Source organism: Triticum aestivum, chromosome 2B (assembly GCF_018294505.1).
Source record: "Triticum aestivum cultivar Chinese Spring chromosome 2B, IWGSC CS RefSeq v2.1, whole genome shotgun sequence".
Taxonomy (NCBI): Eukaryota; Viridiplantae; Streptophyta; class Magnoliopsida; order Poales; family Poaceae; genus Triticum; species Triticum aestivum.
In genome coordinates this window covers 807,103,512-807,164,592 of record NC_057798.1, presented here as the reverse complement: position 1 = coordinate 807,164,592, position 61,081 = coordinate 807,103,512, and the positions used below count along the sequence as shown (strand labels likewise).

At 44.3% G+C, this 61,081-nt stretch overlaps 4 protein-coding genes and 2 long non-coding RNA genes across 6 annotated transcripts; 3 read left to right on the top strand and 3 right to left on the bottom strand.

Annotated features, from left to right (window-relative positions):
• Positions 1–4,969: 4,969 nt before the first annotated feature.
• LOC123042959 (uncharacterized) lies at positions 4,970–5,596 on the bottom strand. Its single transcript, XR_006418965.1, has 3 exons — positions 5,572–5,596; positions 5,287–5,492; positions 4,970–5,199 (listed from the first exon to the last, which is right to left on the bottom strand). It is a non-coding gene; the product is annotated as an uncharacterized lncRNA (long non-coding RNA).
• Positions 5,597–7,817: 2,221 nt separating this feature from the next.
• Positions 7,818–8,307, top strand: LOC123039745 (protein NRT1/ PTR FAMILY 5.10-like). Its single transcript, XM_044462775.1, has 2 exons — positions 7,818–8,054; positions 8,123–8,307. The coding sequence occupies exons 1-2, from the start codon at positions 7,910–7,912 to the stop codon at positions 8,305–8,307; spliced, it is 330 nt and encodes a 109-aa protein (XP_044318710.1). The 5' UTR covers positions 7,818–7,909.
• A 1,082-nt stretch (positions 8,308–9,389) lies between these two features.
• On the top strand, positions 9,390–11,298 carry LOC123039744 (protein NRT1/ PTR FAMILY 5.10-like). The gene is made up of 2 exons (XM_044462774.1): positions 9,390–9,776; positions 10,648–11,298. The coding sequence occupies exons 1-2, from the start codon at positions 9,429–9,431 to the stop codon at positions 11,296–11,298; spliced, it is 999 nt and encodes a 332-aa protein (XP_044318709.1). The 5' UTR covers positions 9,390–9,428.
• A 691-nt stretch (positions 11,299–11,989) lies between these two features.
• LOC123042958 (mixed-linked glucan synthase 2-like) lies at positions 11,990–15,159 on the bottom strand. The gene is made up of 3 exons (XM_044465296.1): positions 14,930–15,159; positions 13,768–14,491; positions 11,990–13,633 (listed from the first exon to the last, which is right to left on the bottom strand). The coding sequence occupies exons 1-3, from the start codon at positions 15,157–15,159 to the stop codon at positions 11,990–11,992; spliced, it is 2,598 nt and encodes an 865-aa protein (XP_044321231.1).
• A 13,160-nt stretch (positions 15,160–28,319) lies between these two features.
• Positions 28,320–30,986, bottom strand: LOC123039743 (probable 1-deoxy-D-xylulose-5-phosphate synthase 2, chloroplastic). The gene is made up of 4 exons (XM_044462773.1): positions 30,912–30,986; positions 30,598–30,780; positions 28,646–30,382; positions 28,320–28,522 (listed from the first exon to the last, which is right to left on the bottom strand). The coding sequence occupies exons 1-4, from the start codon at positions 30,984–30,986 to the stop codon at positions 28,376–28,378; spliced, it is 2,142 nt and encodes a 713-aa protein (XP_044318708.1). The 3' UTR covers positions 28,320–28,375.
• A 25,918-nt stretch (positions 30,987–56,904) lies between these two features.
• On the top strand, positions 56,905–59,394 carry LOC123042957 (uncharacterized). The gene is made up of 4 exons (XR_006418964.1): positions 56,905–57,457; positions 57,568–57,614; positions 58,229–58,293; positions 59,011–59,394. It is a non-coding gene; the product is annotated as an uncharacterized lncRNA (long non-coding RNA).
• The last annotated feature ends 1,687 nt before the right edge of the window (positions 59,395–61,081 follow it).

Sequence of the window (61,081 nt, the reverse complement as noted above, 5' to 3'; positions counted from 1 at the left end):
GTGTGGCCTTCACCACCCAAGGTTTCGATTCTCGGTACAACAAACTCTTTGCAGCGGTGAACGAAGGGGGAAAAGAATTCTTAACTAGGAATTTAAGCGAGAAGCACAAGTGGGCACGCGCTCATGACGATGGTGGTTGGTGATATGGCGACATGACGAGCAATCTTGTAGAATGTTTCAACAATGTGTTGAAGGGTGCTCTTGCTTTGCCGGTGACTGCAATAGTGGAGTACATCTTCTTCAAGCTTAATGAGTACTTTCAGAGGCATTCTGAAGAGACTGCAAAATGGATAGGTGAAAAAAAGGATTATCCGGAAAAGGTTGATGAATGGTTGCAGTTACAAGCAAGCAAGTCTTCACGGAGACAAGTTATCATATTTGATAGACTTGAAATGATCAATCAAATTGATGAGCCAGGTGGCACAACACGAGATGGTAGACAATATGGTGGTGCTGCATTTGAGGTGAAACTGAAGACTCGGTGGTGCCAGTGCGAGAGGCCTAGTAAGTATCATTGGCCATGCTCGCATTTGATAACGGCGGCGAAGGCGAGAAACATACATGTTAATGATGGAAAAACCGTGAGGATGCAAGAGTTCCATGTGGAAGCTACTAGGTTGACATGGGAGCCAAGATTTCACCCTTTCTTGGACCAATCACAGTGGCCTGAGTACCATGGCCCTCATATTAGGCCAGACCCTCTTCTGAAGGTGGAGGCGAAGGGTAGAAGGAGAACTAAGAGGTTCAGGGGTGATATGGATGACCTGGCTGGATACACTGGCATGAAACAATTTGGTAGCGGTCATTTCATGGAGGCTCCTGACATTATCAACTGTGGGGTGTGCGGTGAAGGGGGACACAATGAGCGGACATGCAAAAAAAGAAAACCAAAAAAAGAAAAACAAGTCGTGGAGGCGGCACCGATGGTGAAAGAGGTGGAAGAGGTGACGGTGGTGGTGGTCGAGGAAGCACGAGTGTCAGAGGTGGTAGTGGTGGTCGTAGAGGGAGCACAAGTGCTAGAGGTGCTAGTGTTCGTAGAGGGAGCACAAGTGCTAGAGGTGGTGGTCGAGCTAGCACAAGTGCTAGAGGTGGTGGTCGAGCAGGCACAAGTGCTAGAGGTGGTGGTCGTCGAAGAGGAAGCACAAGTGCTAGAGGTGGTCGTAGAGGAATGGTTGATAATGGATCGGCCTTCGGTTATTTGCTTAATCCAGATGGTTGATCTAATAATAATGGTATATTATTTGTTCATACAATTCCTAGCATTTATTCATTTACTGTATTTATGCATTTGCTCTCTTTATGTCTTGTGCTAACAATTGTTCTTTTTGTAGGCATGGCTTCATCCGGTTCCAGGACGAGGCCGCCGTGCGCGGACCAAGAGGACATGCCGAAGACGTGGTTGGAGGCCTGTTTGGACAAGGAGAAGGAGAAGGATGTGCCCACACCACCATGTTGGTGTGGTGATGTTTGCAAGCTGAAGGTGTCCACTGACCGCAACAAGTCATGGACAGAAGGTAGAAGGTTTTTCGTGTGTCCCAACTATGCACATGATCGTCGAAGGCCAACTAACGCATATGACATACCACCGGTATGTTAGGTGTACATATAAAAAACATCAACAAGTTGTCACTCATATGTCTAACAAAATCATGGTTTATATGTAGTCCCCTCCTCCACTTTGCAAGTACTTCACTTGGATAGATCACGAGGTACCAAAAGATGTCCAAGAGGACCAACGTGCAGATTGGTTACGGAGGCAGCGCCGATTCGAGGAGTCCTATGCACGGGGATTGGAGCGGGAGCGTCGTGAGAAGGAGGCTCGTGAGCGCAAGAAGCGTGAGCAAGAGAGGGCACGCAAAGAGAAGGCGGCTCGTCAAGAAGAGAGGGCAAGAAAACTTGCAAGGGCTCGCGATGCACGAGAGGAGGACGAGGCACGTGACAAGAAGGGAAAGTGGCCCCGTACTACTCAGTAGACAAATGGAAAGGCACCGGCGTCGATGATGAACTGTCGAGACTTTGTTTAATGTATGAACTTATTATTAGAGACCTTGTGTGGCCATGAACTATTTCTGTCATTCGAGACTATTTGAGATTATGTGCAAACTATGTTCGTCATTCGAGACTAGTTAGTATGCTTTGTTCATATTTTTGGTTGAGAGTAGCATGCTTTGTTCATATTTAACAGTGTTTGCTAATTGTTGCTAAGCAAAAACTTTAACAAGTTGTGTGCAAAAACACCAGGTCCACACCCAGACGCCAGGGTCCCTGGCGTCTGGCTTGCTTTGCTCGCGCAGGTGACCAGACAGGCCGTCTGGTGTGTCTGATGGACACCCAGACGCCAAGGTGCGTGGCGTCTGCCTCCCACACCCAGACGCCAGGAACCCTGGCGTCTGGCTTGCTTTGCTCGCGCAGGTGACCAGACACGCCGTCTGGTGTGTCTGATGGACACCCAGACGCCAAGGTGCATGGCGTCTGCCTCCCACACCCAGACGCCAGGAACCCTGGCGTCTGGCTTGCTTTGCTCGCGCAGGTGACCAGACACGCCGTCTGGTGTGTCGCGCAGGTGAGCAGACGTGAGCCAAACGCCAAGGTCCATGGCGTCTGGTTGTCCATATCCAGACGCCAAGGACCCTGGCGTCTGGCTTGTTATGCTCACGCAGGTGACCAGACAAGCTGTCTGGTGTGTCTGATGGTCATCCAGACGCCAAGGTCCCTGGAGTCTGGTGTCCAGAAAGCATTCTTGTCTGATGGATAAGATTCGAGTGGATAAGATTTTGGGCCCACCTCTACCCCTCTCATCCATTCATCTCCACCTCTACCCCTCTCATTTCACTCATATCCACCCACTCTCACCTCTAGCCCTGCCAACGTGACTCCCTCGTCCAGCACCCTAACCCCCCCCCCTCAGATCTCTCACAAATCGGTCCGGTTTCACCGTTGGATCTTCAGGATTTCGAGACTACAAGGTAAATCAACTCCACCCCCATTTTTTGGTTGGTTTAATTTATCATACTTTTGTGAAAACCCTAGTTTGTTTTCCTCGTGGTTTAATGTATCATAGGTTAGATACTAAGAGATTTGTGTGTTGTAGATGGCTAACGAAACTCAGTGGGTGCTTAGCCCTGTTGTTCATGTGCATGGCTTGTCTCCATGTATTGTGCAAGTTAGTCAAGTGGACCTCACTTTCGATTGGTTGAAGACTAAATTCATGTTGAAGCACGGGTTGAAGGAAGAGGATTTTGTGTACTACGTCAGCACGAGGAAGTCAGATGGCCCCGGGGAAAGAAAATTGGTTGACATAACTGATGATGACAAGATTCAAGAAATGCTGGAAGAATGGAAATGGAAAAGGGTTGTTGACTTGCATTGCTACAGGAAACCGAGTTATATGTGATGTTCATGTCGTTTCAACCATCGTGGTCATGAACTAGTTATGTCATTCTAGACATTGTATGTGATGAACTTCTCATTCGAGACTATTTGTGTAATTTGAACAATGTTTGTAATTTGCTATGTCATTCGAGACATTGTATCGTAGACCATCGTGGTCATGAACTAAGTTTGTCATTTGTCAACTATAGTGGTATGAAAAGACTATGCAATGCTTATGTATGTATGTTATTCGAAACTACATGTGAAAAAGCAAGTATTGTCTGCACCAGGACCAGACGCCAAGGACCCTGGCGTCTGGCTCCCCTACTTTACCCTGTTTCTGGTGTCAGTAGACTGCCAGACGCCAAGGACACTGGCGTTTGGTCCCCTGACATACATCCAGACGCCAAGGACCCTGGCGTCTGGTCCCCTGACATACAGCCAGACGCCAAGGACCCTGGCGTCTGGCTCCCTGTGCATATAAATGACTAAATACAGATTTCATCATTCATGTCAAACATTCATATAAACATTCATTTAAATGACTAAATCACAGGAAACAAAAATTACCATAAATCACATCATTCATGTCAAACATTCATAGCAACTTCACGAATCCGGTGCAACTTAATTCGAATGGCAACAAGTTCATGGAAAGAAACGACAACAAGTTCATGGAAACAAACTAGAACAAGCTCATTGAAACAAACTACAACAAGCTCATTTCTTCCTTCCTCTCTTTGCAAGTTCTGCAAGTGTATGCTCCTCCTCTTCGCTAGCCTCATGCTCCTCCTCTTCGCTAGCCTCCTCCGCCTCTGCATCAATGTTGGACTTATATCTTTGCATTCCCGCAGGCATAAATTGATGAGGATACTCCGGACTATGGAATTGAGTGTTACATATCTTCTTTCTACCTTTCTGGCCCGGTGTCTTAGCTATTGCTTTGCCTTTTTTAGAGCGGGCATTGCCTTGTGTCGGTTGTGTAACCTGTGATGGTTGTGGAGCATCAACATCATACTCATGATCCTCTTGATGTGTTGCATCATACTCATGCTCATCATGATGTGTTGGCTCCTCTTGATGTGCTGGCTCCTCTTCATTGACCTCCTCCTCTATGTCCTCTTCGTTCTGGACATAACGCCGTTTATTAGCTCTGGCGGCGCGGCTACCTGGTGCATACACGTCACTGGACTGAGCACCATGGCAAGAAAGCATAGCTGCCATCTTATGGAACCGCTTCTTGAACTTCTGCGACAACACAAAATATGCTATGATATGAGATGCAAATAACTAATCCGCGAAAAAAACTTTTATAATATATTGCGACTAACCTCCATCGTGCTCCTAAGAGTCCTCTCAGATAATGCACCACCAGGTGGATGACTCAGTGCAACATTGGCATCGTTGACGCACAGAAGCAACTCTCTGCCCTGCAATTCATGAACAAACCAAACTTATGTATTTGAAAGAAGACAACATGATGCAAGTATGTTAGAATAGGTCAAACAGACTACCATTTCGTCATGCATTGGTGCGTAGTCAACATGAGCCCCTCTGGTGTCTCTCACAGCCATGTTGAAGGTATGATAACCTTCTGCAGTCTCCGGGTCTTCAGACACCAACTCCGACCACTCCTCGTGAGTCCAACCTGGCTTCAGCTTTAACCGGTAACGATCCGCATACCACACTTGATACTTCTGATATGCTGACTGATTGTGAGGTCTATTCTCTGATTGCACTAACGTGTCTCTTTGATTCCAAATTTCTATCCACGCACGGTGTTTGTTTGCCCAATCCGATATATCCTGATTGTTCCTTCGATCGAACCTACAAATGATGCACGGGACGGACAAAGCATTAGCAAACATTGACTTATTCAATGCTCTACTACATACTCAAGGCATGCTTGCTTACCGATGCAGAGATAGCATTTCCTCCTTGCTCTCCTCAATTGGAATACCTTGTCTTTTTCCAAATTGTCTTGCCACACGGTCTACAAAGTGCCACTCGACTGCGAAGAAGCATATCATTGGGCACCTCGCCCGCCAAAGATGGCTATCACGCGTGCACATCTCATTAAGATCAAAGTCACGATCTTCCACATAAGGCAACCAATGTACCTGCAAAACAAAGAGATACATTGTTAGCTACATAAGTTTCATTCTTGACTAAATTTTATCTCATCGAACTTCTCAAAACCTGCTCAGCAGTCAAGGTGTCCAGCTCATTCATATAGCACTTGTATCGCACATGCGAGCTTCCTGTGTAGACTGTCACTTGTTCCCAATAGTAAGCAAGCGTAGGGCGCCGATATGGATCATCATCATGCAACCCGTCATGATTACCCCATGGGTTTGCCATGAGGGGGTTCTTCAAATCGGGCCGTCCAACCGGGATCCGCTCCCACATCCACACGGATAGGCTCCAAACAAACCCAGACAATGAGGATGTACCTCCCTTCCTCCGACACGCCAAGTCAAGCTGCAATCAAACAAACATGTTAGATATGGAGGCGCATGACAAATGCAAAATAATTGGTTGCAAATATCTCTTACCTGACGATACAAGTATGCTAGTGCGGCCGAACCCAGCTATACTGGGTATCCCAGTTATTAAGTGGCTCCAAGAACATCCAGAGGGCTGAGTTCCCGGTTGCATCTAAGAAGACTACCTTGGTTAGTACATACCAAAGATAGGCCCGCGCGTACTGCTGCACAACCATGTCATTGGCATCCTGAGGGCATGGGTTGGTGTTTCCTCTGACCAGTTTTAGCCAAGAATGCCTCACTTTCGCGGTATCGGCCTTGCCTTCCTGAGGGCCCTCGGGCTGAACGCCAATTAAATCGGCAGTCCGTTCTCGCCTACCCACGCTGACACGACCGGTAACAGCTTGTCCATTGATAGGAACGCCGCTTATCATAGCCATGTCCTGTAGGGTCATCGTCATCTCCCCACATGGAAGGTGGAAGGAGTGAGACTCCGGCCTCCAACGATCCACCAGTGCGGTCAGTGCCGCATGGTTCACCGGCGGAGCGCGTTGCTTAAACTGCAACACGAATGGGAGAAGACCCAATCTCCGAATGTAAGGCTCATACCGCGGGTCGTAATCAAAGTCATCAGCGGAATGACCCCTCATGCGCATAGCAACTACAACCTGCAAATAAAGTGATGTTTTAATAATCAATACAAGAACACAAATGAGAAACAACGAAAATTGACCCAGTCTTGCTTCTTACCTGTCCATTCTCAATGGCACGAGCACGATGCTCCTTATTCCACTCATCGATTAATCCGTCATACCAAGGTCCATCACCATCCGCCATCCTACAAAAAAATCACAAACATCTATGAATACATGAACAATATCAAACAATTTCCTTCTCCAAGTTTATTCCATATGAAAACACCATTCTTCTCAAACATAACCACATCATTTCTTTCTTCTACATATGCACACATATCATCTAGAGTACCAAATTTCACCATCAAATATATTTCATAATCATTATCCGCCATTCTATTGAACAAATCATGTCACACACAATAATCAAATTTCATCATCTCTTTTGCATAAATGTTTTTGCCAACAATAGTATGCCAACAATAGGATTATCTACACATACACACATCATCTATCAAACCAAATATAGTATGCCAAAGTCAATTTTACATACACAAATCATATATTCATCACCCCTCTTAATTCAAAAAAAAAATTCCTATGGACAACATATACACAAAACCGAATTGATTTTACCTACATGTTCAACTACACATCATCTACTGCATACCTAATCATCTATCAACTACACAAAATTTCCTAAACATAAGAAACCATCTACTCATCTAACATCACCTAGTGTTGAATAATGCATCCAACCAAAGAGGGGAAAACAAAAACAAATTGGAGGGAATGGGGGAGAATACCTCAAAGAAGCTTGGGGGGGTCCGATCTGTGAGTTTGAGGGGTTGATGGAGTAGATCAAGGGGGGTGGTGGTGGGAGGGAGAGAAGGGGCGAAGAACAGAGCCCTCTGTTCGTCGTGAGGCGCCGCCAGGAGAAAGATGGGGATGGGTGGGCTGGCCCGCGCGGTTATCCACTTACCGGGGCCAGACGCCAGGGTCCCTGGCGTCTGGCCCCTTTGCCACGTCAGCAGGTCAACGGGCAGGCGGGCAGTGCGGGCCAGGGGCCAGACGCCAGGGACCCTGGCGTCTGCATCGTAACCCAGACGCCAGGGACCTTGGCGTCACCAAAAAAGGTCAGAAACGAATTTTTTTTTGAACCGAGGTCAAATCGGGATTTACTTTGGCTTAAGTGTCAGAACAGTAATTTTGTCCATCCCGCAACTAGTGACTGACAAGTGATACTGGGCGACGTGTGGAGGAAAATGGAGGCAGCAAATTTAAAGCTAAGCTGTCGCCGGCCCACACGAGTGCCCATATGCCGACCGCCCGCGCGCGTTGACAGACTGCCACTGCCACTGCCAGCCAGCCAAGAGGAAAAAATCAGCTGCGAGCAGAGGAGAGGGAGGGAGAGAGATGGCGGACGCCGAGGCGCCCTTGCTGCGGCCCGCCGAGGACGACGGCGACGAGGCGGCGCCGCTGGCCGGCGTCTCCGACTTCTGCGGCCGCCCAGTCAGCCGCGCCGGCTCCGGCGGCTGGCGCTCCGCCCTCTTCGTCGTCGGTACGCACGCGCTCTCCCGCAGTTGGTTCGTTAAGCTGCCATCTTGATGGATCCGGCGGTGGGTGCAGTGTTGGAGATCGCCGGCAACTTCGCCTTCTTCGGCGTCTCGTCGAACCTCATCACGTACCTGACGGGGCCGCTGGGCCACTCCAACGCCGCGGCTGCTGCCGCCGTCAATGCCTGGTCCGGCACGGCCTGCCTGATGCCACTGCTGGGCGCCTTCGTCGCCGACTCGTGGCTGGGCCGCTACTAGGGCTGGACGTAACGAGCGGGCTTTTCGGCCCGCTCGTGGCCCGCTCGGTCTTGGCCCGCTCGGTCCAGGCCCGCTAGAGAAAAGGGTCGGTCCGGTCTGCCAAATACGGCCCGAAAAATTGTCGGTCCGGTCCGGTCTTTAACCGGTCCGACCGAGAGGACCGAGGAAAAAAATGGCAGCGCCGCCGTTGTTCGTCGTTATCGCGGCCACCGGCAGACCCCGGGCGAACCACCATGTCCCCAAGCTTCCCCACTCCTTCCTCCCTCTCAACGCCATGCGCCATAGCCTCTCGCCGCCGGTAGCCGTCATTGTCGTGCGTGCACCACGGATGATCTCGCGTTCTCGACCCTTGCCATGGCAGCCGTTTCAGCACAGCACACACGTAGGCCACAACTGGGGGAAAAGCTCGATAGGCCGTGATTTTCGCGTCCAACAAATCAGGCAGGTTTTTTTTGGAAGGCGCAAATCGTGGGAGAAACGCTCTACCTATAATCACGCGCCTTGATCCTACGCTGCCGTTTCCTTTTGGTGAAGCGTATGTTCAGGTCTACCCGTTGCTCTCTCTGTAAACCTCCTCCACGTCTGGCCGCCGTTGACCATGCTAGTTTACAGCTGCTGTCGAATTTCACAAAATACAGTTTCGTCAGATGTAGCCGTAAGCTGTTAGAGTTCAGTTTTGTCAGATAATACAGTTTTCTTCAGTTTCGTCAGATAATACAGTTTTCTTGGAAGAGCTGCCATGGCAGCCGTTTTAGCACAGCACGCACGTAATGCAAACCACCATCTAGGAGAAACAATCCACTGGCCGTGATTTTCTGATCGTGATTTTCGCATCCAACAGGCAAGTATTCTTTGAAAGGCAAGGAGTAGATATAATAGCGCCCACTTCCTATAATCATGGGTCATCACCCCACGTTGCAGTTTCCTTTTATTCAGTCGAGCAGGAAACCAAAAATACGAGGGAAACACGGTTTGATCCGAAAATCATGGCCCCATTTGAGGAATAACTCGACGTCAGGTTTGATCCTCTAATCACGGCAAGGCCGGCAAGCAGAAAATCGTGGCCTCATACACGTGCTACATTACTTGCATGCAATAGGAAAAACTGCTAATGAACAAATATGTGTTGGTTCATGGATAACAGTCGCGCCGCCCAGCGCACACGTCGCCCACCTTGCCGCCGTCGCTCTCGCATGTCACGCACCTTGCTAGAGCACCCGCGCACGTCGCAGACCTCGCCGCTGCACCCCGAGCAAGTTGCCGCCGGTGGTCATTGGCCGGTCCGCTCGGTCCGGCCCGGGCTTGGCCGCCGCCGGTCCGGTCCCTCAAATCAGGACCGCCATGATGCTCGGTCCGGTCCGGTCCGGACCGCCGGCGGCCGGTCCAAACGACGGCTCGGACCGGCCCGGACCGTGTCCACCCTGAGCCGCTACCGCTCCATCATCCTCGCCTGCACCCTCTACGTCCTGGTAAGTAGTAAATCCATCTCCCCTTCCCATTCTGTTTTTACATCCTCACCATGTTCGTACGGTAGTACTCCCTCCTCTCGGAAATGGATCTTTCACGTGAGGCACATGGTTGTGAGATACGAAAGATCTAGTCGTCGGCATGCTAATGCATGGCAGTGACCTGTGAGCTATCTGTGGTGCGTATCACATCGACCAACCGAGTAATGGTCGCTTAGGTCCACCTCAAAGAATCGTCGGTGATGTCGACTTTGAACATCATAGTAGAGTTAATCGATTAGCACTTATCTCCTTTTCTTGGCTTGACCATGTCTTTGCTAAAATTGTCATTTTTCTTTTACCTAATTGTTTTTTTAATCCTAAAACGCAACATGTTAATTGTTGTTGATTTAATTCGTACTAAATCTGCGACAATTAATATGAATTGAAGGGATAGTAATTCTCTCGTAAAAACACCGCGATCCATACCATTGTAACTAATGTTTTTCTTTTAAGGACTCACCTATAATATTTTTTATTGTATGGAAGTTCTTGTCAAGACTGTTTGTATATAATATGTATATGACCTTTGGTCTTTTCTGCAAAAATAAAACTCACAATTTTGATTTGCTTTCATATTAGAGTAAATCGCGATGGAAACCCTCTATTTGTTATAAATCCCATGTTGAACCTAACTTCAGGTTATTCAACATGTTATTGATCGTGATGTGAATCAAGTTCAATTACGTAGGGTTTCTTTTAGCTTGTCTCTCGGCATTAAGAGAGCCCAAAAAATGGTTGTGAACAATTTCTAGGGCCTAGAAAATTTCTCTTTTTCGTGATTATTAAAAATTAAGCCAACACTAAGCAAGTTAAAATTGTGTGCATCATGCAGGGATACGGCATGGTCACTCTAGCGTCCACTCTACTGGAGCAAAGCTCCTTGCCGGCTGGCGACATCCATACCTCTTCCGGCCCTTCGTCGCTACAGGTGGCCTTCCTCTATGCCTCGCTCTACCTAATCGCCCTGGCGCAGGGCGCCGACAAGCCGTGCGCCTTGGCTTTCGCAGCCGACCAATTTGATCCCGAGCACCTCAAAGAGCGTGCATCCCGTAGCTCCCTCTTTAACTGGTGGTTCTTCTCGATGGCTGCCGGCATCTCCATCTCCGTCGCCGTCGTCAGCTACATCCAGGAGAACATCGGTTGGGGAATCGGCTTTGGCATGCTTTGCACCATCATGGTTTGTACCTTCATCGTATTCCTCTCTGGCACCCCCACCTATCGCTTCTGCGTTCCCACCACCGATGTTGAGAGTCCTTTCGCCCGCCTCGGTCGTAGCCTTGGCACACTCATCAAGAGCTCAAGCTTCCCCTTTAGTACAAATGGACACCAAGACGAGGATGTTGTGGCCAAATCCGAGGAGGCGCGCAACATGCTCCGTGTGTTGCCGATCTGGGCGGCATGCCTGGCGTATGGGGTTGCGTACGCACAAATCATGACGCTATTCAACAAGCAGGGTCGCACGTCGAATGTTATAAAAAAGTGAGCCGAATGTTATAAAAAAAGTGAGCCGAATGGAAATTAATGGCTTGCTGCTACCTACCACGAGCTCGCTTGAGTGTCCAATGCATCATAGAGTGGTGGGGATCCACCTGACCTGGCTGACAGGTGCAGTCACGGTACTACGACTGTTTAGTCTTAAGGGCTGCTCTGGATCCTGAGTTGTTGTCTACTGTACTGAGGACAAACCAATCTTGTGTTCTTGTGCCCAACCACGTCGTGATTGAGTAGTGTGTACTCTATTTCAACGAAGCCGTTGGACAGGGACGTCCCAAGGCAAGCAAACCAAGGTTACTGTTTCCGTCTGAAACAACATCGGATATTCAGAATGGCGCTCCGTATGGCGCACTAACCGGAGAGCTGGCTGCCAATCAACTGATGAAATGGACGCGCCCACCCCAAAAGGTAGCCATGGCCCGACACGGTCCGCCTCATGCCGCCGCTTGCCGAGGCTCACATGAAGACGTGATGTTTCAAAAATAATTAGAAAAAACGGGTGCACAAAGGGTAATTAGAAATTTCCAGAAACAATTCGAACTCGATGGATACACGGGGTACTTGAATAGAGTATACAGTAGGAATGATTACATATGTACCCAAAAATTTAAATTATTGTGTTGTGAAAAATATAAATCATTGCACTATAATAATATAAATAAAAGATGAGTTGTCCGTCCCTACCCAGATCCAGATGGCCCGGTCAGCGATGCTTTCCCGAGAGAAACGGCAACTTGTGACCATTCTCCTGTGTACGGGGCGTGCAGCGTGACATACAAGAGCCCGACGACGCTGATGGCCATGACCAACACAATGAACAAGATGATGGGTCTCTTCCCCCACTTCCCCATGATGCCAAGTGCAAACGGGTAGAGGAGCACGAGGATCCCCATGTTGAACACCATCCCGAGAAGCGCATGTCGCGCCTCGTCTGTGAAGAAGCCCCATGTCGCCGCCTTGCCTATTGCTGCCCCGATGGCCGCGACATTGACGATGATGACTGCGGCGGTCGGGATCAACAGCGGCACCCACCGCACTGTGTAGAGATCGGCGAACTTGTCGTTGGAGCAGCCCTCCGTTTGCTTGGATGTGAGCCTAAAGTATATCCCTTTCCCCGTGACGAGCTTCAGCAACATGTAGAGCACCGCTGTTGGGTACACACCCGTCGCCCCAATCATGTAGAACTGCTCGTTGCGGAACCAGTCTAGCAACGTGATCCCCGACCATCTCACCTCAAACATGCCGATCAAGTGCACCATCGCTATGATGCCGACAAGGTACGCCATGTACGTGCCGAATGGCCTCTGGATGTAGAGCTGCTCGGAGAAGAGCCACATGACCGGGAAGAAATTGTAGGACAAGATGAACACCGTGACGATCGGGTACGTCGACATGTTGAGGTAGGTGATGCGCTGCAGAGGGTGGAGCCGGCGGCTGGCGATGAGGGCATTGTTGTGGGAGAAGAACACCTCGAGGGACCCGCCAGACCACCGAAGCACTTGGTAGAGGCGCTCGGTGAGGTTGATCGGAGCCGTTCCACGAAATGCCGCGGGTTCCATGGAGCAGTACATGGAATGCCACCCTTGCCGATGAATGCGGAATCCTGTCACCACGTCCTCCGTCGCGATGTTGTACACCCACCCGGCATCTCTCCCCCATGAGCTCCCGTCCTCGTAAGCACACGTCATCAAGGTAGCTAGGTCCTTGCTGAGGCGCTCGTCGACCAACACCGGGGTGATAGATCGATCTTGGATCGCGGCATCCGGCACCGAGTTGATGAATGACGTCGAGTAACCAAACTCACCTGTCTTACAAACAAGTTTAGTATTCTCTGCTCTATAGTGTGGCGGCTCGATGCCATAGAGCGCGACACGACGGAACATGGTGCCGGTGCCGAGGTAGGTAGGCCCTTGGAGGCCGTTGAGCGCAAGCATGGTGCCGTCAAAGAAGACACGGTTGTGGTTGGCGTAGCGATCAGTTGGGTCGACGTCGTCAAACCGTTGCGGGAACTGGACGAACGCCGTGTTCTGACCGTCATGAGGGTCGAGCATGAAGCACATAGGGGCACGGAGAGCTTGTGAGTTGTTGATGTAGTGGTCGCAGTCAAAGTTGATGACGAAGGGCGCGTTGGAGAGCAGTGCGGAGACACGGAGCATCACGTTCATGGCACCTGCCTTCTTTTGGTTGTCATAACCAGGGCGCTTCTCTCGAGAAATGTAGACGAGCATGGGGAGTCTCGTGTCAACGTTGCTGAAGTCAAATGGATTGTCGGTGCTTGCGGGTGATCCAAGCTGTGGCTTAAAGCTTGGATGGTCTAGTAGGACCTGTCAAAAGAGCAAATGAACTTGAGAAATTTGCCAACTCACAGTAAACTGAATATCTACTTTATACACCGACAACGCATTACTCAAAATATTTTTCGAAGATATTCACTTTCATGAAGAGGAGGAATTTTTACCTGAACAATTCCAGCATGTTGTCCTCTTCGGTGGTTCTCGGCTTGCTCAACCCATGTACCCGGCCATTGTGTCCCATCAGCCATCCAGGTGGCACTTACACCTCCTTTGTTATTCGAGTTGTAGGCATCAGATCGTTGGCGGATGGTCGTAGAAAGGGAGTCTATTCTCACCTTGAACTCCTCATATTCTCTGCGGACACGCCTATGATCCCTCATGAATTCTCCTGCCATACCCCCGGCGTAGGACCGTGTCTTCATCCCAAAATAGCTCTCGGGGGACCTTGGCTCGACGCAATGCTTCCGGCAAAACAGGACCCACAACGCAGCAAAACTGGCAACCTGGACCATCGCTTCATAGTGCACCAACGTGCCACCGTCATCTGAGATGTAACAGGCGTAATTGTCGACCGGGTAGTCGGCAGCGAGGATGGAGAGGATGGTGTTTACAGTGTATAGGACGGGCTCATCCACGGGATCGACTGTGGTGACGAAGACATCAATCCCTGGAAGGGTGGCATCGTCGTGTCGGTCTGCAAGGGCGGCGAGGTCCGGGACGCGCTTGATGGGGTTGAGCTTGGGGAGCTGGTTGAGGAGCCATGAGAAGCCGAACCAGGCATCGGCAGTCATAGACGCGGTCCAGAGCCACACACCGTCGTGATTCTTGTGCTCCACGCGCCACTTGAAGAAGACGACGACGGCGACCAAGCGCACGAGCATCAAGAACCTTTTGTTACAAAAAGATAATATTATTCACAAGTGTAGGATTGTGAAATCCTTCATATAGAATCATAGTCCTCCATTCGTCCTGTACATTGCTAGTGAGCGTTGGTTTCGCAAAGCTTTTTAAATGTTGACAAATTCATGTGCTTCCTCTCATCCAAACTAAGTGTCGTGATGAACTAAAACCACGACACTTATTTTGAAACAGATGGTATAAAAGATTATCTACCTTAAATATATAATGTATGGTATATACCATACAAAAATATATTTCATGATGAATTTTGATATTGACTTTGTATTCTTCTCTCTAGACATTGCTAAGTATTTCTATAAACTTTTTCAAAGTATGACCTTTAGAAAAACAATCAAACGCGCACTATGTTTATTACGGGACAGAGGTATAGTAGTGTGAAAACCAGAATGGGGAATGATCATCGACCTGTAAGGGTGCAGGATGCTTCCCTTGACCTTCATGGTCCGGAACAGCAGAGGCCGGTTGCCGTCGCCCGACATGATGCCTCCCTCATCGGCGGCAACCCACACCTCGTCCTTGGCGCCAAGGCCCCGTTTGGCCACGGGGGAGTCCGCCGCGACAGAGACGGCAACGGCGTCGCCATCCGGGACGTCGACGCGGAGGGCGTTGGATCTGCGAGTGACTGCCGCAGCCATCGTGCAAGCCAAGGTGGCCGATGTTGGTGTACGCACGCACACGCCCCTATGCCAGTATGTTCGTGTCTTGGGGATGCGTGTCCGTTGGGGGTTTATATACAGCGTGGGCAGCCGCTTCCGCAAGGTCAAATGCTAGTGCTACTGCTAGCTCCTCGTCGTCGTTGTCGTCCTCGTTGCTATGATAAACCATCGGCGGCCACTTCGGCAGTTCGGCGTGGTCAACTGCGGCAAGGAAAGGATCGTATTCTGAGGTCTGGCCGATCAAATACAACCGGCCGGCGGAAGCTCACCTGCTACTACATAAGGAAAAAAGTATATTTCATGTCGACATCGATCGTTAGAAAGGCGTGTATGCTTGCACTAGCATATCAAGTTAAGATGTGGCGAAAAGGACGTAGGGAAAGGTACGGGAGAACATAGTGTTCCCAACGTGTGTGCGCATGAATCACCATTTCACTTTGTCATGGGCCTTCTCATAATCAAGTTCCAAAACCAGGCAACTAGAGCCAGTTCTATGGGTCTTATGAATCACCATTGCATCAGTCTGAGCTTAAGATAAGAACAATGGAGCAACAATTAGCATCAACTGATCTAGTTGGTAGCTTGCTCTCACCTTTCCTCAACTCTACCAACATTCTGTAAATTCCACGTCCTCAAAATACGTACATCTACTTTATTTTCATGTTCACCTTTGAGATTGTTGTATCTACCCATCTGATGTAAAGATTGTATAGGTAGCTCGCATCTTTTGCACCTTCTTCCATGACGCATGCTAGCTACATTCATAAAGGGCTACTCAGTTCTTCATTTTTTCGTGATTGTATTGTGTATGCTACTCAGGTATTTAAGGATGTGATCATGCAAGTTTAATAAATTCTTGTGATGTCACCAGAGATTGCCTATTTTCTAATTCAATGTTGAATGGTAAATTTTTGTAGTGTATTCAAGGTTTGATTCTTATTATCAATAGAAATTCATCAAAAAAAGAAGCCGATGGAGCTAGCATATTCCCATTACTTGATATACCTTGACAAGATTGCTCTGTGAGGTTGGCTGTGAAAATAATCGTTCTTTGCTTTGATGAGCAACGATAATGGCTCTCACCACTGAAGTACTTGCAGAAAGTATGAAAGTATGATTTGGTACAATGCAATCCTGGGTTTACCATGGCGATATTAAGTTGTCACATTTTAAGGCGCTGCAGGCGCGGGAACCACCATTACCCAACTATTCCTCCATGTGTCTTCTTTATAGAAAGATCTCAACAAGGGTGAACACAAAAAAGAAGACATATTCATACTGAAATTCGAGCAAATTCTATAGTAGGAGGATAGGGAGGAGTGATTTAACGGTAAAAATAGTCAACAATGCCATATGATGTGGACGAGAATCCTAAGACGTACTATATGTTAGAAGTGACTAGGATTAACACTAAACATGTACACCCCCGTCCCCTGGTTTTGAAACTTGATTACAACACATGGGCAATTACCTAGTAAGGATAAATTAAACAAAGATCTATAGAGAATTATTGTTGTTTACCGTTAAAAAATAGTGTATTGTAATCTAGAGGTTGTCTTAGTTGTGCTGACCGTTTTCTATATGCATGGTTAGTTGCAAACCCAACACCTCTTGTCTGCCTGTTCAGAAGGGGTTCCCCTGCCATGTGGGTCTTAAGTGAATTCAGGACCGGTCTATTCCACTGGCATGTCAAATTAAGTTTCTCCCGTGTCAACTAAACTTTTTGTCTGCATAAATAAAAAATGAGATCCATGGGCAGCACCTATGACATATTTTTATAGAAGAAGTCCATCTAAGGTGAGGCACCAGAAATTCGCTGCCGACTGGATTCAAACTCTAGACGCAGGCTACACCACTGTGCACCCTTGCCACTGGGCTACTGCCTAGTTCTCAAAGCATGATGTTCAGAGCGTGAATAATCCCTAATTAACTAGTGCTCTTTCCGCAAAAATAATAATTAAGTAGTGCTCTGGAGATCCTGTTAGTAGACACCGGTTGCTGCGCCACGTCGTTGGTGCTAACGATCTTGGAATGATGATTACAGTAGTTAGGTACAACACCACCATGACCAGGTCTGCTTGTGAGCGTACTAGAAAACTGCAATGAGAGAATATATATCGCGAGGAAACTAAGTCTCAATTCAAAGAAACCACGTTGAAATTAAAAAAATCGAAAAAATTACAATATGTTAAGAGGGTGATGTCATATTGCCATGTGAAATTCCAAGTTTAAACACAAAATCATTTAGGAGCTATTAAAACAAATTCAGCAATGAATAGTGATGTTTCATGTTCGGCTCTATTCAATTCTGATTTTGTTTCTTTGCACCTCATAAACGAATTTGTGTTAGAATTAGGAATTTCATGTGCTAATAAAATATCACTTTCAGTTGAAAGTGATATTTTATTAGCATCCCATGCCACCTAGCTAGCATATCAGCGCTCACATGCCTGCTCGCATGGGCCATCCCAACAAACGCGACTAGGCCGCTCACTTCTCCGCCCTCCTCCCCCCTTGTTCGACTATATGACCACTGAAGGTTGACCATTGATTGTTTGGCCATTGACTTTTGAAAAAAGTGTGGGTTTGAAAAAAATAGGAATTTGAAAAACAATTCGCCCATTTGAAAACTTCACAAATTTTACAAATGTGCATGAAGTTGAAAATGTTCATATATTTGAAAAAAATCATGAATCATTAACAGGTGCAAAAAATATTAATTTTTCGGAGATTTGTTTTAGGAATTCTAAAAAATATTGTGAATCTAAAAAATGTTCATGAATTTTCTGAAAAAATTACGGATTTAAAGATGTTTACATAAATTGAACAAATCATGAAGTTATAATAAAAAAGAAAATCAAAATAGAAAAACCAACAAACCAAAAAAGTTCCGATGGAAACTGAAACCAGAGAAAACCTAGCGCAGAAAACTAGAGGGGATTGAGATCTCAAGGGCAGATAGCCCACTTGGACAGGGGTGTGCGCCCTGTATCAAATGATTTCACGTTCATTCTTCAATGGAATGATTCCAAGGGATTTGGTAGGGAGCCGACCCGGTAGCTTGGTTTGTTCATTGATAGTGAGTGTCTGAGGCAGCAGCGCGTGCACCTAAAACAGGAGCACATGCACATGTACGTAGGACCCATGTGCATTTTCAATTTTGCTACTTATTTAATATTGTTAACACATATATATCAGAAATGAATTTTATTCAATTTTCAATAAAATGGATATCGCACACTCGAAAAATGTTTTCAATGTTAAAAAATGTTCATCAAAATTTTGTAATATTTTTTACCTTTCAAAAAAAATTAGTGACATTTCAAGAATGATCACATTTTTAAAAATGTATGTTCTAATATTTTAAAACATTTTATACAATATTAAATATACTTCATAAGTTAAAAATATGTTTCATACGACTAGGGATGAAAACGGAGCAGAAACTTTCCGGTTTTCTGGTAAAAAAGTGGAAACGGAGAGGAAATATGGAAACGAAAGTAGAAATGTGCAGGATGAAACGGAAACAGATTTTTTTTTTCCGGAAATGGAAACAGAAATGGAATGGCGTTTTCCCGTGGAACAGACACATAACTTTTCGTTTCTACTATGTGCTTATGACTGCTTTGTGGTCAAACCATCAAACATCACATAATCAAGCAATGAGCAGAATGGTTCGTGTATGGCCCAACTTCTATTACCATGCAAGTAAGCTAGGCCTGATTGTAACCACAATGGAGGCCAGGCCTGAAACTCCCCTTTGCAGATTATTTTGTGATGCTACAATGTCCTTTAGTTGTAAGAGAGTGACCTCATACACCGTGTTTTGCTTATATATGGAGCTTTTCCTCCTGATTAGCACAAATATGTTTGTATTGCTATAGTTCAGAAAATATAATTGCGTATCTTATAATATTTACCGTCATAGTAATTTCTTGCCATGCTAACAATTGATTAAATATGTTGGTTTGCATGTATTTTTCCCTTTGGTTCAAGGGTTTTTTTTAGTTCCGGTGAACACCTGCTTCCGTTGCCGTTTCTGCGGCGTATTCACTCCGTGTTCGTTTCCAGCTGTATCTGTTTCCATTTTCATTTTTGTATTTGTTTCTGCTTTGGCAAAAAATATGAAAACAAATGTGGTAGCAACCAGTTTCATTCATTTTTGCTCCGTTTTCATCCTTACATACCACTAAAAAATATACATGAAATTTAAAAAGTGTTCACATGTTCAAATATTTTTATGAAATTAATAAATTACTTTCATATAATATAAACCAATGTACGTTACAAAAAGCATGTGATCCAAAAAAATGTTCAACTTGTATTTCAAAATATTTAATATCTGTTCATTATTTTCTAAAATTTATTTCAGAAAAATGTTCATCGTGTACCTGAAAAACGTACAACATGTATTCAAAATGTAGACATATATTTGAAACAAAAATAAAAAAATAAAAAGGAAAAAGGAAAACTAAGACATTGATAAAGAACAAAATATAAGAAATATGTGAAAACTATCCGAAACGGGTAAAAAACCGGTAGAACGTTCCATGAACTATTTTTTTAGTAGTGAATTTTTTAGGCAATTTTGAGTAGTTTTGTCTTTTTAGACAAGGTAATTTTGAGTACTAGTTGCGTAAACTGATGACAGCGGCGCGCCTTCGGCTCGCTTCAGTGCTTGTAGTCGTCGCTAGGTGGTTTACGGATCTGAATGTAATTTTTATTTTTTCTAGTGTTCGTTGTACTATCATGATTGAAGATGAATAGATTGAAAGTTTTTCCTGCAAAAAAAAAAACTGATGTGCAAGACCTTAGCAAAACCGCTCATGTACGTTATAATTGGGCCGGCTCATTCTAGTGGTCGTCTACTACAACTCTACAAGATGGAAGTCGGTCTCGCATTAAGCGAGATAGAGAGCTCCTATGCGCTGCTCGCTGCGGCGAATTGTCGAGCGGACGCACAGGCGCGTCTCCAGCTGGGCCGGCCCATTCACGCAATGCAGTAAAAAAATCACAAAAAACTCCGCTCGAGGGAGGGATAAAACCAGGGACCTCCATCTTTGTACGCACGCGCATAACCAACGTGATAAACAATCTTTCTTGGGTTGCCATGGCGTGCAGAGCTAAATGTAATGGAGATCCGAACATTTTCTCAAATTCCTAAAGCAAAAATTATTTTGAAAAGGTGTTTCTTAAAAAGCGAACACTTTCCAAAATTTAGTAGAAAAACTAAAAAGCTTGAACAAAGTTTTGATAAAATGAACGCTTTTTAAAGTCCTGAATTTTTTTTTAATTTAGAGAACACATTTTGAAATTGAGAACAAAATTTGAACATGAACATGTTTTAAAGCACGAACATTTTCTTAATCTTGAGAAGATATTTTGAAATGGAGAACAAATTTGGAAGCGCGGATTTTTTTTTAAAGCACGAACGTTTTTTTTTTGAATCTTGAGAACAAATTTTGAAACGTAGAACAAATTTGGAAGCGCGAACAATTACTTAAAGCACGAACATTTTTTGAATATAACAAATTTTGAAATGGAGAACAGATTTGAAAAATCCCGAATAAATTTGGAAGCGCGAACATTTTTCGAAAACGTGAGCAAAAAAGTTGAAGTCTGGTACATTACATTAATTTCGAAATTTTTGAAATTTTTTGTGTGATGAGAACAATTTTTGAATTTTAAGAACATTTTTTAGAAAACTGAACATTTTATGGAAAGGCAAACAAAATTTGAATATTTTTAAAAAAATAGAAAACAAAAAGGAAATGAAATAAGAAACCAAAGAAAGAAAACAAACAGAAATAACGACAAGGGAGAAAAGAAAAAAGAAAAAGAAAGGAATTTGAAAATTTGACGAAGAAAAAAGAAATAAAAAGAGAAGAAAAGGAATTGAAAAAATGAAATAAGGAAACAGAAAAACAAAGAAAGAAGAAAAAAAGAGAAAGAAAAAAAGAAACAGAAAAAGAAAAAAAAAACAGGGAAAACTGGTTCAAGAACCTTCTGGAAGGTTCCCAAAACCATCAGGAACCATCCAGAAAGTACCCAAAAGCGGATACTGTAGCGCGTAGTTGGGCTGGCCCATCTGGGTCGCTAGGTCGCTCGCCTCTGTGCGTTCGCTCGACAATCTGCCGTAATATAGATGAGGTAGAGGTACAGCGCTCCTATTTGACAATCGTTGGCGTAACACAGATTTGGCTTTTATAGAAACGTTAGCGTAATATAGATGAGGCTTCAGCAGGTTTACATGTAATGGGCCGCCGGCCGACTGGCAATATATGGAAGCTCTGTTGAGCAGTTATCTTTTAATTGGTTTCTTTTTCTACATGTTTTTGTTCGGATTGCTTTAAGCCCCCCCCCCCCCCACCCCCCCACCCCCATTTGAAGATTTTTAGGAATTTTAAAATGAGAAACTTCTAAAAATAAAAAAGTTTTTTAAATCATTTAAAAAAATGTCCAGTATGTGTTTAAAAATAACTAGTGTTCCTTTAGAAAGAAATCACCATTGATTACATGAAAGTTCAACGTGTATTACATAAATATTAAGCATATACGGAGAAAATATTCAAAAGATACTAAAAAATGTTCAGTGTGTATTTTAAAAATGTTTAGTGTATTTCATAAGAAGGTTCACTGTATTAAAAAAACATTCATCATATATTTAAAATGTAAACAGTGTGTCAACGGGATCCCTCATCAAGGAAGCCCTGCCCCGCCCACCAGGTGCAGCAGCCAGCCTGCCTGCAGCTCCACTGAGGCAGGCGCCTGTCCCCAATTTTTCATTCGTTAGGACAGGTCAACATTGTGGTTTCTGTGTCACGGTTGTCCAGTTGATCAATCACGATTGATATATTAATTAGGGCAAGGTTTGGTCCATTGCAATACATTGTGACATTGTCCAATTGATTTACGTGCTATTGCGCTGTTGATAATGTTAGTTTATTATCATTTTTGTAAGGTGGGCCATCCTGTTTTAAAATCCTAGATCCGCCACTCACTGTGGTGACTTGGTCAATCTCAATCTTAAACCTGTCGGCTCAGTCTCTCGGAATTCTTCTAGTGCTAGGGTGTACGTGCGAATTCATAAGGGTAACTGTATCCATGTATTTGTGTGCGTCTATCTTTATACTGTGTTATAAAGGAAAAAAAATCCGAATTTACATAATATTATGGCCCAAATATGAAAGTATAGCCGGAGCAAAGCTACGGTACTGCTCTTGACCGCCGTAGAAATTAATTTCTTCTCAATTTGGGCAATCCTTAATGTTTTTTTAGGGGAGGCAATCCTTAATGTTGGGTCAAATTTAATTACCGCGAGGGTGCTTTCAGGTAATCACAAAAGCAAAAGTGTCGAGTAGATTTGTCTCAGTCGAACTCAGTTGCACAGTGTGACCCCGTGCTTGCTGCGTCGTCCTGGCATGCTCGCAGCACAAGAAAAACTGGCCTTGTTTTTCTTGGAGCGCTGCTCGTCAAAAATGCTAGACCTACGAACAGATGTTATGTAACCTACGTAATTTGCTAAAGCGCTAATCAAACTGACCCCCTGATTTCCGTGGTGGGCCCGCGCCCCCAACTAATGCCGAATCAGTAACTGTCAACTCAGCAATTACGTAGGATACGTAAATCTCCGTATGTAGGTGTAGCATTGCTCCGCTCAGTGCTCCAAGAAAAACAAGGTGGTGTCTAGGAAGAGAGCCAACACGAAGATCGTTTTTCTAAGTTCCACAAAAACGAAGGCCATCCAGCAGCGAGGGCCGTTAATTGGACTCGTCCAGAGAGAATCAGACGCGGTTGGCACAAGGCATCTTGCTTGCGCACAAGCTTCTTTTTTAGCTTCGCCTCGGTCTTACCATTTCCTGGCTTTGTCAGCACACGTGATGTGTGACTGTGAGTTGGTCACCACACGTGAGGTACCCTTTTTCTTGTTTCATTATCGTGAAAAAACAACTACAAGGTAGACTTATACACCCTCTGTAAAAGAAATATAAGATCGTCTAGATCACCACTTTAGCGATCTAAATGATCTTATATTTTCTTTACAGAGGGACTACTTTTTCTGGATTGAGAATAGACTTATACTAGTATTCACGACATGGACATGCGCAAAATTATGAAAAATTATGTTATAAAAGTATTATTATTTCTGGCATTTGTAACCGTATTATTTCACCCTACCAGTCCAAATGTTTCCGTGTATGTATCACTGGCCAATGTTAAAAAAGTATAATTGCACTGTTTTCTAGGAAGTTACTAGCTAATTGTCTAAGTTTTCTAGCAAAAAAAAGGGAAGCTACTAGCTAATTTTTAGTTTGTTGCAGTGAAGACATACATATTTGAGTGATTCAACAACAATCTTATCCGACATATACGTTACACCAATCTTATTTTGGATATTGGTTTGTGTATGGGCAGGGAAAGACAAGGACCATTTTGATTTAGTTGAGGTTTGATAAGATTTGACTTGATTTTGGTATGAGCAGGGGAAAACAACAATTTGTTTGATTTAGTTGAGGTTTTGGTATTATTTGATTTTGATTTTATTTGGTTGAGTTAATGCATGACGTGGGTTTTGGGAGGAGGGGCGGCAAACAAACACCAAACCTACCATCATGACCGAAGACTCGCTTTTAATAGTAAAGATATATTCGTAACATGGTCTGAATTATAAGAATAGAAAATTATAGTCAAGTCCTTCAAGAAATCAACATTGTCTTCCTTCTACATCTGAAGTGGCGTGTGGTATGTAGAGCTCCTTGGTGCCTCTGAGCCTCCGCCTTATCAGAGCATCCTTTTCGAAATCCAGGAACTCGTAGTAGTACCGATAGGGAAGTCATCGATATAAACCAGAAGACACGGCGACCGGTCTGCATATATTGCGTTCTTAGAGAACCGGCATCGATGAGGACCAAATGATAATCCTCGCTCCGTCCAGATATAGGAGGGGACACTAATCTATGAACTTCCCCGATGGAGCCGTATTTAGATGAGCTTCATCGGACAGATATGGAACTGGAAAACGAAAACATGCCGCAACGCAGGAAGCAGGCACCATGAACAAACAAATCACGCAGATGAAGCGTGATGATCGACTCCATTCTCTGAATCATTTGCGCCACTCCAAGGAAAAGTATCAACTTGGGAAAATATAAGAGCCATTTTTCTCATCGCCGCCGCTGCCCCAACTTCATGAGTGACAAAAAAAACTCAAAAGACCCTATGCGCCAAGGATCAGACACACAGACCCAGTGTTCCCGCTTCCTTCCGCCGCCATAGTAGCCGATGGAGGGCACAAGAACTCACGGCAGTGCTGACATGACTAAGTGTTGGTGGCTTCCTTATCGCCAAAACCTACTAAAGTCACATTTTCAATTTTTACTGCTATTTGCTACTTCAGATTATAAAGTAAATTCATCACAATCCAGTTAATGCAACATTTCCGAGTTCTCACAGCTACCTTTTTCTCCAATTCGAATTTGATTCTCCACATTGGTCATCTTTAGAGTATTTAACCAAAAACTACCACATTTCACGGAACCGTGTCGAAAACTACCACTTTACGATTTTGTGCGAAAAACTATCACTTTTTTCCTAATCCGTGGCAAAAAAAGTACCAAGTCGCGAAATCGCTCGCTTCGCCCGCGCTAAGCACAAAACTGACCGCTTGGGCCCACAAACCAGGTGCCAGTGTGGCCATCCGGCCCGGCCGGCGAGCTGGAGCTCCACCGCACCCCCAGCTCTTCCTTCCTTGGCTCCCCCCTCACCCGAGCACACCTGTGGCGCGCCCGCTTCAACGGTCATCTTCGCCGCCAAGCCGCGCCTCTGCCTCTATCCCTTTCGCATGCCGGCGGCAGTGGTGCTCTTCGATGCGTGTTGGGAAGGTTTCGACTAGGGCGCTGGCAGGGGGAGGGCCAAGACCGTCCTCGGCGTCGGCCCAGACGACGTCGTCGGCCTTGGCGGGGCGCGCCCAGGCGGCGAAATCGGTCAGATGCGCGCGCGGGCGAAAACGGGGCGGGGCGCCAGCGGCCGCGGCGAGGAGCTGGCCAGGGAGCAGCGGAGCGGGAGCAGGGCGCAGCCAGGGCGAGAGGGAGGGCGCGCGCGGCGCAGGTGCGGGAGGACGTGTGCGCGCACGCTGGCGGGAGCGCGCGGCGGCGGGCGTGGCGCGTGCGCGCGCAGAGCACGCCGCAGGGCGTGGAAGAGGAGGCCGGGCGCGGCCGAACATGGCGGGGCGCGAGCGGCCGAGGTTGGCCGAGGTCAGGATCTCGCCAGGATCCCCCTCCTCCTCCCGCTCGGGGCCGCCGCGGGCGCCGGCGCGTCGGGCGCGTCCTCCAGGAGATGGCCGAGCACTTCGGCTGGGATCTCTCCGACAAGGATGGCTGGGGCCTCCTCGGCACCTCCTACGGCGGCCGCATCCCGAGGAAGGCCGACCGGCGCCAGAGCACCGGCAGCGGCAGCGGCAGCAACAGAGCCCCCGCGGCGGCGGCGCCCTGTTCGACACCGGGGCGGCCGACCCGGACGGGCCGAGGAGGCACGCTGGCACCTGGTTTGTGGGCCCAAGCGATCAGTTTTGTGCTTAGCGCGGGCGAAGCCAGCGATTTCGCGACTTGGTAGTTTTTTTTACCACGGATTAGGAAAAAAGTGATAGTTTTTCGCACAAAATCATAAAGTGATAGTTTTTCGACACGTTTCCGTGAAATGTGGTAGTTTTTGGTTAAATACTCTCATCTTTATGACATCAGCCATTGTCCCGTGTGCCTATATAACAAGCAGCTCCTACTTTGTATCGCATCCACCCCACTATTGCTGCTCATCTTCTCCTCTCTCCCATCTCATGTACCAGCTGGGCTTTTACTTGTACTTGAAATAGTTGATTACAAGCTGCAACAAGTAGTTGGACCGTGTGCATGTCCACAGTGTCTCTCCAGTGGTGCTCCAAACATCGCTACCTCTAGCATTCCACGCGGCCCCGACCATACTCACGATTCTTGTCTGCGGTAGGTCTCCGGGAAAATTGATTCGATCTTGCGTGTTATCTTTCGCATGTAGACATCTGCATTTGGGTTAGGTGAGGTCTCCTGTCCCGGTTCACCAGAGTATCTGTTTGATGGTAGAGTTGCTGACTGGGTAATTATGATATCATACATTTATAGGTGGAAGAATGAACGCAAGGTGGTGCAGGTGGGGCCCATACGGCCATGGGGCGCGGCCAAGGCTCTGGTTGCCCCACCAGTCCGAGTGGAGCCCCTTTAGCTCCTCTCGTGCCCCTATGGTGCTTTCTAGAACCTTTGTATCCAAAAAAAATCCTATTATATCCGCAGATTTTTTGACCTCCGTAGATATTGATTTTAAAGTATAAAAACATGCAGGCAACTGTAACTAGGCACCGAATTAAAATGGTAGTCCAGAGAAATAATTTAATTTGACATAAAAAGTATACAAAAGTCATAATATAGTAGAATGAAACAATCAAGAATTATAGATACGTTTGAGATTTGTCACTGCACGGGAAAAGTGGATCTAGTGGCCACCCAAGTCGTAGGAGACGCGCCATGCGGGGGCATTTCTGAGCTGGATTGGATTAATATGACCAGCTTTGAAAGCTATGACGTATTGACGTAAATCATTACCAGTTGTGACATTTAGAGTTTGTCCAAAAATCTCGCTTTGAAGTAGCAGCAAACCTTTTGTACTTGCATCCAAGAAAAACATTTGCAATACTGAAACTTCATGTGTGAACTATTTGATTGATATTATATTGTCTGCTATATAATCATGAAAGACACCGGAAATGCCTTATGGAGCTTGCTTTTTTGATAAATTCAAAAATCATGATGGAATACACTTTCGTGCGTGCTAGAAAAAAAAGATGGACCTTTATAGTCATAGTATAATAGAGTACAATTTTTGAAGTTTTCGAAAAAGGGCTCCAAGAAGCTCGAGCTCAAACATTCCACTTTCGACACTGGAAATGCCCAATGCCATCTATTAAGTTTCTCCGGACTGAGGTCATGTCATGATTTTAATATGGGATCTTGCTAATAGTCCAAAGAATGAAGCCAAGAGCTCACTAATATCACGGCACCTGGGAATATTCTTCCACTTAACAACGTAAACTCCAGATGCTAATCCATCCATTCCCATGATTCCATCAAAACAAGCCATACACTAGGACAAAAAACAGGAGGAGATCACAAGCTGCAATGTTGATGGCTCTTTTCCTAGGAGACAGGATCTTGTTCATAATTAATTTGTTGCATCCATAGACTAAAGACAGGGTATTATATTACATGGTCTGATAATATTATAGTGTCAGCTACATGACCGTGAAAAACAAGAGCTTAATCCAAGAAAAGCATCTACAATATCGAAACTTCTGGTGTGAACTGTTTGATTGATATTATACTGTCTGCTATGTAACCATGGAAGGTAGCAGCTATTAAGTTTCTCTTACTGAGGTCATGTCATGATTTTTAATGTGGGGTTTTGCTAGTACTCCAAAGAATGAAGCCAAGAGCTCATGAAAATCATGGCACCTGGGAATATTCTGCCACCTAACAATGTGGACTACAGATGCTAACCCGTCCATTCCCATGATTCCATCAAAGCAAGCACTACACTAGGACAAAAAACAGGAGGAAAGCACAAGCCGCAATGCTGGCTCTTTTCCTAGGAGACAAAAAACAGGAGGAAACCACTTCATTTGCCACACCTGTAAACTAAAGGCAAGATATTTCATTACATGGTCTGATTAATTAATTAATTAATAGACGTGCAATAACCATCTGTACAATGCCCAAGAGGAAAGCATATGGATGCATGCATACGTATGTATGTAAATGTATCTATCCACCGGCTCGAAGCAAGGCTCCAATGTATCTGCTCTGGACTTGGAAGCATTGGAACATGCGCACTGACGAACATTAGCATGGCATCTCCAGCTACCATTGTCGAGCACTTGCTAGGATTGTTTTGCGTAAAGCAAAACTTGCACCAACGAATTGGCAGAAACCACCATGGTGGCATGCGCGGTAGCCCACACGTAGACTTTTGCCGCCATTGCGAAAGGCAGCATGTACTGTTCATGCACCGGGACAGTTAGGGAATAGGGAGCAGCAGCAGTTCCGTTATTTTATGTGCTGAGTCATATTGTGGATGTGGGTGTGTAACACTGACACATGCTGGTTGGATGATTGATTCACTTGAGGTGTAGCGCCTCCAGTGGCCGACCCACCAGGGACAGCACGGTGGCGGCGATGTGCCTCGGCGTCAGCCCGGCCGCCTCCATCTGGTCCTCCGCGGCGCCGTGGTCAATGTACCGGTCCGGCAGGAACATCGATCTCAGCTGCAACAACATCACATGACAAATATAACCGTCAGCGCCCAATGCTAAAAATATCCAGTGAGGAATGTTTCCGTCTTCTTCACAAAGGAACACTATTCTATTCGTATCTGAATGGGTCTTTACCTTGAGGGGGCCGTCCAGGAGGCCGTTGAGGCTGAGGTAGTGCGCCACGTGGGAGCCGAAGCCTCCGATGGAGCCCTCCTCGGCGGTGATGAGGATCTCGTGCTCGGCGGCGAGCTCACGGATGAGCTCCGTGTCCAGCGGCTTGCAGAACCGGGCGTCGACGACGGTGATGAACAAGTCATGCTCCTTCAGTGCCTCCGCCGCCTTCAGGCAGGCCTGCACCATGGTGCCATATCCTAGCAGGGCTACCCTGTTGCCGCTGACGAGTACCCTCCCCTTGCCTACCTGAATGGGGGTGCCTCTGTTGTTGAGTGGAAGCACGGCGCCAATGCCGTTCCCGCGGGGGAAGCGGAAACAGCTTGGGCGGTCGTCGATGGCGTTGGCGGTGGCGACCATGTGCATGAGCTCGGCCTCGTCGGCAGGCGCCATGACCACCATGTTGGGCAGGCATGCCATGTATGTCACGTCAAATGCGCCGCAGTGTGTAGGGCCGTCTGCACCGACGAGTCCCGCCCTGTCCATGGCAAAGCGCACCGGCAGGCGCTGTAGGTCCACGTCGTGCACCACCTGGTCGTACCCGCGCTGCAGGAACGACGAGTATATGGCACAGAACGGTTTCATGCCCTCGGCGGCGAGCCCTGCAGCGAAAGTCACGGCGTGCTGCTCCGCAATGCCCACGTCGAAGCACCGTTCCGGGAACCGCTTCTGGAAGTAGTTAAGCCCCGTGCCGCCTCCCATGGCTGCGTGGATCGCCACCACCTTGTCGTCCCCCTCCGCCTCCCGGATTAGCGACTCAGCGAAATACTGCGTGTATGACAGGGTCGGGCTCTTGGTCTTGAACTGCTTCCCCGTGGTCGGGTCAAACTTGACCACACCGTGCATCTTGTCCGCGGCGGCTTCCGCCGGTGGGTACCCCTTCCCTTTCTCCGTCACGATGTGGATGAGCACGGGCCCAGGCGCCGGCATGGACTTGACCTTCTCGAAGATGGTGACGAGGTCCTCGAGGCTGTGACCGTCGACGGGCCCGATGTAGTAGAGCCCGAGCTCCTCGAAGAGCGTTGAGCCCGAGGCGCTGATCATGCCACGCGCGTACTCATCCACCTTGGCAGCCACCTCGTGCGTGGAGCCACCGATCTGCTTGGTGATGGTCTTGGCAGCCTCCCGGAGCCGGCGGAACTTGGTGCTAGACTGGAGCTTGGTGAGCGCCTTGCTGAGCGCGCCCACGGGCTTGGAGGGACCGTCGAGGGTGGCGGTCGGTAGGGAGACCTGCTTGTTGTCGTTGAGGACGACGATCATGTTCGAGTCGAGGAAGCCGGAGTTGTTCATGGCCTCGTAGGCCTGTCCGGCAGTCATGGCGCCGTCTCCAATGACGGAGATGACGTGGTTCTTCTTGCCCTGGAGGTCACGCGCGACGGCCATCCCGAGCGCCGCAGAGATGCTGGTGGAGCTATGTCCGACGCCGAACGCATCGTGCACGCTCTCGTCGCGCTTGGGGAAGCCGGCGAGGCCGGAGGTCTTGCGCATGGTGTGCATCCGCGAGCGCCGCCCCGTGAGGATCTTGTGCGGGTAGGCCTGGTGGCCGACGTCCCAGATGATCTTGTCCTCGGGCGTGTCGAACACGTGGTGGAGCGCCACCGACAGCTCCACCACCCCGAGGCTCGCGCTCAGGTGGCCGCCGGTCTTGGACACCGTGTGCACGATCTCCGCCCGCAGTTCCGCAGACAGCTGCTTCAAGTCCTGCCGTGCCAACCCAAATTCATTTAGCAAACTATACTATACTGAAGATTTAAAAACAGTTTTCCTAAAACACCATCTAAAAAAGATTTAAAAAGGTCATAGTTACTGGGGGGCGAAATGGATTTTAGAATTTATTGACATTCTCTAGAAATGGTACTGTGATGTAATCATGTAAATCATATAGGCTGCCCGAGCTGGAGGCCATTATATTGTACCGTGGTGGAGAGGTTTTTCATGTGGACGGGGTAGTTGATGGTGTCGAGCAGCGGCGTCTCCGGCTTCTCGCTGGAGTACTCGATCTTCCACGCGCCCGTCGTTGGCTCCTTCCTCGTCACCACCTTCCCGTTGCCGGCGCTGGCGCTGCTAGCCGCGGCCGAAGCGCTCGCACGCAATTTGAACTGCAAACGTACGACAACATATATAATCACCCGTTAGCAACACATCCATCAAACAGGTACTCCGGCGAACCGGCACCGGAGACCTAACTCGGAGGCAAACATCTGCATGAGAAAGTAACACGCGTATGTACCTGCCGCGAACAAGAAGCATGAGTAATGGCCGGGGGCGCGAGGAACGCAGAAGGTAGCGATGCTTGGAGCGCCATTGGAGAGACACCGTGGACGTCCACACGGCACAGCTACTTGCTGGAGCTTGTAAAAGCTCAGCCGGTAGAGGTGATGAGAGGGAGAAGATGAGGAGCCGAGGTGGGGGCGGGGTGGAGGCGATGTGGAGTAGGAGGTGCTTATTATATAGTGGCACACTCCAGATGCTAACCCATCCATTCCCATGATTCCATCCGAACAAGCAATAGACTAGGACAAAAAACAGGAGGAGATCACAAGCCGCGACGCCGATGGCTCTTTGCCTAGGAGACAAGCACTTGTTCATAATTAATTTGTCACATCCATAAACTAAAGACTTGGTATTACATACGTGGTCTGATTAGTATTGTACTGTCTGCTAGATAACCATGAAAGACAAGATCTTAGTCCAAGAAAAGCATCTACAATACCGAACTTGAGGTGTGAACTGTTTGATTGATACTGCCTCCTATTCATATTACTTGTGTATAGTTTAATTCTAATATCAAGTTATACTATCTCTGTCCGGAACTAGTTGTTACTGAAATGCACATATCTAGACATATTTCAGTGCTAAATATATCGTTTGAGCGACAAGTAATTTCACTCAAAAAGAGTATTAAACCTACGACAAATAATATATCCAAGGGACTATTACATTATCTCAGCACATGTAGCATGCCTGGCTCGGTTCACCTTGCACGTTTGACCCACTCAAGAAATCATCTCGCACAGTCAGAGTCGCACATCACGTGAGGTGACCAACTCACAGTCGCATCACGTGTGCTGACCCACTCTGGAAAAAATAACTTGTGCGCAAGAAGATGCCTTGTCCCAACCACGTCTGATTCTCTCTCTGGACACGTCCAATTAACGGCCCTCGCTGCTCGGTGGCCTTCGTTTTGGAACTTTCCCTGCTTCGTAAATCTCAAGATGATATGCCGGCTCAGTCTTTCGGAGGTGCTCATAGAGGTAGGGTGTGCGTGTGTGCGTTCATAAAGATGAGTGTATGCGCGTGTATATGAGCGCTTGTGTCTGTATTGATACTCAAAAAAAATATTCCTCGGGGTGAGGATGATAATTGTGTTGGCTCTCTTCCTAGAAACCACCTTGTTTTTTCTTGGAGCGCTGTCCGCCATGTTTTTCTTCTGCTGGGAAACCGCGACATCGTTATCCTAATATATGATTGAGAAGACATTAATTTTGTTAGGGGAAAGAAGACATTAATTTCTACAGCGGTCGAGTGTAGTACTACCTATCTTTGGTATTGCTATACTTTGGTATTTGGATCACAACAGTATAGACGCACACAAATGCATTATACTCCTATAAAAGATGCAAGAGTACCCGTCTCCTGGGCGCATCCGGCGCCTGCTCTGTGCCGTCCGATCTGCGCCGTGCCGGTGCTTGCCTAGCGGGCATTCCTCAGCGTTCTCAGGGGTCCCATGATGCATGGGTCGCAGACACACTCAGGGTCATCTTTTTCTAGTGTTTTTCGTTACGCCTGTGTGTGTCGTCTCGTGCGTTGGTCCGCATGCGTCGGGTGAGGCCAGATCGGCATGTCAGTGCCGTTCATTCCTGTTGGGTTGCTTGGTTCACGCGAGCCGGGTACGCCAAAGCGCCCTAAGTCAACATGTTAGCACTGCATAGGAGGCTTTGCCCTGCGGGTCGGTGTGCGTGTGGGGCTTGTCTGGACGGCCTTGTTCGCAGTTGCTTGGATAGTGGATGTTGTCGAGGCTGTCACGATGGCTAGTATCATTTCGTCTACTTGCATGTATCGGGCGTTGTTGGTCGGGTTTTTTCATGCGTGCTCGGATGCTGGATGTTGTCGGGGCTGCCATGTCGATTCCTTGCATGTCTGAGTGGGTGGGTGAGGAGCCCCTGGTCCCATGTGTTGTGAGGATCTTGCTTGGGCTTTCTGACCACATGGATGTTGGTTCCCCTGGCTGGTTACTTGTTCGGCACTGACGGGTTACCGCATCTCTTGTTCCACAGTGCTGCCACGCTCGCTCCTTGGTCTATCCTGCCCACTCGCATGCTCGTTTTTTCCGAGGTTAATCGATCATTTGAGGTTGTTTTCTCTACATTTACCCAATGCTAAGAGTGTTCATTTGGCGGAGCTGTTCTTGTCGATCTGCTTGGCTATTGCACACTACCGGGGCTAGCCAGTTGGCAGAGACTGTTTTTTTTGTCGGGCACTTTCTGCTCGCCAGATGGATGCCTTCGGGTGAACTTGATATTAGAAATGAAGTAACCCCCCCCCCCCCCCCTAGCAAAATGTGTTGCCAAAGAAGAGGCTGAGAAGAAACTTGTTGAACTCTTAAGAGAAGAAGAGATTAAATGGGCGGGCCAACGTGAGGGAAGTCGATGAGGGGTGGCAACACCCTATTCTTCTATTTGATTGCGAACAGAAAGCATAGGAAAAAGAAAACAATTCAGCTTGAGCAGGACAAATGTACTATTGTAGGAAAAGGGAACCTTGTGTCTAACATCACAATTGCTTATAAGAAACTGTTAGGGCCCCCAGTATCTAACGTTGTGTCCATAGAGGAAGACACAAGAGGGAGTATTACGCAACTTTGTCCGAAAGAGAATGTTGTGTTGACATGTTTTGAAAAAAAATGTTTCAACTGTATACAAAAAATGTACAATGTGTATCAAATAAGGTAGCCATCAAAAATATATTTGAAAAATTATTCATCATGTATTTGAAAAATGATAGAAAATGGATAATAAAATGCCCCTGTCTTATACAGAAAATGTACAACATGTACAAAAATGTAGAAATCAAAACATTTATTTGAAAAAAGAAGTTAACAATGTATTTGAAAAAGAATGATTACAAAAAAATGTGTATACTGTATCAAAAATGTACAATGTATATTAAAAGAAAGTAGTTCAAAGCATATATTTAAAAAAAATCATATATTTAAAAAATAATGTAAAACATGCATAAAAATGTTCTGCGTTATATGAAAAATGTGCATATGTGTAAAAAAGGGGGAAAAGTAAACGTAAAAAACCAAGAAAATGAAAAAAATAATAAATATAAAAAGAATAAGAAAAAACCTAAAAACCACGGAAATAGATACGAAATAGTGAAATATAGTTTAAACCAAAGAAAAAGGGAAAAAGTAATAGAAAAACAAAAAGGAAAAAATAAAAAACCATAAAAAATCTGTCGTGAAACAGTGAAAAATACAGTGAAGACCAAAGAAAACTGATGAAACCCGTAAATAAAAACAAAGAAAATGAAAAAAGAAAAATAAAAAAATAAAAAGGTGAACAACTCCAACCTTTGTACATAAAAAGAAAACGAAGAAAGACCCAAAATTAGACGTATAGCGTTCGGATGCAACGACTGAGGCAAATGAGCTAAGGCCGGAAAACGTTCATGGGCGGGCCCATATGCAGGGTGCTGCAAGCATGGGGAGCTACCATCTCGCTACAGTCGATTCTCAAGCATATGTATATAGGAGGCATTTCACTCAAAAAAAAATGTATATAGGAGGCATCGCCTGTAAAACCATTAGTTGTGCCAGGTCCAGCGCAGTGCGTGACATAAGACGTACGTCTACCGCAAGCGGGGCGCACATTGGCCTCATTTTTTCTTTCTTTTCATTTATTTCCCACATTTCTTTTATTTCCCTATTTCTAGAAATTTTCTTTCCTTTGATTTATTTTCCTCCAATCAAGTTGGAAATACACTCTTTCAAGGAACACAGGAGTACATGTTTGGACCATAATATTATGTATATTCGGATTTTTCTTCATAACACAGTATAAATATAGACACACACAAATACTGTTGGGGAACGTAGTAATTCAGAAAAATTCCAGATCGGCATGTGAGTGTCGTTCATTCCTGCTAGGTTGTTTGGTTCATGCGAGCCGGCTACGCTAATGCGCCCTAGGTCAACATGTTAGCATTGCATAGCCGGCTTTGCCGTGCGGGTGGGTGTGCGTGTGGGGCTTGTCTGGACGACCTTGTTTGCATATGCATGGATAGTGGATGTTGTCAAGGCTGTCACGATGGCTAGTATCATTTCGTCTACTTGCATGTATGGGGCATTGTTGGTCGGGTTATTTCATGTGCCCCCCCCCCCCTTCCTTCTCCTACTCCCTCTCCTTCCCACTTTTCCCCTTGGTAAAAGGAAGGGGGGCGGGGAATCCTACTAGGAGCCCAAGTGGGACTCCTCCCATCTGGGGCGCGCCTAGGGCCGGCCTCCTCTCCCTCCCTCCTTTATATTAGGGGGGGGGGGGGCTTGAACACACATCAATTGCTCCAAGCCGTGTGCGGTACCCCCTCCACAGTTTACGCCTTCGATCATATTTTCGCGGTGCTTAGGTGAAGTCCTGTGCGGATCACATCACCATCACCGTCACCACGCCGTCGTGCTGACGAAACTCATCTACTCTTTCGACCCTCTGCTGGATCAAGAGCTCGAGGGACGTCATCGCGCTGAACATGTGCAGAACTCGGAGGTGTCGTACGTTCAGTACTTGATCGATCGGAACGAGAAGACGTTCAACTACATCAACCGCGTTAAGCAAACGCTTCCGCTTTCGGTCTACGAGGGTACGTGGACACACTCTCCCCCTCTTGTTGCTATGCATCTCCTAAATAGATCTGGCTGAGGAATTTTTTTGAAATTGCATGCTACGTTTCCCAACATATCCAAACATTTCCCTTGCCTGTAACGCCCTTAGTTGGGCCAGGTCTAGCACAACATGCAACTTGAGACGTACGTCTACTATGAGATCACACTCGCCTCATTTTTCTTTCCTTATTTTTTCACTTTTTGATTATTTCTCTAGAAAGTTTCTATAAAATAATATTTATATTTCATATTTATATTTTGAAAGGTTATGAAAAGTATATAATTTTCTATATTAAGTAATGGTTTCAAAAAATTTTGTTCAGATTGTATTGGAATGTTAGTTAATCTACATAAAAATATTCATCATGTATTTTCATTTTTTTATTATGCATAAGAATATTCATAATGTATTTAAAAATCATATTCATAGATTAAAAAATGGTTATCATTTATTAAAAAAAGTTATGTTCACTTTGTAAAATCTTCTACATGTATCTTAAAGAAGTTCATTTATATAAAATATATTCACGTGTATTCGAAAAAAATGTTCAACGTTTGTTTAGAAAATGCTCCCCATGTATTTGAAAAATGTTTACATTTACTAAAATATGTATTAAAATGTTTCTGTAACTGAAAAAATATCAATGTGTATTCGCCAACTGTTCAACATTATTCTGATATATGTTCAATGTGTATTTAAAATATATACAACCTGTATATGCAGAATCTTCAATGTGTATATAAAAATACACAAACTATGTACGCAAAATGTTCAACGTGTATTAGAAAACAGAAAATGAATAAAAGGATAGAAGAAAAAGAGGAAAGTAAAACCAAATGGAATGCTACAAAAAGCGCATGGAAGGTTCTTAAAACCAGTCGCTAATGTGCCTAGAAGCCACTCAAAACCACACACACAACCGATTTGGGGCTGGCCCAGGCGATTGCTTGTTTCACCTTGCACTACCGAGAAGGGCGAAATCACTAATTAAGAAGCACTCCTTACAAAGATCATTGCCATTTTCTTGGGTTGTGACAAGTGGCGTGCTGCATGTGCGTCACTTGTCGCAACCCGGGAGTTTGCCCTTTTTTCGTAGATCCGTCTATTCAAAATATTTTATCTCTTCAACCGTGCATCCAAATCTCGAACCATTTTCATCGCTAGATTTCTTGCGTCGAGATCTTCAAAACTAGATCCCATGTTGATTGGTTTCGACGAACTTTTTTTAAGAAAAAATCCGGATGAAAAAAAAAGACAAAAAAATTGAACCGAGAGCACGATTTTTTCCCTTTCCGAAAGAGGCACGGCCGTGCCTCCCGCAAAAGCATAACCATGCCTCTGACAGAAGCAAAATTGTACCTCTTGCGAAGGAAAAAACACGTTTTTTTTTGTTTTCCGAGAGCCACGGTCGTGCCTCTCGCGGAAGCACAACTATGTCTCTTGCGGAAGAAAAGAAAAATAGAAAACATGTTTTTTTTTCGTTTCTGAGAGGCACCGCCGTGCCTCTCACGAAAGCAAAACCGTGCCTCTCGCGAAAGAAAACATAATGCATTTTTTCGCGCAACTTTTTTTTTTCAAAATTTTCTGTTGGCACAAAAGCTAAGGAAGACCAACGGAAAACCGAAAAGTCCAAAACCCCGAAAAAAACCCGTTTAAAAAGCCAAAAATGCATGCGGTAAAATAAAAAAATCCGGAGGAAGTGCCCAAAGAGCGACACATGACGACGACTGAGGGCGTGCCAAGTGGTATGCTGTCAATCCACCCGCAAGTGATCGTTGCGAGGCTCCTGAAGGAGCGCTCGTTTAGTTGCTCCCATCGGGCGCTTATATCTCGTGTTCCATGCGATGCGAGCGGAAGGCTCGCTGAAGATTCACGCGAGTTAGGCCGGGCCCAAGCACGCTGAAATGTCCCACTTTTGATTCACTTCTTTTCATGTTTTTTGTTTTGTTTTTGCATTCTTTTTTTTACGTTTGTTTACGCTTCCAAATATTCAAATTAAATATATTACAAAATCAATCTAAGTAAAACATTTTTAAAATATTTACCAAGCGTTTGAATAATGTTAAATATGGATAGAGAAACTGTTTATCACGTATACGGAAAATGTATAATTTTTTGTGTGAAACAATTTAATCATGTATTCAAAAATGTTAATCAAGCATTTGAAAAAATGTTCAACAAGTGTCTGAATTTTTTTAATCAAGCACTTGAAAAATGTTATATGTCTATAGAATGCTGACCATGTATTAAAAATAATGAATTGTTTTCATCATGTATATAAAAAATATTGATCAAGGATTTTGAAATAGGATTTGAGAAATATTCATCAAGCATTTGGGAAATTTTAAATGTGTATAGAAAAATGTTGACCATGTATTATAAAAATGATGAAATATTGTTTTCATCATACAAAAATGTTAATCAAGCATTAAAAGAGCATTGAACAAGTATTTCAAAATTATTAATCAAGCATTTGAAAAATGTTAAATATGTTAAGAAAAATTGTTGACAATGTATCAAAAAAGTGATGAATTTTTTTGATCATATATACTCCCTCCGTTCCTAAATGTAAGTCTTTTTAGAGATTCCACTACAAACTATATACGGATGTATATAGACATATTTTTGAGTGTAGGTTCACTTATTTTGCTCCGTATGTAGTCCACAGTGGAATCTCTAAAAAGACTTATATTTAGGAACGGAGGGACTATATAAATATTCATCAAGAATTTTAAAAACTATTGACCATGTGTGTGAAAAATGTTAATCAAGCGTTTGGAAAATGTTAATGTGTATACAAAATATGTTGAATGTTAATTAAAAAATGTTAATATTTTTACGTGAAAAAAGTTAATCAAGCATTTAGAAAAATGATTAAAATGTATAGAAAAAATGTTTACCATGTATTCAAAAATAATAATTTTAATTTGAGAAATGTTAAAACTGTGTATAGAAAAAATGTTGACCATGCATTACAAAAATGTATAATTTATACTGGAAAACTGTTAGACGTGTATTAAAAAATATTGTTGACATTACAGAAAATGTAGAATACTAATCAAAACAACAAAAATGGAAAATAGAAGCATAGTAAACAAAACAAAAAAGGAAGAAACAAAATTTAAAAAAGAATGAAAGAAAAACAGAGAAAAAAAAGAACAGAAACATAATAAACCTAGAAAAGGAAAAAAGAACCCGAAGAAAGTGACCTCAAGTCGATGCGAATGCAACGGCAAGCACATAGTTGACCATATCAGGAGGTGCAAATAATGGTGGGGTGCTGGCCTTGCCACCACTGCATACACCACTCAATACACCACAAAAACATGATCCCAAGAGGACAAAGACTGGTCTGACAGAGGAGAAGAGTAAATAGGACAAGGGCAGTAGCAAGAAGGGTGGAAAACCATCAGATGCCACGTCGACAGACTCCCAGGTGGAGTACCGCCGGGCACAATGATCCTCCTCAATTGGAACTTCCATGTGCGCAGGCAAAGCCGGACAGTTCGAGAACTCCGCGAGTTAGCGCGGAAATTTTCCTCTACCCTGTTTTGTATTGTTGAAATTCAGATTGATAGAGGGTAGAAAATCTAGAAAATACTCTAGGTTATGATATTGTTTTTGCTGTTAGTAGTCAGGGCCGCAGTGGAGGTCTTAGAATTTTCTGGAACAACCTAATAAAGATTAAGATTTTAGGCTACTCTGTGTTTCATATAGATTTCAAGGTTGATGAGCCGGGCAAGGATCCTTGGAGAGCCACGGTTTTTACGGAGAGACACAAACACATTTACGTCATCAGACATGGGACACAATGAAGGGGATTGCAAGTTTGAGCGAGCTCCCATGGATGGATTTCAGTGAGGTGCTACGTCCGAAAGAACAAGAAGGTGTTAGAGAACGGAGCAATGCCCAAATCCAGGGCTTCCGCAACACAGTTAACATTTGCGTGCTGGAGGATTCAGGCTATCAATTTCTTGACGTTTGAAAAAAAAGTCGTTGGGGGGGGGGGAGGGGAGCTATACCCAGGTTCAGTTAGACCGGTCGCTCGCATCGGTGGACCGGGCTGCGAGCTTCCCTACTGCATACGTTGAAGCACCTAACTATAGCTACCTCTAACCATAATCCAATTTTGCTCACTATGATTGATGAACATGATATGCTTCTTCCTAAACCTCCTTCCAGTTATGAGGTGATGTGGGAGACTCACGACACTTCGAAGAAAACAATGATGCAATGCTGGGGAAGGAATCAGTCGGCTCTAAGTTCAGAGGAAATACGGGTAGAACTCATGACGTGGCCACCAATCTGGGTAAGTGGAATAGAGAAACTGTTGCTAGTGTCAGGAAAGAGATAAAGAAGCTGACAATCGAGACTGAGCGTTTGCGGAGTGACCCAGCAAGAACGGGACCATCACCCATGGAGATCAAGATTAATGAGAGATTGGTGGAACTTTACCACCGCGAGAAGCTGATGTGGCGGCGACGATCAAGGATAGAATGGCTTGCATCAGGGGACACAAATAGCATATTCTCTCATTTACGTGCAAGCATAAGAAGGAAGAAAAACATGATTAAAGCTTTAGTGAATCCACTTGGAGCTATTGTTGATGATCCGGGCGAGTTGACGGAGATGGTCGCCGAATTTTACAAGAGTCTATACATATTCGAGGTGTTAACAAACATGGATCAGGTTCTCCAACACATTCCCAGGAAGGTGACACAACAAATGAATGAGATGTTGGTTCCTCCATATACAAAAGAGGAGGTAAAGACGATGCTTTTCAGATGTGCTCTACGTAGCACCGGGACTAGATGGTTTTCCGGCCCACTTTTACCAGAGGCATTGGGATATTTGTGATGATGAGGTGACTACAATAGTCTTGTGATGATGATGAGGTGACTACAATAGTCTTACCAGAGTCCGAAGTGTGTTAATGATACGGTACTGGTGCTCATTCCCAAGGTGATGAACCCCACTCTCCTTACACAATTTTGTCCCATTAGCTTATGTATTGTCATATACAAAATTGCCTCCAAAGTGGTTGCAAACAAGTTGAAAGTCATTCTGTCAGACAAAATATCAGAGGAGCGGTCTGCTTTTTTAGCTGGCCAGCTTATAACTCACAACATTATTTGTGCTTACGAGTGTTTGCATTTCATTAAAAGGAGCAAGACCAAGTCAAACAGCCACTGCGGTCTGAATTTGGACATGATGAAGGCATATGACAGAGTGGAGTGGTCTTAGCTCGAGGCTATTATGATCAAGCTGGGCTTTGCACAGCAGTGGATGGCCGTCATTATGACTATGATCAGTTCTATCCTTTCTCTGTTCTATTTAACGTAGAAACTTGAGTCATTCAAACCATCATGAGGTATCCGACAGGGAGATCTGATCTCCCCTATCTCTTCTTGATTGTAGTAGAGGGCCTTTCGTGCCTACTATAAACCAGTTCTTAGTCATCTGTGCTTGGTGGAATTAAGGTGGCAACAACAACTCCGGTTGTAAATCACCTCCTATTTGCGAATGATAGGATGTTGTTATTCAAGTCAAGTAATGAGGAGGCAGTAACGGTTTCAAACCTATTAAAAGTATATTGCAACACATCCTGATAGATGATCAATCATGACAAATCATTAATATTTTTTAGCAAAGGATGTCCACAATAGTTGAGAGACAAAATTAAGGCAACTCTGAACATCCGAAATGAGTCACTCAGTGAGCGTTATTTGGGTATGCCTACTGATGTGTGCCAGTCCAAGATGGGCACGTCCAGATATCTCAGAGACCGAGTATGGGAAAAGGTGAAGGATGGATGGAGAAGCTCCTATCGGCAGGGGGAAAGGAGGTACTAATCAAAGCAGTGGCACAAGCACTTCCAGTCTATTCCATGGCATGTTTCAGGTTACCAAGGGGACTTTGTGAGCATATTACCTCCATCATACGCAAATTCTGGTGGGGAAGTAAAGCAGGAAAGCGAAAACCAGCGTGGGATACCATGACACGGCTGAAACACCTAGGAGGACCGGGCATCAGGGACATGGAGATTTTTAACCTTGATCTACTATCAAGACAGGCTTGGAGAGTTCTCAATGATCTGTCTTCTCTTAGTGCACACATTTTGAAGGCATCATATTTCCCCGAAACTACACTGTTGGAGGCGGAGCTTGGTAACAGACCCTCACAAATCTGGAGAGCGGTGTTAGATGGCAGGGACATACTTAGACAAGGGATGATATGGAGGATTGGCAATGGGAAATCTAGTGAAATATGGACACACAATTGGATTCTGAGACCAGGAATGATTAGACCCGTCTCGCCTTTAATTCCTAACCTACCGCATTTGGTGTCAGAACTTATAAATTTCGCTCAAGCTAACTAGGATGAGTAGCTGGTGAGGTCGGTTTTTTTGCCCATAGATGCCAAAGCAATATTGGCTATTCCACTTTGCACGTGAAATATTGATGATTGTTGGGCCTGAAGCGAAGAGAAGATGGGGAATTTCTCTATAAAATCCGCGTATAGGCTGATCATGCAAACAAAAATAACTTAGGAGAATTCTATTGATGACAATGAAGGGACACCAACAGTAGAACAAGAGGGTAATGAGTGGACTAATCTATGGAAGACTAATGTGTCGTCGAAAGTGACGTTGTGTTTGTGGCGACTCGCGCAGAGCTCCGTCCCAACAAAAGACCTGCTTGGACACAGTAACATGTCGACTTCAGCCACGTGTGTGTTATGCGATGCCAGGGACTCATGGAGACATGCTTGACTCAATTGCTCGATGGCACATAGTGTATGGGCTCTCTCAAAGGATGCTCTCGTTGAACAAATGAGCCAGTACGATAGTGAAAATGCAAGGGACTGGCTTTTCTCCATGAAAGATGTTCTCACGCATGATCACTTTGTTCATTTGACGGTTACACTATGGGCAATATGGGCAACGAGGAGAAAGGCTATCTACAAGGATATATTCCAGAGTCCCTTCTCTACACACTCTTTTATTAACTTTTTCTTGAATGATCTCCAAGTACTGAAGAAACCGGAGGACATAGTGGTGCATGCTACAGCGGCATGGCCCACACACTGGATCCAGCCACCGTTGGGCATGACAAAAGTGAATGTTCATGCTACCATTACAAGGAGATCGGGCGTTGGTACATGATACGTCTTCAACGTATCTATAATTTTTGCTTGTTCCATGCTGTTATATTATCATTCTTGTATGTTTACAGTAATTTTATAGCAACATTATATCATTTTTTGGTCTAACCTATTGACATAGTGCCCAGTGCTAGTTACTGTTTTTGCTTGTTTTTTACTTCACATAATATCAATACCAAACGACGTCTAAATGCAGCAAAACTTTTTGGAGATTTTTTCTATACGAGAAGATACTAGTGGGCCAAGAAAGTACCAGAGGGGAGGCCCGAGGTGGGCACAACCAACAGGGCGCGCCCATGGGGTTGTGCCCCACTCGGTGACCTCCTGCACCGCCTCTTCACTCTATAAATACCCAAATTTCCAGAAACCCTAAAGGAGTCGACGAAACACAATTCCAGCCGCCGCAAGTTCCAGAACCACGAAATCCAATCTAACACCATCACGTGGGGGGGGGGGGGTCACCATCCTCATTGCTGCCTCTTCGATGATGCGTGAGTAGTCCACCATAGATCTAAGGATCCGTAGGCAGTAGCTAGATGGGTTCCTCTATCTCTTTTGATTCTCATTACAATGGTCTCTTGGAGATCTATTTGATGTAACTCTTTTTGCGTGTGTTTGTTGGGATCCAATGAACTTTGAGTTTATGATCAGATCTATATCCATGAATATCATTTGAGTCTTCTTTTGATATATTGTTTGCATGATTATTTATAACCTCGTATTTCTTCTTTGAATCTTTTGTTTAGTTAGGCCAACTAGATCAATTTTTCTTTCCATGGGAAGAGATGCATTGTGATGGGTTTGATCTTGCAGTGTTCTTTCCTAGTGACAGAAGAGGCAGCAAGACACACATGTATAGTTGCTATTAAGGATAACAAGATGGGGGTTATTCCTACATGAATAGATCTCGTCTACATTACTTCATCATTCTTATTGCATTACTCCGTTTCTCCATGAACTTAATACACTAGATGCATGCTAGATAGCGGTCGATGTGTGGAGTAATAGTAGTAGATGTAGGCAGGAGTCGGTCTACTAATCTTGGACGTGATGCCTATGTATTGATCATTGCCTTGGATATCATCATAATTATTCGATCTTCTATCAATTGCCCCAGTAATTTGTTTACCCACTATGTGTTATTTCTCAAGAGAAGCCACTAGTGAAATCTACGACCCTTGGGTCTACTCTTTATCATATTTGCTTTGAGATCTATTTTTTATTCACTTTTATTTTCAAATCTATTATTCTAAAAATCCCAAAAATACCTTGCTAATTTTTTTTACCAATTTCTTTATTTCGCGTTTTATCGAGAGCTATTTATCCAATCTACCACAAATCAACCTATCTTTTTACCATGGAGGGATTGACAACCCCTCTTACGCGTCGGGTTGCAAGTATTTGTTCCTTGTGTGCAGGTACCATTTAATTAGTGCTGCTTGGTTCTCCTACTGGATTGACACCTTGGTATCTTTGGAAAATACCTACCGTAGTTGTACTGCATCATCTATTTCTCTTTGAGGAAATACCGACGCAGTTTCCAGCGACATCGGTACAGTCGCGGCGGCGTGCAGGAATATGGAGGTGCTCTACCTCGGCGCATCGTCCGCTATTGTGTTTAAGGGCATCTCAGACCCTACTACCTTAGAAGCTTTGGCAGTCCGAGAATTAATGGCGCTAGCAGAGGATCTTAACTTGCAAGCCATTCACGTGGTAACAGATTGCAAGGTGCTTGTGGATGATATCAAGCGAAAGAATAGCCCAAGCTATGGTGCTATCATACATGAGATCATAGAGTACTCCAGTAGTATTCATTTATGCACTTTTGCCCATGAGTTTAGGAGATCGAATTTTGAAGCTCAAAATCTAGCGAAGCATGTTTTGAAACTAGGGATTGGTCTCCATGTTTGGTTAGGCCACCCCGGTGAACTTCGGTTCGTCCGTGTAAACATTGTGACAGCTCAATAAAGCTTCGTATGATTGCCTAAAAAAGCAATTTATTTTGGTTGTGATTGAGAGAATCGAAGAACTAACTATGTGTGTTGTCTGATATTATCCTATTTTGCTTTATCATGCAATGATGCAAGAACAATAGTTATTTTTGTTTTGTGGACCTTGTCATGTAATATGTATTGTGTCCTGTTTTGTTTAATTGTTTAACATGTGTGTCTGCTTAGATTTAGCGGTTTATTTATTATTTGAAGGCTTAGAGCACACACCAATGGTCGTTTTCACTGTGTAGGTTTGTTACCTTGAAGTTATCGATTATTTAAGGATTCAAAGGTAAGGAACCAAGGTAACACTGATATCTAATATTATTTTCATATTGAATATATGATATTTTAGTGCTGGGAATCTGGTATTTGAAAAAAAATGGCCGATTAATAGTTGATAGATAAAATCGATTAATCATACGATTTTTTATTAATTCTTAATCCCAAGCCAACCGAATAGTAAACTTTAAGTGATATCACGGATCAACTCACCGGAGGAAACATCCGTCGCTGGTGTACATGTAGGTGCGCAGGTGGACACTCTAGATTGTTCTTGTCTTCCTCCATATTTATCTCCCTAGCTTATGTACTCCGTTCATTTTTCTTTACTTCGCATATTACATTTGTCTTAAGTCAAACTTTCTATAGTTTGATCAAATTCATATTAAAAATATTGACATCTACAATATCAAATAAATACAATAAGAAAATATATTTCATCATGAATTAAATAATGTTGTTTTGATACTATGAATTTTGATACTTTTCTCTATGAGTTTGTTCAAACTTTAAAATTATAACTTATTAAGTCTAAAATGTGAAGTAAAAAAATAGAGACGACCTTGCAACATTTTTCCACATGTGGAAAGGTCGAACGGATAAACATAAGGGCAGCCTGTGGGTGACGAGCCAAAATTGGTCGGCCCAAGGTAAAGAAATGCACGAACTAGGAATAAGTCCTAGGTAAATAATGAAGGAGTAAACGCAAATGCAAAAACTGCAAGACCGAAAAATGCCTCGTTATGGGACAAAACGTGGTAATTACATAGAGTTTTTTCTTTGTAGTTTTTTTAATTTTTAGTTGATTCTTTAACAACATTCAGCGTGCATTAAATAAATGTACATCAAATGTAGAAATTTGTTTACATAATTTTAGAAGTTGTTCATACCATTAGAAAACTATTAGTTTCATTTCAAAATGTTAACATTTAAAAATCATGTTCATTATTTTTTCTAAAAAATTATATTCATGGAAAAGGTACAAGAAATTATCATAAATTTTCAAAAATATTTTACCTTCAAAAACTTGTTAATGACACTTTTGCAAAATTTGAAAAATGTTTGTACATGTGTTTAAAAAATTTCACTGCATATTAAAAATATTGAATGTACATGTGTTTGCACATTTACATGTATTAGGATAAATGTTCATTGTGTATCTGAGAAATGTCCAACCAATATAAGAAAATGTTTCAATGCATATTTGATAAAAGTTCACACGTATTTGAAGATGAAGAAATTTATAAAAAGTAATGAAAACCTTCATAGAGAACAAAATAGAATACCTAGATAGAAACTTCATACAACCAGATGAAAAGTTACTATAACCGCTAGAGAGAAGTTTCCAAACCGGTTCGAATACTATTTGTGCAACATAGTTGGGCCGGCCCACTAAGCAATACACTGTAGGCAAGTGTTGCTACTGCATTTGAAAAGCCAGACAGGGAAGCCTTTTTTAGCAGGGAAAGGGTTTTCGTGAATTAATCTGCAATTTCTAAAAAGGAAATTAATTAATCTACATCACACCAATCTAGTCTACAAATGTTTAAACCCTCTCTGGACCTAACGGAAGCCACAAAGCTGATGAAGCTTAGCTAGCTATGGAGTAGTTATATATGAAATTATAGATCATTAGGTAGGCCAGTCATGTGATCATCTTTCCGTCTCTGTAAACATTATGACGAATTAATAGAAAACTTTGCTAGTTTTTAATATTTTTGTTGGAAATTTAGTTCGTTCGTGTAGACAAGCAAAACCCCGGTACGCACACAAGTCGCTAGGCATGGCCTAGTGCGCGTAGACTACAGGAGTCGGCCAGGTCGTGGGGCTGTGCTGCTGCTGTTTGCCAGCAACAATGAATTGCGCATGGCACTGCTGCTATCTCACTGACCATCCACGTGATTGACAGACATCAATGGCTCTATGGACAACCATTGTTGAGGAAATCGTTAACTGGTAGCTGCTCGGTTGGCTGGCGAGTAGGGGATTAATAGGTTAATCGCCAAGTTAATCGGCCATTTAATCAATTAATCGGATGATTTATCGCATTATCGGCTACTCGGTGACTCAATGAGTAGGGATTAATCGGCAAGTTAACTGGTTAATCGGATAAATTCTTGAACAGGGTGGACAACAGCTATGGACGGCCAGACGTCGGAGCTGTGTCCTCTGCGTGGACGGGGATGAAACAACCGTCCATTAATTAGCTCGTTCTGAGGCGTCAGAAACAGCTACAATCACCATAGAGGAACTCCACGGACCAACAGTGCCCCACCAGAATTTCCGCCATGGCGCTGCGATTCTGCCCACGGCGCTAGACCACCCTATGCTGTTTCGCAGAATGAACCTACGTACTCCTCCTTTGCATACGCATAGGATTAGGGATTCCAAAACAAGTCACACTATATCAAAGGGGGCTAAATTTACCACTAGTACTTCATCAAAACAAGCCATAGTGAGAGTAATTTTGGTAGTAACATAACGCATCCCAAGATATATATATATATATATATGTGCTTATGTGGCATGAAGTTAATGAGGAGAGAGGTGCTTGTGGTAACATAATATGTTACCATAACATAACGCATCCCAATGCAAAATGAGTCTACAACATAATAAATGAAGACTTGACACTTCACTTATGTCACTATCCACTATGATAGTAATAACATAGACTAGTAATATATGCATGTTACTAGTCTAAATTACTATCCACTATGACTAGCCTAATAATAAAGTTGTCCGAAAAGAAAAGAAAAATGTCAGGTTCGTTCGTGTCGACAAGCAGGGAACCCAGATTAAAAAGAGAAGAAAACGCGGCATGTCGGTCCACAAAGTCTGAATCAGCTACACAGAGCCCTCTGCAGCCTAGGCTACATGAGTCGTGGTACTGTACTGCTACTGTTCGCCCAGTAATAATGCAGCGTGTATGGTACCGCGAGCTCATGCTCAACTTCATGGCCAGGGCTGGCCCATAGGTCGGGCAAAAGGGGCGACCGCCCCGGGCCCCAAGAGGGGAGGGCCCCAACTATAAATTATACTAATAAACACTATATAATTACTAGTATTTATACACGTACAATGCACGTCTTAAGATCATGAGTGATTTTCTTTTTTTTGAGAACCTTGCCGAGTGGAAGTATTGCTTTTCTTAGCAAAGAGTGGAAGTAAGTATTGCTGAGGTACCAAGTATGGAAGCCCAGCCTCATGACACGGAGAAGAATTCGCAAATTCTGCCTTGGGCTTACCATGTCCTCCACTCAATCTGGAGTTAATTGCACAGAAATACCACAATTGGGGCATTACATGCAGATTGGTACCATTTTTTCATAATTTTTACATGTCAGTACCAAGTTTGGGGCTAGCCATTACAAAAAGGTCTAAATCTAACTCCTCAATCTGCAACATAACCCAAGATGTATCATGTATTGGGCCTCTTTTCTGGGAAGGGGTAGACGATGCTTCCAGAACACCGTTGACGGTGTTACGTACTATGTTCACCACGAATCCCATTGCTCTCAGCCGTTAGATTTAGAGCACCAACGGTTACGATCGATGCTTCAGATCCAATTCAAAACTGATACACTACATAGTAGTATAGATAAATTACATTTGAAAGATTATTAAATGCATCAATAGAGGCTCAATTTGCAGGAGCATAAGTTGACAACACATACTAATAGTTTATACCACGCGGAGGCAAACCAACTCGCCTGGGAATGGTTAGATACGCTAGTCTCTCTTTATGTCTTTATGATAGATGTCTTTATATCATAATGAAATTTATCACTAGTAGAAAACATGGCTTTCGTTCGGGACAGATAAGTCTAATAGTCCCGGTTCAGTCATGAACCGGGACTAATGTGAGCATTGGTCCCGGTTCATGCTGTAAAGGCATTAGTCCCGGTTCAAATGGGACCTTTAGTCTGGGTTGGTGCCACGAACCGGGACTAAAGGGTGCGATGCCCATTGGTCCCGGTTCATGCTGTAAAGGCATTAGTCCCGGTTCAAATGGGACCTTTAGTCCGGGTTGGTGCCACGAACCGGTACTAATGGGGTTTGAGGCATTAGTACCGGTTCGTGGCATAAACCGGTACTAAAGGTCCCATTTTCAAACTCTACCCCCCCCCCCCCCCGGTGGATCGGCTTTTCAGTTTTGTAAAAAGCAAAAGAAAATGATAAAAACTTCAAAAATTAAAATCCTTCGAGATGTAGTTATGCTACTACATCTACTAGTTAGGAAAATTTAAAAACTTAAATTTAGACATGTTTTGCAAAAAGTGTAGGGAAAATGTAAAACGGCTATAACTTTTGCATACTACGTCAGAAAAAACGTATAATATATCAAAATGTTCAGCACGAAAATCCGCATCCAATTTTGATTGCCTACGGCCTGTTTGCAAATTTTTAGAATCCTCAAATTCTAAAAGGAAAAAAGTTATGCTCAAATTTCTGTTTTTTTGTTAAATCTGGTGAAACTATGGTCAAACTACTTATTCAAGAAGTATTACTGTTACTAAATAATTATTCAAGAAATTAGTGTTACTAAATAATTATTTCAGTTTTTTTGAATTTTGGTCAAATCTGGTCAAACTATGGTCAAACTGTGGTCAAACTACTTATTCAAGAAATATTAGTGTTACTAAATAATTATTGTTGTTTTTTTCAATTTTGGTCAAATCTGGTCAATCTTTGGTCAAACTGTGGTCAAACAACTTATTCAAGAAATATTAGTGTTACTAAATAATTATTGTTTTTTAGAACAATTGTTTCAAACTCAAACAGTGAAATGTGTGACTTAATGCTCAAGCTAAATTCCTGAGGGTTAATAGGATTGACATCTTACTATTGTCAGGAAAACAACAAGTGCAGACTAGAAAATAAGGGAGAATAGAACCCGGTAGTTAAGCGTGCTTAGGTTGGAGTAGTGAGAGGATGGGTGATCGTTCGGGAAGTTAGATGATTTGGAATGATGAGGGGTGATTAGAGATTAGAGGTTAAATTGAGCAGTGCAACGGGGTGATTAGAGATCAGAGGTTAAAATAATTCAGAAATTTGAAAATCAAGAAAAAATTTCAAAAAAAAATTCAACTTTTTTTTCAAAAAAGTATATTCAAAAAGTTCCCTTTAGTACCGGTTGGTGTTATCAACCGGGACTAAAGGTGGACCTCCAGGCAGCGGCCACGTGGACGGCCTTTAGTCCCGGTTCGTGTAAGAACCGGGACTAAAGGGAGGAGGCTTTAGTAACGACCCTTTAGTCCCGGTTCCAGAACCGGGACTAAAGGCCCTTATGAACCGGGACAATAGGCCCTTTTTCTACTAGTGTATGATAATTAGTTTTCATTGTTGAAGCCAATCCATAATTTTTCATTTGAGAAATAGATAGTACATCTCATTTGCACCAAATCAAACTAAGTGAATCTAGATGATCATGTCAGATATAATCTAATTATACGCAAAAGTACACTCAAGAACATAGTAGGTTCTTAGATGACTCTATCACTGAACCCAACTTGGATGTCACATTTGATATAACCTAGAAGTTTCTACGAATATGGTTGCCTGATATACAATAGAAACCTCTATTAGAATATTTACGATTTATACATCTCTACCACGACATTCAATAATATTGAAAGATATATGAACACACGCATGGATATGCAAATATATGTATATACACTATAAAATTTATGCAATATTATAAAATTAGTTAGAAACAAAGAAGATATTTTTTGGTATACCTTACCATTATAATTTTGTTTCTTGAATATTTATTAAAATTGTATAGCGACGAATAATATAACTATTATTTAAAAACATTGTTATGTGCCTAAGTAATAGAAAATTATATTAGTTAAAATTGTTATATGATACACTTAGTTTAAAATAAGTATAAATATTTGGTATAAAAATCATGGTTTCACATCGCCCCGGGTCCAAAAATGGTTTGGACAGGCTCTGGTTCTTAGATGACTATCACCGAACCCAACTTGGATGTCACATTTGATATAACCTAGAAGTTTCTACGAATATGGTTGCCTGATATACAGTACAAACCTTTATTAAAATATTTATGATTTATAAATCTCTACAACGACATTCAATAATATTGAAAGATATATGGACACGCGCATGGATATGCACATATATGTATATACACTATAAAATTTATGCAATATTATAAAATTAGTTAGAAAACAAAAAATATATTTTTTGGTATACCTTACCATTATAATTTTGTAAAATCAAAATTCTTGAAGATTTATTAAAATTGTATAGCGACGAATAATATAACTATTATTTGAAAACATTGTTATGTGCCTAAGTAATAGAAAATTATATTAGTTAAAATTGTTATATGGTACACTTAGTTTAAAATAAGTATAAATATTTGGTATAAAAAATAATTGTTTCACATCGCCCCGGGTCCAAAAATGGTTTCGACCGGCTCTGGTCATGGCCCACAGCTGCGGGCGTCGGGGACGCTGCAAGGACGACGAGACGAAACAACCAGCTCTGTATAAATTTTCGTATGTGTAATGTAATTCCTAGGCAAAGTATCGATGTAGAGCCAAAGCCACATCTTCGAGTGCTTTCGACGAGTGCGTCTTTGATGCTTGGAGCTTGTTCCAAGTAAAAACAAAAACATGGGCAGGCTGGTGCTAGTGGGGTGCGCAGTGAGCACACAAGTCTGATTCAGCTAGGCATGCCTAGTGCGCGTAGACTGCAGGAGTCGGCCACGTCGTGGGGCTGGGCTGCTGCTGTTTGCCAGCAACAATGTATTGCGCATGGCACTGCTGCCAGCTCACTGACCATCCATGTGATTGACAGACATCAATGGCTCTATGGCCAACAGCTATGGACGGCCAGAAGTCGGAGCTGTGTCCTTTGCGTGGACGGGGACGAAACAACCATCCATTAATCAGCTCAGAAACAAGTAAAATCACCATAGAGGAACTTGACGGGACCAACAGTGCCCTTCCTACACGGCCGCTCCAGAATTTCCGCCATGTAACGTGCTGCTCTGCAGAATGAGCTTACGTACTCCTGTGCAGATGCATAGCATTAGGGATTCCAAAACAAATCACACTATATCAAGAGGACAAAATTCGCCAAATAGTTGAATAATAAAGTTATTCAAAAAGAAGAAGAAAAATGCCCGTCTGTGTCGACAAGCAAGCGAAGGCACAACGGCCCGCCGTTCACCAAATAAAAAGAGAAGCAAACGCGGCACGCCCGTCCACAAAGTCTGAATCAGCTACACATAGCCTTGTGCAGCACAAGTCGTGGTGCTGTGATGCTACTGTTTGCCAGCAATAATGCAGCGTGCATGGTACTGCGAGCTCATGCTCAACGTCATGGCCCACAGCTGCGGCCGTTGGGGACGCTGCGAGGACGACGAGACGAAACAACCAGCTCGGTATAAATTCTCCTCTCCTTGCTGGTAAAGTGTGGTAATTCCAAAGCCACATCTTCGAGTGCTTTCGACGCGTGCGTCCTTGGAGGCAAAATTTCGTGTTTTGACCCTTTTCGCATAACAATTCAGGATCTGACCCGGTTTGAAAAAATTTTGGGATTTGACACTTTCGCTACCGCCAGGGGAGCTGGCGGTAGGGTTATACAGCCTACCGCCAGGGACCCTGACGGTAGGGTGCGACGGAGGGGGATGGCGGCTGTCACCGCGTGCTGACGTGGATTAGCACCCTACCGCCAGCGCGCCTGGCGGTAGGGTGCGCCAGGGTTTTTGGCTTCAAAACCTTCTGTAACGAAATATCGGAGTGGCCCGGTGGTAGGGTCAACCTACCACCAGAGGGGCTGGCGGTAGGCTGTCTGACCCTACCGCCAGGGTCCTTGGCAGTAGGGTCTTGCCTCTTTCCAAGTTCAATTTCTTTCTTCTTTTCAAAAACAGCGGATCTCAAACAATGATATAGAGTCAAAACAACAATGATATAGAGTCAAAATAACAGATCTCAAACAATTAAACTTGGGCATCACATACACATGTCAAACGGAGTTCCGCATAAACTTGTGCATAATAAGCAAACAGAGTTCAACATAAACTTGTGCATAATAAGCAAATGAAGTTCAACTACTTAGTTCCACATAGCAAATGGAGTTTCTCAAATAGCAAACACATAGTTCAAATAGCAAACACATAGTTTCACAACCACTAGACTTTTCAACTACAAGAGCCAAGTATCGAATAGCAGAATTTAATTGATCCTTCCCCTCTTACTCTTGGAGGCACGGTCCTCGTTCCTCTTTGAACGAGTCTCTTCAATGTTCTTCTTGGGCCGTCGAGGAACCGGTCTCTGGAAAGGGTCCGGACTCAGCAAATCCTTCTTCTTCGGATTCCTCTTCGGCAACTGAGATGGTTGAGATGATTGAGTTGGTGGAGTCTGTAATCTTCATCGTACTCCTCCTCCCCATCGCTCTCATTCTCCTCTTCCTCATGATAGGCCTCCTCCTCTTCTTCATTTGCGGCCTCCTCCTCCTCATCCTCCTCATCCTCAACCAACCTAGACGACAAGGGAACATGGCTCGTAGAGGCAATGTGAACCTGTGTGGCTACAGGATGATAAGCTTCAACCAACCTAGCTGCAGCACACCCAAGCAGACCTACCGGCTTGCGACAATGCTTCACCAACTTCTGCACTCACAATGAAACAAGGGCATAATAAGTATCAGATTTATGATTGCAATTGAACAAGATGCATCTGTTCCGAGGAGACTGAAATTGTACCTTCATCGTCCTCCTCAATTTGTTCTCAGATTGTACGCTCCCGGGGATATCACCTAGTGCACCAGAGGCTTGAAGATGCATCTGTTGAGCTCACCGGATTGTAGAGGCATAAGTCAGTCACGATGACAAATAAAATAATTGAAATACAACTGTCAGTTCAAACTTACCACTCTGTTGATGGGGGGGTGCAAACTCCCTAAATCCACTATGCATGTCTCTGATGCCGGTCTAGTAGGCCTCTTCCTCGGGGTCATCCCTCTCCAGCTCCGCGATGTATTCCGCCGTCCACCGAGGCATGGACGAATACGGTGCTTACGGCCATCATCGTACCACCTCATGTGTTGGTCCTCATAAGTATTCCAGTCAATCACTCTGCTCTCCACATCTTTACGGGAGTTCTGTCGGTTCCACTCTGTCACATGAGTTTTATGCTCCTCTCCCTAGTCTGTGATCGACTGATTCTTCTGCAAGCTCATCCTGCAAGGCATTAGCAACAAGAAACATCATAATAAAGTCAAACGCAATGAAGTCATGAGCACGAAGAACAAGCGCGGGCACTCATAAGTGGAGTGTGTGGCCGCCGGTATCGGTGGGGTATGCTGAAACATGCCAAACTGCGCGGCCACGCGGTGTGGCAAGTTCCACTCGACGGCGTACACACATATCATGGGCATGATGCACCGCCAAAGAGCACGGTCCGCATCGCGCATCACGTTCAGATTGAAGTCCCACTCTCGATCATGATACGGCCACCAGCTTACCTATTACACATACATTGGTAAGTCCCCACTGTCGATTAGAAGTGGAATCAAACAGAAAGGTGGCGAGCGAGTTCATATACCCGCGTAATCATCAAAGCATCGATCTCGTTGGTGTAGGCCTTGTACAAAGTCTTGTTTAGGATCGTGTAGAGTTTGACAACGTCCCACTCGTAAGCTACGGTGGGTGTCGAGTATCGTCGCCGTCCTCACTATAGGCACCCCATGGGCGTCTTGGCAGCTTCTCCGGACGCCCCACCGGCAGCCGCTCCCACATCCAAATGGAGAGGCCCCAGACAAGGCCACCCATATTGGACTTGTCTCCCGTCCTCTGGGTTGCGTCGTCAAGCTGCAAAACATCAAATGAGGATCAGATATAACAAAATGTCATGGACATACGTTCGTAGGTAGGCAATGAGATACTCTCTTACCGAACGGTATAGGTAGGCGAGAGATGCGGTCCCCCAACTGTACCCTGCATCCCAGTCGGCTAGGAAGAACAGATACGACTGTCGGTGTCAAACCAGCGGATCTCAGGTAGGGGATCCCGAACTGTGCGTCTAGGCGGATGGTAACAGGAGACAAGGGACACGATGTTTTTACCCAGGTTCGGGCCCTCTCGGTGGAGGTAAAACCCTACTCCTGCTTGATTGATATTGATGATATGGGTAGTACAAGAGTAGATCTACCACGAGATCAAGGAGGCTAAACCCTAGAAGCTAGCCTATGGTATGATTGTTGTTCGTCCTATGGACTAAAACCCTCCGGTTTATATAGACATCGGAGAGGGCTAGGGTTACACAGAGTCGGTTACAATGGTAGGGGATCTACATATCCGTATCGCCAAGCTTGCCTTCCACGCCAAGGAAAGTCCCATACGGACACGGGACGAAGTCTTCAATATTGTATCTTCATAGTCTTGGAGTCCGGCCAATGATGATAGTTCGGCTATCCGGACACCCCCTAGTCTAGGACTCCCTCAGTAGCCCCTGAACCAGGCTTCAATGACGACAAGTCCGGCGCGCATATTGTCTTCGGCATTGCAAGGCGGGTTCTCCTCCAAATTCCATGTGCTTGCCGAATGGTGGCCGGCTTCTTATAAAGGCTGCGCTTCTTGGCTTCCACGTCCAATAATGGTCATCCTCCACGTGTCGTACGAATGCGAAAGCCAGGGTATTTTTACATTTCACCCCTAGCCGCGCGAATAAGCTGCCTATAAAGAGAGGCGAGGAGCTAGATCCCAATCACACCATCCTCCTTCCACGAGTATTCATCGAAGCGCCTCTGACAAAAATCCACGTCATCATGGACAGTCGACGCGGCTCCTAGCCCTCAGCCAGGAGATTGGGGGAGATGCTCAGTCCCGCATAGTGAGCTAGTGACGCTCCAAGCCGAGGGATTTCTTCCCCTAGCCTTCATCGTTCCGGTTCGAGCCGGACTTGCCACTTACAAGGGCGGAAACACTACAAGAAAATTGAGATACTGTGACGAAAATCCTAATGACGATGGTTGAGAACATCACAGAAATTCCTAATATGTGACATTTTGTAAGTGGCGTCACTTATTACAGCAAATCGGTGACGTTTAATGTCACTGAATCACGCGACCGTTGAGCCTCACCTGGCTACCAAATTATGTGACGGTTCGGTAATTTCCATGATGGGTCTACTAGAGTCATGAATATTAACGAATGTGTGCCGTTCTTTATTTTGTCATGTAATGTCTAGTAGTGGGGCCTACCACAACCGCGTCATGAGTTATTGAGTGGTAGGACCCACGTGATGGTGTCTGTAATGGCACTCGCCCCAGTTTCTTCATATGTCTTTGAACACTTAACTTATTTTATTCTGTCTAATGGAAGTAAATGGTGGTCGGGAAGAAAGTTATTTTGTGTTTTCGTGAACTTGTGCCCATGGCGCTATAGTTGTTTCGTTCTATCGACGAGGGAGCGGTGATGACGGCGGCGCGCCTTCGGCTCGCTCCAGAGATTGTAGTCGTCGCTAGGTGGTCTATAGACCTGGATGTAATTTTTACTTCTAGTGTTCTTTGTACTACCTTGACAGTTGATGAATAGATCGGAAGTTTTCACACAAAAAAAAACAATCAGTCCATGTTGCCACTTTGGAGTACTTATTTTTTTTCATAATTATAAGGTCGTTATGTACAACTTTCCACATATATTTAGGTAGAGTTCTTCCAGAAAACTTACATGGAACAAACCACATCATAATGTTTTTGTACGAGTTACACCACTGTTTAAATCATTTGCCATCTCATTTACTCCATACTATTGTATTTAACTCGAAAATAAACCATTCCGTTTCCACTAAAAAACACTTTTCGCTCCACTTTTCTAAATTTTACGCCCTTGTTTTTTTCAGCTGCGCGGAACCAACTCGCTCCAATTTCTATCCCCATCTCCACCCCTCTCCCCCACGACTGCATCCAGCGGCGAGATTTGAGGATCACGCCGTCGGCGCACCCTGCGGCACCAGCCGCGTAATCCTTCTCCAACGACGGCTGCTCGTCCGCCCTCCCATCAAGCCCCGCGCTCGCTGTCCACAAGGAACGGCCGCCACGCCTCGCCGGCCAAGATCGGATCCGCCAACCCGCGACATCGAAGTCGCCAGTCTCTACAGGCAACATCATAGCCGCTTGCCTCATCCTCACCATCGCCCAACTCCAGCGCCTTCCCCAGCTTCCTTTCTCACCTCGTGCTTTACCAAGATCTGGACGTTTCCTCACCACCCCTCCATCAGCCACTACTTGAGATTAGATGCTGATTTAGATGTTTGGTTTCGTCCAGTGACCAACAAGATGGCGGCGGCTGGAGACAACAGGTTTGGGAGAGGCAACCCGATGATGCAGTGCTGCTAGGGGATGGGTGAGAAACTCTGCAAGGAACCCCGCTGCAATACCATTAGATCTGGTCCCCTTCCAACTATTCGAGGGTATATTTCGCTGCTTCCTTATTTCTTCCATAATTTCTGGATGTAAGATTTGTGATCTGTAATTTGATTGTTCTAACCACCTATTTAAGATCTCCTTTTCCTAGTTGCAGTTCATCTAGATAAGGAGTAAGATCAATGCCCTTTGCTCTTCTCAAAGGTATGGTTTATACGTATATGTTCCTCCCTGTCTCTAAATTTCTAAAATGAATAATTTCAAGTCATGTTTCCCCTTTAAGCTGCAAGATCATGCAGTCTCCAGAACATTTAATATGTGACTAGACTCTACGTTCAGAGTATTAACATTTAACAATGAAACTGTACTAGGAATTGCCTTCTATTAGTAGTTATGGACAATAAATTAATATTCTGTGATAAAAGTTAACAAGCTAAAGATATGTTGAGGGCTCCTATCATGGGCTAATACTGCTCGGTGAAAGAGAAGATGATTTTGGTATTCTGTAATATTTTTTCTCCATGTGAACACTTGTCAGTAAATTTTTTGTCTTCTCTGTTTTATTCGTAAACGTAGGTGCATTAGTCGACGCTTACTGTAGGTAGAAGATTGGGTTTGCAATATTAAGATAATCTTATCGGCCTTGCTATGTTGGTACAGTCTGAAGCTTGTTCTTTTTACTACTTGCTTCTCCACTTTCTATTTGCATACAATGCAATACTGGATAATTCCTTACCAGCTGGTTGTGTACGCCTAACATTTAAGCTCATCGTGTACTTCCTTTGCCCATAACTTATATTTTTATTTGTTATATTTAGATTAAGGAAGCATTGTACAACAGCAGTGCGAGTACACAATTAGCTGTAGCTGCAGAAGAAGATGTGTAAGCACACAACCGATTCAAATAGTGTAGTTTACAGTACTAGTACTAGTTGCTTATGGCACTTAGTTGTGCATATGGTGATGATCTACCAAATTCATAGCATGTTTGAATCATTTCAGAGATGAGAAAACACACAGTTAATAAGAATAAGGTTGCCTACTATGGTTGGGTGATGACCTTTGGATATTGCATTGTTTTGAGATTGTTCAATATATTGAATGGATGAATGGACGTCACTCCTTACTAAAGAAACAATTTTCTGTTTTGCTCTATGATTTTGTAGTACATTACTGGTTTGTTTTTTGTGATATGCTGATCTAAACTTCTGTAGTAACCAAAGCGTCAAACAACTATACTTATGCAACTAACTATGAAATATCTTCAGCAGACCACTGTAGTGCATTACCATCTGCTGCCCTAGTGCCTTCACTAGTCATTCAGATGCTACTTAAACTATAAGTGGCACACTAGTTAAAAGTGCAGCAGTGATCCATGTAAAATATTTTGATTGACAATTTTTTATACAAGTTTGTGTCTTCTTGTTTCGCTAAACTAACTTAATGTTCTATTGACCCATCCACATACCCGCAAATCTTGTTAATAGTTATTCATAATTCGATAGATTGTAAGTTTCTTAGTGGTACTCTTATACCTTGTTATCTATATGTTTTCATCTCATTAAGGTGCAACACGTCGTTATGTTTCATCAATTTATAGGCACTAGGAGGATTTAGCCGCGAGACATGAAGCAGAAGATAGAGAATTTGAAGAGATGCAAAGAAGAGCCAACAGGAGAAGAATAAGCCTGACAAAAGAAGCAACATGAGATGGATAACCTGATTGGTTTTCTTTTAAGGGCTGAAGCAACTCAACAAGCAAATCAGTCCAACCAGATGGTGCATGAAGGCCATCATTTTGTTAAAGAAAGATAGTTATTTAATCATACATTGCAATCATTAGGACAACATAAGTGGTCTTTTAGTTATCTAAATATTACTTTTCGTCTTATTTATTCTTGTGTCAAACTTGAGTCTATGATACTTTTTATTGCCATTTCTATTTAGAAGATGATTTGGCTGACAGATGGAATAAATAATACTATGATTTGTCTTTTATTCCAATTTATAATGCAATTTGGCTCTTAACTTATTTGTATAATGTGATGTAATGTGAATTAAATACTTTATGTGATGTGCATTTGCAATATAGTGGATTCGATAATTCATTGCAAATTATTTGAAATTCAATGATGTCGTCTTCATCAATAATGAAAGTAGTTATGCTAGTAGTGGGAATATATGTGCGGGTGTTGATGCCCTGTTACTGAATATGGTATAATATGGCATATTTGCTGAATATGGTATAATATGGCATATTTGCTCCTAACACGTGACATTAATTGCCCGTCATAGAAATAGCAAGTTGTTGACGTTTTAGAAAACGTCACCGAAGGTCCCATATTCGGTGACATTATCTTGCGCGCGCCGTCACTAGGAGTAATTTGTGACGGGGATTCTATGACGATGCTTATGACGCGCATAAAATGTCACCCGGGGGTAATTTGTGACGTTATTAGCAATTCGATGACGTATTTTGGCTCGTCACAGTAGGCCTGATCTCTTGTAGTGAAAGCAGGCGGAGGCTGAAAGGGAGGATGACCGTTGGCACGGTATGGAGAGTATAGACGCCATCACACCCCGTCTCCTCAAAAGAAAAAGAAAAGGGAAATGATGCCACACCACCACCAAATACTACACGCCCAGAATGGTCCTCAGCTTCCAAATACTCTTATAGCATCTACAGCGGCGGATAGCAAATCCGACCCCTCAAAAGCCCGTAAACATGTTCGGACGCGTTCGCGGGCACTGATTGGTCACGCCTAAAAATTTTCTTCTCTCCACATCCACATATCTTATATCCGGCGCCCTATATTCATACTATGCATGCAACGTGATGAACTACTCTACGTGATCAAATAACGGACAGAGAAATCGGCATCAAATGGACAACGAAATGCACATAAACCCACTTTACATCATCCAAAAGATCACCACAGTTCATCGTCAGACAAGTTCAAAAACTAAAAATGATAATTAAACATAAAAGGCAGCTTGTTCACCACTTCCTTGCCGGGTCTTTCCCCTTCCGGTTGTCAGCGTAGCTGTAGGCGTCAACGGCTGGTGGCTGACCTTGGTCGTCGTCGGAGGAGGTTGAGCTGCCATTGTCGGAGTCAAAGTCGAAGACGATGATCAAGCCCTTCATCCGGTGGATAGCCATGTTCTCCTGCAGCTTCAAGTTGGTGACCCAAGCTGCCTCCACCGCTGCCTCCTTCGCCTCCCACTCTGACTGTTCTATGGCCAGCCAGAGTGCCTTTGCCTTCTTCCGTCGGAGGCAGCAAGCGTCCGTCTCCACCGTTGTGATCGACTGGTAGTAGACCAATGTGAGGAGCCGCTCGTCCTTGTCGGGCTTCACCGGCATCCCGCGGTGACTGCGCACGGACCGATCTGCCACCTCCCTCTACCACGGCGTTGTCCTACCGGAGCTGAGTGCAGGTCGGGAGGGTCCAACTCGGGCGTCCCCTGGTGTCGCGAGGGTCCAACTAGGGGGCTGCGGAGATGCTGCAGATATGGAGCTACCCCCGGTGTCCACCTTGGACAGCTCCAATGCAATATGGAGGGCCAAGTCTGCGTCGACGTCAATGTCGGACCCGGAGTGGCTGCTAGAGCTGGACATTGCCCTGGAATGGATCTGAATCGGAGAGAGGGGGAAGAGAAGAGGACGGAGCGAG

What these genes read in the sequence shown, in the direction of transcription:
- LOC123039745 (XM_044462775.1), top strand. Translation starts at nt 7,910, where the DNA reads ATGGCGGACGCCGAGGCGCCCTTGCTGCGGCCCGCCGAGGACGACGGC. An exon ending in CTCCGCCCTCTTCGTCGTCG is followed by an intron (nt 8,055 to 8,122) that starts GTACGCACGCGC and finishes CGGTGGGTGCAG; the next exon opens with TGTTGGAGATCGCCGGCAAC.
- LOC123039744 (XM_044462774.1), top strand. Translation starts at nt 9,429, where the DNA reads ATGTGTTGGTTCATGGATAACAGTCGCGCCGCCCAGCGCACACGTCGC. An exon ending in CCTGCACCCTCTACGTCCTG is followed by an intron (nt 9,777 to 10,647) that starts GTAAGTAGTAAA and finishes TGCATCATGCAG; the next exon opens with GGATACGGCATGGTCACTCT.
- LOC123042958 (XM_044465296.1), bottom strand. Translation starts at nt 15,159, where the DNA reads ATGGCTGCGGCAGTCACTCGCAGATCCAACGCCCTCCGCGTCGACGTC. An exon ending in AGCATCCTGCACCCTTACAG is followed by an intron (nt 14,492 to 14,929) that starts GTCGATGATCAT and finishes TTGTAACAAAAG; the next exon opens with GTTCTTGATGCTCGTGCGCT. An exon ending in AACATGCTGGAATTGTTCAG is followed by an intron (nt 13,634 to 13,767) that starts GTAAAAATTCCT and finishes CTCTTTTGACAG; the next exon opens with GTCCTACTAGACCATCCAAG.
- LOC123039743 (XM_044462773.1), bottom strand. Translation starts at nt 30,986, where the DNA reads ATGGCGCTCCAAGCATCGCTACCTTCTGCGTTCCTCGCGCCCCCGGCC. An exon ending in ATGCTTCTTGTTCGCGGCAG is followed by an intron (nt 30,781 to 30,911) that starts GTACATACGCGT and finishes GTACGTTTGCAG; the next exon opens with TTCAAATTGCGTGCGAGCGC. An exon ending in TCCTGGACGGCCCCCTCAAG is followed by an intron (nt 28,523 to 28,645) that starts GTAAAGACCCAT and finishes ATGTTGTTGCAG; the next exon opens with CTGAGATCGATGTTCCTGCC.